This window comes from Lacerta agilis, chromosome 6 (genome assembly GCF_009819535.1).
Source record: "Lacerta agilis isolate rLacAgi1 chromosome 6, rLacAgi1.pri, whole genome shotgun sequence".
Classification (NCBI taxonomy): Eukaryota; Metazoa; Chordata; class Lepidosauria; order Squamata; family Lacertidae; genus Lacerta; species Lacerta agilis.
This window is the reverse complement of record NC_046317.1, coordinates 23,867,878-23,939,966: the sequence shown is the minus strand read 5'-3', so window position 1 is coordinate 23,939,966 and position 72,089 is coordinate 23,867,878. Positions and strand designations below refer to the sequence as shown.

At 40.2% G+C, this 72,089-nt stretch overlaps 1 protein-coding gene across 7 annotated transcripts; it reads right to left on the bottom strand.

The window, feature by feature from the left end:
* Positions 1–11,549: 11,549 nt before the first annotated feature.
* ZNF644 (zinc finger protein 644) lies at positions 11,550–68,136 on the bottom strand. 7 transcript variants are annotated; one of them, XM_033151623.1, is made up of 9 exons: positions 67,832–67,930; positions 66,834–66,893; positions 54,415–54,471; positions 29,383–31,419; positions 28,410–28,956; positions 27,611–28,213; positions 25,044–25,166; positions 14,171–14,273; positions 11,550–13,218 (listed from the first exon to the last, which is right to left on the bottom strand). In XM_033151623.1, the coding sequence occupies exons 4-9, from the start codon at positions 31,381–31,383 to the stop codon at positions 13,026–13,028; spliced, it is 3,570 nt and encodes a 1,189-aa protein (XP_033007514.1). In that variant the 5' UTR covers positions 31,384–31,419; positions 54,415–54,471; positions 66,834–66,893; positions 67,832–67,930; the 3' UTR covers positions 11,550–13,025. The 7 variants fall into 7 exon arrangements, with proteins under 7 accessions (XP_033007514.1, XP_033007509.1, XP_033007508.1 ...); XM_033151618.1 differs by lacking the exon at positions 67,832–67,930 and adding an exon at positions 68,031–68,136 and having other exon boundaries at positions 28,410–31,419; XM_033151617.1 differs by having other exon boundaries at positions 28,410–31,419.
* Positions 68,137–72,089: the final 3,953 nt, after the last annotated feature.

The window sequence follows — 72,089 nt, the reverse complement described above, 5'->3', positions numbered from 1 at the left end:
TGGGACCTTAGGGTGAAATGCAGGTAACAAATTCTAACAATAATGAAAAATTACACCTGAAAAACTTTATGGGTAGCTGTAGGTAGGTAGGTGGGACGTAGGTGGCGCTGTGGTCAAAACCACTCAGCCTCTTGGGCTTGCCGATCAGGTCGGCAGTTTGAATCCCCGCGACTGGGTGAGCTCCTGTTGCTTGGTCCCAGCTCCTGCCAACCTAGCAGTTCGAAAGCATGCCAAAAAGTCCAAGTAGATAAATAGGTACTGCTCCGGCGGGAAGGTAAATGGCGTTTCCGTGTGCTGCTCTGGTTTCGGCGCTCCGTTGCAGCAGAAGCGGCTTAGTCATGCTGGCCACATGAGCCGGAAAAACTGCAGACAAACACCAGCTCCCTCGGCCTGTAAAGCGCCGCCACCCCAGAATCGTCTGTGACTGGACTTAACTGTCAGGGGTCCTTCACTTTTTTTTAGGTAAGTAGAAAGGCCATGAACATGGGTGCACAATGGAGATCCAGGAAGGAAGAAGGTATCCTTAAAGCATGGCAGAACTCCATGCTATGGGCTGCTTCGAGGGAAGAATCCCTGAACATGTGAAACACAACTTGATAAAAGAGACAATGCACATACTTTTGTAAATCAAGAAAATATTTCCCCCCCCCTTCTTCTTACTTATTTCAGAGGAAGGAAAGACTTCCATGGGGCGGGAGAACACAAGCTGCGTGTAATGGGAGAACCACCTTCCTGCACGAGAGCACAAACGAGGTGCTCTCGTCTTGAAGTGGGTGGGCCAAGCTTTCTTTGGGAGCAGTATCAGGACAGGTGCATTGGGCATTCATTCCCCACGTCTGCCAGGAGAATACAAAGTCCTTTTCCTTCACAGGGTTTGGTGGGACCCCCCCCCCCCCACAAAAAAAAAAATCTATAAGAAACATTGTGTGTAATAGGGCAATTGAGGTAATGCTATTGGTGTTCCTAAGGGAATGTCAAGCAGGGAGGGAGGGGGAAAGAGTGTGAATGGAATTCTGGTGGAGAGAAAATTGGAGGAGGCTTGGAAAGGGAGAGTGAATATTGTGGGGGAGGCAGCTGAGTCGGTTGAGAGTGGTTGGTTCTGGAGGGGAAGGCACTTGGTGGGGGACCTGAAGCTGGGCTGGGCAGCTATTCAGCTTAGGATCATTAGGGCAGTTGCCATCGCCCTCGTTTAGACGGTGGCCAAAAAGGAATAGACGCAGAGAGGGACTGTGGAGCCCGGGGATGTGGCAGTACCATGCCCAGTGAAGAGGGGGTCTGCCAGCTGTGCAGTAAACAGAATTCCCTCGGTTTAGGTGGGCCATGGAGCCAGGGCTTGGCTAGCATTGTTAATGCCCAGGTGCCTCACATCACCCCCTCCAAGCACCTGGAAAGCAGCTTCACAGACCTGGGCTATGCCTGATTGTCTTCCAAAGCAACTTAAAAATGGAAAGCGTAATGCTGGTAGTCAACAAGAGGTTTAAAGACTCTCTCAAGGCAAATCTAAAAAAATTAGTATAAATCCCGACAACTGGAAAACACTGGCCTGCAAGTGCTTCAGTTGGAGAACAGCCTTTACCAAAGGTGTCATGGACTTTGAGGACGCTCGAACTCAGGATGAAAGGGAGAAACAAGCTAAGAGGAAAGCATGTTTGTCAAACCCTCACCATGATCGACACCCACACGGAAACAATGTCCCCACTGTGGAAGGACGTCGGGGTCCAGAATTGCCTTCCACAGTCACTTATGGACTTACTGTTAAGACCGTGTCCACGGAAGACAATCTTATTTGGCTACAAGTGATCGCCAAAGAACATGATAGATTTGGGGTCTACAGCCAATTTCATGGACATAGACTTCATTAAAAACAAAACAAAAAAACAAAAAAATTCCTTCCAGTAGCACCTTAGAGACCAACTAAGTTTGTTCTTGGTATGAGCTTTCGTGTGCATGCACACTTCTTCAGATACACTGAAACAGAAGTCACCAGACCCTTAAATATAGTAAGGGAGTGGGGGAGGGGCATTACTCAGAAGGGTGGTGGGAATGGGTGATCAGCTGTTAGGTGTGGAAAACCTGTTGACGACTCTTAACGACTGCAATTGGTCTTACAGGGAAAGGCAAGGGGTGAGATGGCTAAATATAGCTTTGTCATGTATGAGGAGATAAGAATCCAATGTCTTTGCTCAGACCAGGTTTCTCCATGGTTTTAAGTTTGGTGATTAGTTGCAATTCAGCCACTTCTCTTTCCAGTCTATTTCTGAAATTCCTTTGTATTAAGAAAGCTACTTTGAGCTCTTTTATAGAATGTCCTGGGAGACTGAAGTGTTCTCCTACTGGTTTCTCTGTCTTGTGATTTTTTTAAATTTTATTTTGTTTTGACTATTGCAGACCAACACGGCTACCTACCTGTAACATAAGACTTCATTACACGTTCTTGGGAAGGTGCCTCGCATGTCCATGCCTCCCCCCCCCCCCGGTTGATCCAACACTTCCACCTTTGTGCTCCCCAAAAGCCGGCACCCATCTGGCAGGTGGAGGGGCACCCTGGGGTGGGGAATAGTGTCATGGGACAGGAATCAGCTTCACCTGCTGACCAGCAGCCTTAAGGGAGAAAAGGGGGTGTGACTTCTCCTGCAGCTTCAAAGACTCCGAGGAAAGAGGCTGATGAGAACCAGCTGGCTTCAGCCTTCTTAAGCAGAGCTCCCAGCAGTAGTCAGAGAAGGAAAGAAAACAGCTCGTTATTTTTTTATTTTTAACAATGCTTATTACAAAATATTGATTGTTGGCATGTCGAAAGCAAACAGTTCCTCCAATTTCTTTATTTAGCTTAGTCAAATGGATACCTTTAAACACTAGAAAAGTGTTTTAATGTGATCAAATTGAAATATACATTAATCCAGGAACACCGTGGCTTAGGTTTAATGTACGCTTCACCACTACCCAAGAAAGATGGCAAGGAGACTCAGACCCAGATTCAACGTTCTCCAGCCTCCAGGGCAAAGGCTGTTGCACTAGTGTAAGCACAAAAATAAAAGGTTGCACAATCCAAAAACACTGGTGGAAGCTTCAGGACCACAGCAGCAACCTGTTGCACAACCAGTGACAAGAACCATGGCGGTTTTCTGCACTTCCTCTTGCGCAAGCCATTCAGCTAGCTGCAACCAGAACACCACTAAGCAACTTTAAATTAGCATGACGTTGGATACCTCCCTTAGGCTCCTATCTGGGTTTTAAAACAACTCAGGCACATAAGGCCATGAATATTGCTTGACCATCTGCTCCATAAATTTCCAGTAAGGCTCCGCACAGCAAACAGTAAATGAACTGCAGTTGGTCAGCTGTTGCTCCCAGTCCTTGAGTAACTTAATACACAACGGCTTATTCAGCCCAAGTCTGTTATCAAGCTATTTGATTTCATTTCCATGGAACTGAAACAAAGGGAACTTTAATTCCTCCATCACCTCTTCTTATTTATCCTAATTTATTTTAAAAATGTCAACAGATGCCTAACAAGAGCAGCAGTTTATTTTGAATGTTGCGTTAACTTTGTAGCAACACATCAGATTTCTAATTATTTATTTTAAGAGGGAAAGTACAAAGCAATGTTAAAACAAAGCATGTGTTGTTGGCGATTGTGATAAAATTAGGATAGGAAATATTTGTTGTGTTTGGCATTGCTTACTGGAATATGATCCACTTGAGGTGGTATCCTCATGTCTTGAAAAGCGTGCTCTCCCCTAAACTAAATCCCAAAATGCAGTTTTCAAGTTACAGAAAGTGTTAAACTTACTTCCAGGGCAAAGAAACAAAACTCCCAAGTAGTTTCAAATGTTCCTTTTGCTCAGGTGGTTCATAAAAATGGTGCTCTTTCTCTTAAGGTTCTAGACCAGGGATGAGAAACCTGTGGCCTTCAAGATGTTGTTGGGACTCTGAGCCCCCCCCCCCCAAAGCCCGAGTTAACATGGTCAATGGTCAGGGATGATGGGAGCTGTAGTCCACCTTTTGTGCAGCGATTTTAAGTCTACCTGGAACCATTACTGATGAAGGGCAGCAAATCAATGAGCCTCCATCAGTTAGATCATACTATCAGTGGCAGACATTTTTCAACTTCTGCTGCCTCGCTGGTCCTATCTGCCTGCCAATTCCCAAGTAGGTAGCTAGAGACCACGGAAAAGACCTGGTCTGCACCTAACTTAGCAATCACAATTGGCCCTGTAACCTTGCTTATGTGGTTGGTATCACTGGCCATCTTTCATACCTCACTTTAAAAGTGCAAGGGGAAAGCCAGCTGCTCTTGAGTGTGTTGGAGTAAAGAGTTAAAGCACTTTCAAACACAACTGTATGGGTGGGGGGGGGTGCATAATATACTTGTATCCTCATGCTATGCAGAAACCAGAATCAACAGCAGACAGTGCTATTCCTACTAAGTGTGTGAATTCTCTGGAGAAGTTTCAAGGGTGTTTCAAAAACTCCAAAGTGCAGGAACAACTAGATCACTTTTGAGAAAAAATTCAGCAAATGATGCCATTCAAGAATTTCAATTCAAGCTGTCAGAACTGCAAGCAACACGGAAATGCAGGCCAAATGCAACAGCACGGCTATGCTGGAATTCTGCATACTGTGCATCTCTCAGGAGGAATTTCCTGTGCTAGGGAGACATGCACTAAGAATAGCATCTCTCTTTGGGACAACCTACTGCTGTGAAGCATCATTTCCGAAGCTGACGCAGGCCAGGAACCATCTTTGTGACAGATGACAACAGAAAGGCAGCAAAAGTGACGTCAACATCTACACAGCCACGCTTGGCAAGGCTCGCAAAGGAAAAGAGGGTGCAATCACACTAGAAAAAAAAGAGGACTGGCGGATAGGGGAAAATAAAACACAAAACAAACATGGGGAGGATTTAAAATTTTAACCCACCCGCTTTGCCTCTGGCCTTCCCATTTCCCCCTCAAAAGGGTAACCGTGTACACCTCTGACCCACAGGCTGAAAGATGTTCCCCATCTATCAACTTCCAGAACTGAAACCCATGCAAGGCCAGAGACTTGAGTTTTATATTCCTTTTGCTTGCAAGGCCAGAAATTTTCTCTAGCCAACAGCAAGGAAACCCCATAGGTTCCCTTTCTCTGTCAGAAGGTGTCTTACTTCAACAGAAGAATGAGAAAACAGTGGTTTTTACTGACAAGGAAGCAATGGTTTTTTGGGTTTTAAAGAACACTCCCAACACAATATAAAATTGGAGATGCGTCCAAGTTTTTATTATGAGCTGATTATATGCTTATGTTTAGGCAAATTTAGTACACCCCCCTGGGTTACATATCACACACTGAACTGCGCTTATTAAATCTGGGCCAGATGGCTGGTGGTAAAGTAGTTTGTAGGACTGCGTCTCCGTGGAGAGTAATTTTATGCTGTACTTGGTGACCAGACTGTTGCTGAATGCAACTTCATCATGGTATTTAAATCACATTAAAGCCCTTTAAAATTTATATGCTGCCTCCCCCTTGTGATTTTTGTCTGACTACGTGTTCACTGCTAGTTTCAGGGCAGTGGTGTGCTTTTACCAGCTTTTTTTTTTTGTTGTTCCTGGAAGAACCCAACTATCTATTTACTGAAAAATCTCTTAAAGTAGGCAATACTGAGTGGGATGAGCCAATCACTGAAACACCCCAGCATCTCTGACCATTGGCTATGCTGGCAAGTGCTGATGGGAGCTGGAGTCTATCAACATCTGGAGGGCCAAAGGTTCCCCATTTGTGGTCTACACGGAGAGCACCTCTTTGTAGTTTGATAAACGAGTCCTATAACAACCCAGATACATCAGGGTTTGAACCTGTGACCTGCATTCAATGCATGTGCTCTATAATTGCACTCTGGCTCTTTTCTGTTTGAAACAGATGGATAAATCTACAGGTACAGCTGAAAGGAGAATGTTAGCCGCTTTGAGACTCCTTCGGGTAGTGAAAAGCGGGATATCAAATCCAAACTCTTCTTCTTCTCATTCACCCCCAGCAACAACAAACTCTCAGGGGCTTGAACTCGAGCATAACAGGCAAGGTTGTGTGCTTGCAGCCTTTCAGCAACTCTTTCATCAGGTATCTCCTCTCTCTCCCCCCCCCCTCACACACGATAAACTGCATCAGAAACTACCTACTTTGGAATTTCATCAACACATGGATCATCATGTTAGATTTGCTCTCTATGGATGCAAATATTGCAAGAGATGGGTACAGTATTACAAATATTTCCCATGATCCCATTTTATGTTTGCTATCTGTATTCCCTGATCATGCCAATGATCTCCATCCAAAGCTGATGGTTATTCTGATATAGTGGGTGCAAATTTAATCATAACTCAGAATCAGAAAGAGGCAAAAACAAAACAAAACAAACTTGCACCTGGGAATGTGTAGTATAGAGAACATTATGGCACTTTCTAAAAAATTTCAAATCGCTTAGAAGTACAAAGGGGCAAAGTTGGCATTAAAGATTTTGCTACTCTATGGTACCTACAGATGAAACTCAAAAAATTAGAGTATCATGGAAAGCTTCATTCAACTTAAAAGGTGAAACTAATATTTGAGACAGACTCATGACATGCAAAGAAATATGTCAAGCCTTTATCTGTTATAATTGTGATGATTATAGCGTACAGCTGATGAGAACCCCAAATTAACAATTTCAACTTTGGGGTTTTCATGAGCTGTACGCCATAATCATCACAATTATAACAAACAAAGGCTTGACATATTTCGCTTTGCATGTCATAAGTCTATCACATATATTAAACTGCAGTAGCTAATGAAAACAATTGCTTACATAAATGGACTTTTCCACAATATTCTAATTTTTCGAGTTTCACCTGTGTAAGTCTGGTGACCCCCTCAAAGCATAAGATACAGAGCTATCTGATTTTCTTTGGGACTATATGTAACTTACCTTATTTTTCTGCTCAGTAACTAGGAATCACCCCTGAAATGGATCAAACTATCATACTTTATATTACCAGATGTAATGAATTATTTTAAAAGGATCTATTTTTACCTATGGATAATCCTATATCAACCTATTTTATTTTGGTACTGGTTCTATAGATATAGAGCATTATAGCAAGTTGCTAATGAAATATATGATCTACTCTCTCGTGCACAAATGGAGCTATGCAATGTAAAACAGCCTACATCCAGTTCACACAGAGACCCTTGCTGACTTGTATATATTGTACATTGTCAAAACCTGTGACTCTCCAGTGTTGTTAAGACAAAGATCCAGCTGCCTAAGAGAATCTTCACGGTTCTCTGGATTGCACTGAATAAAGTAGTAACACTGGATTTGTAGGGATGGTGTGTTTTTTATGCTGAGTAGTACCATAGCAACACTGCATTCAGCACCCTGCAACAGATAGTCAGCACTGTTAGAGAGGACCACAATCAAGTCAGCAACCATTTTAGAACACGGCAGAGGACCTATGGCCCTCCAGATGCAGTTTGACTCCAACTTAGATCCGCCCCAGCCACTATGGCTAAAGGTCTGGGATTAGGGAATTTTCAGATACGCTTTGTAGAATGATGAAAGAAGCCTATGCAATTCACCAAAATCATAGTGCTTCAGTATGTGTAACTTTGCAAGATAAACCCCCGGTTTGCTCTTTTTACTAAAAGAAAAGCTAGATTAGATTTTATGTGTAATAGCTTTGAAAATTTTGCTCCAAGAACTCTTACAGAACTGTGGAAGCAGCAGATCCTTGTGAATCCAGATGGCTTATAAACCACGGTGTCAACTAACTTCTATAAAACTTACTAAGGTGGCAAGTAGTCTAGACTAAACTATATAATTGCTCCTTTGGGCAGATTTTTTTTTTTTTGGAGACATGACTTCCCATTTTATTTTACTCAACACCAAGGTCTAAAAATGCATTAGCTTGACATCACATCACCCATAGTCTGCTCCCTAGAACTACACCTTAAAGCAAACTGAAATGTAAAGCCAGCACTTTTTTCACCCCTAATTAAATCATTTGCCATCTGCTCCATACTGTGAAGAAATCATGTTAGCCTGCAGGTTGCTTAATTTGTTTGCTTCTAGTGGTGGTAGTTTGAGCTTATCTGGCACGGTTCCAGTTAAAATCAGAAACTGCCTTTTAATTTTGTATGGAAAGTTTTGTGACATCTACTGCATTCATTATTAACCAGAACTCTCTGCTTTTGGTCTTCAGCAAGTTTGTACAGGAGTTGTAAAAAAAGAAGAAGAAAAGCATCTTACCTTAGTTATGGAACCTAACCAGCTGTGCACTTAAGGAGAAACACTCAAGCCTGATGCTTTGTCCAGGGCAAGGCAGATGCTCCAATGCTTTATTGCCCTGGTTCTTCTTCAGTTAAATCATGTCAACCAACATATTTGAAGCTACACGCAGAAGAGAGAGAATGCCCACTCACAGGCTGACTCAAAAATAAATGCGTAAACAAGAAATTCTGCTTATCTGCTATTAAGAGTTGTTGCTACAATTTTACACTTTTCTTTGTCAACTCTATTGGTAGCCAACATCTTCCAGCAACTTTCAGCATTCACATTCAAGAACATTAACAAGATGATGTGAACTCTATTCAGCAAGGAATGATGACAAATTGAAGAGGCTCTGAGGTAATAGAAATGCACACAGAACCTTATTTTCTGATGCCATTCTCGTTTCTTATACAGTTTTGAGCTGTGTTCCCTGCAGTTTCTACATCCTAGAAAGTAGATATGCTTTTTATACATTATTTTTACATGATATAATTGGCTTCTTTGTGAAAGAGGAAGATGAAAGGCATTTCGAGTGAGTGGTATATATACTATGTTGACATGCAGATCCTTAGGTAAAATACAGTTTAATCTTGTTAACTCACACTCTACTTTGTCAGTCATTCTTTTTACACTCCAGTCAGAATGAAATGAGAGAAAATCAGATTGTAGCATTTGGTACTGCGGTACAGATTTAAGGTATAAACAAGTTGCACTGGGCTGCGTTTCACAGACATATAGACACATGATTTGCCTGTACCCATTTTAAGAGATACAGCAGGAATACTAATAAATGCAGCTACCTTAAATATCCAAAGAACAATCACACTGGCAATATGATTCCAGTACAGAAAGAGAAGCATAAAATGTTTCCACCTTTATTCCAATTTTCTTCAGCACAGCATTTTGCAAATGCAAAAGATATAACTGAACATTAGTTGGCCCTTTTGTACATCTTAAAGCTTTGGAGTGTTGAGGAATCAATAATTCAGGTCCTGCAAACAGTGTATCTAAAGTGATGCATACCTGCTCTATGATGCATGCTTTATGTTGTGATGTTCTGTAGAACTCTGGGTCTTTGCTTCTTTTTAAATCCACAGCACAAGAGAGATGTTACAATAGGAACAATTACTCTAGGTTTGACACTGATCAGAAAGGCAATGATTGTTGAAGACTTGTCCATAGGATGTAGCATCTTAAAGAAATAAATCCATCACTCTACCAGCATATCATCTCAACTCAGTTTATTCAAATATTTGAATAATATCAAGTAGCCATTTCATAAGTAGAGAACAACTGTAGTTATATAAAATTTCAAATATGGACACTCCTTGTTGTGTAACCCATGCAATGTTTTTCCCCCCATAAAAGGATTGGGCTGTGGGCAGATCTCAATATCTGTTAAGTCACCGTTCTAGAAAAATATTTATTCCAATGAAAAAACGAAGGTTGAGTCTGCAGTCAGTCCATAGGAATAGGACTGAGGTTGAGGAATAACCATGGGTAAATTGAGAGTGACAAAGCTGCAGATAAGAAGCAGAAAGGCTGAGAAGGGGGACCTATGGGCAGGCTTCCCCAAACTAAGGTGACCCCCGCTGCCCGCTGCCCACTCTTACCGGTGCAGCACAGCTGCCCACTTTTGGGGCAGCAGAGCGCCGGAAATAGCTTGTGCGCACGCGTCATTTCCAGGTCAGCGGAGCGCCAAAAATAGCTTGTGTGCGTGTGCACGGCCTCTGCAGACCCGAAAGTGCGCCAGAAATGACACTTGTGCACATGCGCACAAGCTATTTCCAGCGCTCCGCAACCCGAAAGTGTGCCGGAAAAAGCGTGCACGCGCTCCCCTGCCCCGCCGCGTGATTGGTGCTGGAGGAACCGGCCCAAGGCCGGTTAAGTTTGGTGACCCCTGCCTATGGGTCTCCAGCTGTTGTTGGACTCCAACGCCCATCAGTCTCAACCAGCATGGTCCATGGCAAGGATGATGGGAGTTGTGGTCCAGCAACATCTGGAGGGTCACACATTTCCCATCTACTTAGAAAGAAAATGATATGTACAAAGTAGAGGCCAGCAGCAATGCACATTAACTTTACTGTTTATACTGCACCACCCACCTTTAGATTAAAAGCTCAAGATAAAAGTGTACGATTGTGTAGTATGTTGGGCTTTGGCTAGGAAGTGTTGGGTTAAGAATCCTGGTTTGACAACTCAGCAAGTCATGGTCTCTCAGCTAAACAGAAGGAATATTTTTTTTTGTATGTGACAGAGATGGTTGAGGAGAGCACAGCAAAGGTGGTCTGCAGTCAGCGAGAGCATGTTTCCTAATTGCTCAGACCTGCAAAAGCAAGTCTCCCTGCAGTTCATTCTTTGGGCCACAGATGGTTGAAAAGTAGAGACTGAACCTTTGTCTGACATTCCTCAAGCTTTCAAGTGCAAGAATCACTGCAGGACTGAATATGAATTATGAATTTTTAGGCTATTGAATAAGCAGGTAGAACACTTTAACTTTACTTCTGCCATTTCTAAAAGAAACACCAAATGTTATACAGTTTTGATGAAGCGTTGCCATCGAGAACAGGGGTGAGGGACCTCCCAGCCCATTGATCTAATTAAACCCACCAGGCCTCCTCATTGGGTCTATGAGGCCATTTTGGCCAAGCCACACTCACCTGCCTTATAGTTAGAGTCGTGGTTGACCCAAAGGCATTTTGGTGGAACTGCCCATCAGTTGATCAACATATCTGCAAAGCCCTCTGCAGTACTGAAGCCCTGGCTATCAGCTGATGGTCACTGCTTGAAGAGAGCCCTGCGCAAGCAACCATCAGCTGACTGACCAGGCTTTGTAGTACAGCTTCGATGATCAACTGGATTGGCTGCATTAGGAAACTCAGTTTTGAGGAGGGGGAAAACATTCCCTCCTGGGTGCAGTTGTGGTTTCCATTTGCTTAAGCATAATAGTTTTTTTAATTAAGTTATACCAACCATGTACAGTAAAGGAGATCCTGGTATGAATCTCTTCTGTCTCTATACATACACACACAAGACTTGCCTGCACTATATTTCCCATTGGTTTTCCTTGCCTGCTCTTGAAACCATTACCAAATTATAGAAGTTTCTATACATTTAAGTCAGATGCATTTTACCTGGGAACTAATATTACATTTTCATCACAGGTACTTTGCTTGAGATCCTTCAAAAGATCAAAAGAGAAAAATCAACTTTGTATGCCACACATAATGTAAAATAATAGTTCACATTACAGACATTTTATTAGTTTTCTTTTAACCTTTTTATTTAGAGAGATATATTCTTGGTAAGGAGATATACCATGAGGAAAGCAATTTCACTGGCTGTGAGGTATGTATATTCTCCACCAAAATACTCCTCACATCTCAACTGCTTTTATAACTTTATTTACACGCAAAACAATATCAATGCTTTTCCTTGGCTTAACTACAGTATTAGTCACCCTACAAGAATAAAATGAAACATTACTTGCATTACAGAACCAGTTTTCAAAAAAGGAATTTGCTTATTTGTTGAAACGTGACATTTCATTTTTGTGAACAGCCAATACTTATTTTGACCAAGACACCTGCACCATATTTTTTTCCATCCTCACAGCACATTTATTTCAATAATTCTGTAAATAGGTCCTTAGCATGAGCATAGTGTTACAGTTTTCATACATATAATTACATCCAAAACAAGTTTTAAAATTCAAATTGTAAACATTCTCTTCATATGTAGAAACTTATTTTTTTGTCCAAGGTGTTATGATTTCTTTAAACAATTGTAAAATGAAAAGTCTAGGCTAAGTCATGTAGTGAGCAATGCTTCTTAGTACATTTCTACAGTATTAAATAAAAGAGGTGGCAAAAAATGTCCTGTAAGCAACTCATACTTAAGCTAGGCATAAAAAGAAAGACTTAACAAAACTGTGATTAAAAATAAAGAAAACTGTGAGTGCTTGATGCAACAAATGGAAGGGGGAAATACCATTACTGCTGACAAAGTTGGAGGTAGCATGGATGCACCATTTTATTGTCAGTGAGAAATGCAAGTGAAGTAAAGTAAAGAATATTTTTTCCTTACCACAAATAGTTTCCAGTACTATGTACATTATTTTTAGAAATTTGTTTAACAAGTTTCCCTCTACTTTTAGTACAAAAGAGTCTCGTGTGATTAAAAAAAACACTTACACAGCTAGATAAGAGTAGTACTAATTGCCCTATTTGAATGGAACAGTCTCTTGAACTATGAAGTACATATTTAATGCCCTAAATTGAGTTAATTGCATTAGCATTTCTTGGTATTGTACAAAACACTACATACATACAAACAAAATATAATATTTTACTAAGCAAGGGTTTTTGTTTGTTTAATAAACAGAGCATTGATTCTGGTAACACTGTAAATAATGTTTTCATTTCATAAAACCTATCTTAAGTACCCATGTGCAACATTTTAAAAACGGCTGCTTACGTGTAATGGGCTTGTATCAATAGTGAACACAGTAAGTGACAAAAAACATAGTAAACTTTAAAAACACATCTTCCACCCTATATAAAATATAAAGACTACTTACGGTAACTGTTTTAAGTACTCAATTGTTTGGATGTTAACTGTCACTCTTCTCCCCATTTTCCGGCTTCAGATTTTATAAACAGATAATTTATTTTAACCTTAAAAAAACTAACAAAGATATTTAAAATGTTCATTCAATGCAATATGAAGTGTTTCCAATGTTCTATGAAGCTGCTTCTGCCATCAGGAAAGAAAATGAAGTTTCAGTAATTGAGGCAGGTTTTTTAAGCAGTGACGTTACTTCCACCATGCCAGCCCCAGTCCGAGGAAGATTTGCGTTGACAATGTGGCGCTGAAGGTGTTTTATCCAGTCTTCTTGAACAGACAAGGGGCCCCGAAACACCAGACCACAAAACCTGCACAGTTTTCAAAATCATCCAAATAAAGCACATTAGCATTGTAATTGAACTTTGTGTTAGGTGCAGTAGATTCACAAAATAATGACAGAAAAACTAAGCCTGAGTATGCATATTGCTGACAGATTTTTTAAAAATCCTGGGTGTTAATTCAGCTATTGTTTATCACAGATATAAGTTAACTCTAGATACAAAAAACAGAAGCATACAACTTTACATCACAAATTATACCTATAATTCAAAAATTAATATAACAGCTAACATGAGGTTCTCGGTCCAGTTCAAGGTACTAGTTATTACCTAAGTAAAGTCCTAATTAGGTAGTACAGTGGTACCTCGTTTTGAGTCCGCCTCGTTAAGTGTCGATTTTGTCGACCGCCCGTGGCAAACCCGGAAGTACCAGAAAGGGTTACTTTTTGGTTTGCCGCTCACGCATGTGCAGAAGCACAAACCGCTCCACGGCTTTGTCATGCAGCGTTTTCGTCTAGCGTCTGGGGCTCCGGAACAGATCCCGGCCGCAAAATAAGGTACGACTGTACCTGTCCTCAAATTAGGTTACCCTTCCTTAAAATCCTAGAGTATGGGGAAGCCTTGCTCATATTCCCTTTCATTAGCAGTGACTTATTTGCTGGGATGCAGGGAAGTAATGAGGGCCTGGGGGGAGTCAAGGAAAATAAGGCTTTCTCAGTTTCCCCCCAAATGACTTCCCATCTCCCCATTTCTCAAATTATCAGCAACACAACTGGTCAGTTAGTTAAGTATTTCCATTTATTTACTTGATTTGGGGGCCAGCTAGCGGCTACACTCGTGCATGGTGAGCATAATTAGGTCCACAGGTCACTAGATAACTATACTTTTTGTACATACATGACACTCAAATACAAGATGCATTTCTACAAATTGGAAACAAGCTATAGCTACTCCAAATGACCCAATGCAGTCCCACATATACCTGCACCGGAGTATGTAAACTTCATCAGCACCATGAGGTAATGGCAGAATTTTTTTCTTGCTCCCAGATCTTGATCTTGATTTTTTTTGCTTACAATCTATGGCTATGAAGAGAAAAAAAAATCACGTAGATAGATATATGTTTTGAGCACTTTACTGGATAATTCCCACCCCCCGAAATATGTTAAAGGATACTTCTATTCTCACTTATTAAATTATGTAACTTGAAAATATGCACTTTCCAATTCATCATAAAGCTGAAGTGTGCACACCATTTTCATGCACAAATGAGCTTACATGCTTGACACCTACAGTTTAAGTTTAGTTTTAAAACATGTATATTTGATGACCAAACCACATTTCAGACTACTAAGTCATTCTACCTAACTGGTAACCCAAGCATCATGCTTTGCTTGTAAATTTTATCAATATAGAGGCCTTCAATATCATTTGTTTTCATCATGCAGCCAACAACCATAACTCAAAAGGACCAATGATTAAATATAAAGTATGTTTTGACAAACTTCATAACTAGAACTTTTGTATATATTACATTGAAACGTTTTCTGTTCTGTATGCTAAAGGAGTCTTATGATAATGGTTTTGTTTTGGTTTTAAGTTCTTAAGGCTGAAGAGTATCTGGATCTTCAACCATTGCTGATTGTCCCTTTAATAAGGTGTACTGGAATCAGATGTGCTACAGAATTATTACTGATTTGTGTCAGGGTGATGTGAATTCTTTTGAGGTACAAAAGGAAATAAAGCAATGTAGGGAATTCAAAAGGAAGAGCCTAGTCTGACAAGAATGCACTGTTTAGTTCCTAATGCAATTGAACATGAAACACTTAGGATATTTTGGAAAATGAATGCATGCCCCTTTATCCAAGCACATGTGCCAGCAGTACAAAAGAGCTGGAAACAAAGCAAGAATCCTACTTGCAAAGACCTACTTAAGTTTGTGATTAATGTAAACCTCTTCTACAGAGAAGGATAATGTCAGAAACTGTGTAAAGCAAAATGCTCTCAATATAATATAACCTCCAAATTCCTCATCTAAGCTACTTATGGCATGAAGAAGATAAAAGGCAGGACAGTCTGCAGTTTCCATCTGACAGCTACTACAACCTAACAATCAGAATACAGTGGTACTTTGGGTTAAGAACCTAATTTGTTCTGGAGGTCCGTTCTTAACCTGAAACTGTTCTTAACCTGAGTACCATTTTAGCTAATGGGACCTCCCGCTGCTGCTGCGCCCCCAGAGCATGATTTCTGTTCTTATCCTGAAGCAAAGTTCTTAACCTGAAGCGTTATTTCTGGGATAGCGGAATCTGTAACCTGAAGACTCTGTAACCTGAAGCGTCTGTAACCCGAGGTACCACTGTATATGCTGGAATCCAGTGAGTTAAAATAAACTTTAAAAGACCTTAACAGCAAGCTTTTGTCCATACCTCAAATCAAATAACAACATTTTCAAACAAAAATCCACAAACTACAGGATGAGGTGTTTCTTACAATCACCTAGATGATGATGATGATGATGATGATGATAATAATAATAATAATAATAATAATATACAGAAATGGAAAATGTATTGGGTTGCTGCACTCAAAAACCACTGAGCATCACCAAGGAAATTCTCTCTTCGGAATGAAACTATGCTAATTGTATTGGTATTGGAGACGCCATACCATCCATAACAGCATTTTTTGGCCACTATTTAAAGGACAGACATTGGCAAAAAAGGAAGAACGCACAGTTCCAAATAACACCTATCTCCGCATGTCTGTCTTGGATATATAAATGGCAAAACTAGGCTAAAGAATTATTAAAGACCACTATATGGAGAGCAGGACCAAGAATAGCAAAAAGCTCACTATTGCTTAGTTCCTCACATTTTCTTAGATTTGATTTCCCAAGATAACCAGTTTGGGGGGCGGCGGAATAAAATCTACATCTCTTCCCAATTCTCAAATTATTAGACCTGCCATCAGCAAATGCTCTAGGGGTATGAGATTACACCAGCTATTTGCTCTAAAGCTAGCTCTTCTCTTGCACAGATTACTGAAAGCTAAAATAGTTCTGGGACTTAGATTTAGAATGTCCTCCTGGAGGCAAAAACTCTAGATGTCACAGCACACTAACCATACCAAATGACTGAAAAGCTTACATAGGCTGTAGAAGAAATGCAACCATGAATAGTGTGGAAAATATATATGTATCTTTAACTTAGCCCTGCTGATAAACACCCATTACAACCACAACAACCACTCCCTGGATTTCACCTTTTTATAGCAGTCTGGATAACAAAGCATGGGCATAAGATTTGATCAACTAAGAGCTTAAACAAGAACCAAAACAATATATTACAGGCATTAATGTATGCAGAAATTAGATTAATTTAACAACTGCAGGTTAATATATTATTAAAGATAAAACGTTACAACTTCAAATGTTATGCCTTATTTAAACTTGGCATAATTGCCATGGAATGTGAAATGGAATATAGAATCTCCTTTCCCTATTTAACCTTATATTTAAATTAGGACTTAATTCCCCATCCTCCCTATACCAGCCAGCAGTCACAAAGCAAGACTAGGGCCTACAATGATATCTTCTCTCAGTTCCAACCCTCACTTTGCTTCTCACTGGCCTGATAAATCTTCAGTCACAGCAAATATGCTTTTCTGAGGATAAAGTTCTCACTTGAGTCAGAACCACCATCTTAAAGATTCCAAGCTGCCTGTTTGCTGGAGCCTATCTGCTTCCTTAAGCACATGTCTTCCAGAAGTGTCTACCTCAGTGTTTTTCAACCTTTTTTGGGCAAAGGCACACTTGTTTCATGAAAAAAATCACGAGGCACACCACCATTAGAAAATGTTAAAAAAATTAACTCTGTGCCTATATTGACTATATATAAAGTAATTTTTCAATTTTTCCCACGGCACACCAGGCAACATCTCGCGGCACACTAGTGTGCCGCGGAACAGTGGTTGAAAAACACTGGTCTACCTCCAGCTGCTTTCTTCTGGTTCTTCCTCTAGGATTACCTTAAACTATGAGTCTTCATCTCATGACCACTTGGCAAACCTCAACTCCACTAATATTTTTGTCATCTCTGCCTTGTATACCATATATACTTGAGCATAAGCCTAGTTTTTCAGCACATTTTTTGTGCTGAAAAAGCTGCCCTCGGCTTATACTTGAGTGAGGCGAGCGGTGGGGGCGGCGAGAAAGAAGCCCTTTCTCTCCGTTCATGCTGCCACCCGCTCTCCCCAGTCAACCATTCCTTAAGAAGCGTACAAGAACAGCGGTTCTTTACTCTCCCCAGGCAGCTTGTTCCATTCCTGAACTGCTCGCATAAATGCAAACTTGGCAAAGGAGGAAGAGGAAGGAGCAGCCCAAACGGCTGCTTTTGGGCTGCTCGTTCCTCCTCCTCCTCCACAGCGGCAAAGGTGAATCGGCTTATACTTGAGTCAATAAGCTTTCCCAGGTTTTTGTAGGAAAATTAGGTGCCTCGGTTTATATTTGGGTCGGCTTATACTCGGGTATATACGGTATTTTGCTGGCCAGTCAATAGTGCCCCCTTCTATTGGTCTTTACCCAAGGACCAATATGAGTTATTTTACAGTGGCGGTCAAAAAACCCCCAATCAGGTTAGTCCCTTCTAATGCCTCTGATCAGTAAAATTACCCAAGGCATTCATTTTCAATGGCAAAGCCCCATGCACTGAAGTTCCCAAGTTCCCAATAACCAGCTTGCTTGGAAAGTGCTGTGAAAGGGACTTTGACAGATGTGTTGTCTTGGGTTACGGACATCCCAAAATTGTTGAGCTGTTTTTTAGAAGGCGTTTCCCCCCAAAAAGAAAACATTATTTTTCAACTGACTTGCCTAAGATCCAGCTCAAAGCACCACCAGCCAAAGTTAATCCATGGGGGTGGGGCCAGATGAGGTTTTGGCCTGCTCAGCCAAGAGGCTCCCTTCCCCTGCTATTGAGTGTTTCCTGTATTGGCAGGAACTTGAACTGGATGCACCTTCCAACTCTCATTTTTAGAGCACTATCTAAGGAAGCAGAGTCAAATAAAAGAAAGGCACCTGGAAGGCACCAAAGTTGCAATAGAAGGTAAATGCTAGACTAAGGGAGAAGAATCTTCAAGAAACACAGCGAAGTACAACAGGGGAAAGATCTCAAGAGAAACAAAGGAAGTCTCCTTGCCATTCCTGAATATGCCAGGCTGATGATGATAGCTTGCCAAGGAATCACCATTTAAACACTTTCTACAAAACTTGTAGAAAAGAAAGCTAATTCCAATGGTAAAGGAATATAGCATGTTACCAGATCACCACTGACAGTGAGCCATATAAATTCTTACAAGAATGATAAAAGCTGCATGTTTTTCACAACAAAGTTTTATGGAAGCCAATTATCAAACATAAATGGATAGTACAATACTGAGCAACATAAAATCTGTAAGCTTCTTACATAGCATTTCGTGTGTTAGCTAGTAATACTTGAACTCGGATTAACATTAAACTATTTGTTAACAGGAATGATCTTCCCTACAAAAATAACCAAGAAGTATGCCACAGAAAGTTTAAATGCTGTCTTTTTACTGTGCTTTAACATGTGTGTCCAACACAACAGTTCTGCAACCTCAAGAAGTTATCTGTAACTTAGACAACTGTGTTCTCTAATAATATGAATAAATTTATTCTCCATCTGCAGCCATATACATAAACAGCTAATGTTTCACAGGCAAATATCAAACTTATGGTAATGTTTATTGGAAACTGTGGAAAGAAAGTTTTCTAACAAATGATCTGTGACCAACATAGCATGTGGCAATTTACTGACAGACACATACAAATAAATGACTCCGCAGCAAGATCCTGCACATATGACACTTATCTATGCATTCAAATTGCAGGTCAAGTGCATGTGGGATGTTGCAAAACCCGAAGGAATCAACACTTGGTTGTGGCAACACCCTAATGTTTTGTTTCTTCTCAAGTAAACGTTTATCATCAACTGCAGGGAAGACAAACGTCAGGGAAGTCTCCCTTTTTAAGAAGAGGTTTGCATATTCAAAGATCATATTGCCCATCACTTAGCCAACTGCCCTCTCTCAAATGCAAAAATAATGAAGTTCCCAACTGACACCAGTACTTTGGTGATTCTTCCTGCTTCTGTGCTTTCTTTTGGAATAACATTTCCTATGGCAGCATCAGCCTAGCTAGCAGAAGCAAACCAGGAAGGGCCTGAAACATCTGAGTGGAAGCTGGTAGAAGCTTCTACATGCTTCAATAAAGTGGGGTGGGGGTCTAGTAGAAAAATATGTTTCTACACTTTTCTAAGTCACACCCAAGTTGAAGTTACTGATAAATAACCATTAAAAGCTATCTATCTACTAAACATATTAATGTGTAATCTTTCTTCTAGAAGCAATAAAAGGTAAAGGTAAAGGACCCTTGGATGGTTAAGTCCAGTCTAAGGCAACTATGGGGTGTGGCGCTCATCTTGCTTTTCAGGCTGAGGGAGCTGGTGTTTGTCCACAGACAGCTTTCCGGGTCATGTGGCCAGCATGACTAAACCGCTTCTGGCACAATGTGACACCATGACGGAAGCCAGAGCGCACAGAAATGCCATTTACCTTCCTGCCACAGCGGTACCTATTTATCTACTTGCACTGGTGTGCTTTTGAACTGCTAGGTTGGCAGGAGCTGGGACAGAGCAATGGGAGCTCACCCCATCACATGGATTCAAACTGCCGGCCTTCCGATCGGCAAACCCAAGAGGCTCAGTGGTTTAGAACTTTAGACCACAGCTCCACCCACTCCCTAAAAGCAATAATGTATGTTCAACCTCCCGTTGTCTGACGCTCAATCAGTACAGCACGAGACTCTTAATTTCAGGTTCATGGGTTCGAGCCCCATGTTGGGCAAAAGATTCCTGTACTGCAGGGGGTTGGACTAGATGACCCTCCTGGACCCTTCCAACTCTACAATTCTATGACTCTTATTCAAACTGTAAGCTTCAGGAGGCCAGGAAACTGTCTTTTTCTGTAAAGCTCTGCAAGGTACCCTACATTCATGGTATAGTACAAATAAATAATCACCGAAGTTGTAGGGAAGGAATTGTGACAGTGCTGAGACAAATTTAAATGATACACCTGACAACACATTTACGCTACGTAAATTGTGCATTGTGGTGTCATGGTGGTCACAAGAACTATTGTATGTGAAACAAAAAATTCAGCTAACATCCAATTACATTTTCTTAATGCTAATAAACTCCAAGACGAGAATACATGCCCATTTAGGGCAGGATTCCTCTAACCAGCTCAATCAGCGGAAGCCCTATGCAAGAGCTTCAGCTTATTCTTCTAGTTTCGCCACACAACCAATTACCCATCTTACACTAACTGGAAATAAATGAAAGATTACCCCCAAAAAAATAAACTTACACATTTTGATTCCAAATTATTTCTAATGACTTCAGAAAATAATTCTCAAAATATCAGTGCAATAAATTATCACCAACAAAACTTAAATGAATTTTTTAGGGAAAATATTTAAAAATCCAACCACAAAGTATGCTGTAATACATTATCACAGATCTGATCACCCCACTTCAACACGCATAAAAGAAAGTAAAAAAAGGTAAAGTCAACGAAAATTATTTGGGATTCATAATACCTTGCAAATGCAGTTAGGACTAGAAATAGCCCAATACATTTTGGTGATGGGGCAGGGAATCCAAATCCCTTCAAAAATATAAAACTATTGACTATTGGTGTTACCATCTGAGGTAACCCACCCCAGCTTAGGATAGTCCTGATCAGAACTTTACATTTCCACCTTACTATTTTATCTTATCTTAGGCCATGCAACCCACGTGTCTTTTGTGCTATAGAATCTAAAGACAATTTGGAAACATCAGCTGGAGCAGAATTCAGTGGTCAGGTTGCTCATCGGGGCGAGACAGTTTGAGCATATAATGCCAATCCTGACCCAACTGCCCTGCCAGTGAATTTTGGGGCCCTATTCAAAGTGCTGGTTTTGATCTGCAAAGTCTTAAATTGCTCAGGAGCACAATACCTCAAGGATTGTCTATGAGCCTACCCGGACCCTATGATCATCATCTGAGGCCCTTCTTTGTGTGCCTCCTCCATGAGAGGTCTGGAGGGTGGAAACACGAGAACAGGCCTTTTCTGCAGTGGCTCCCCGTTTGTGGATTAGGACCACAATATGGTTCAACCTCAAGGAGCAGCTCTCCGCATATGAATCGACCTGGACCCTGTGATCATCAAAGGCGGCCTTTCTTCATATGCCTTCTTCGCAAGAGGTCCAGAGAGTGGCAACACAAGAATGGGCCTTTTCTGTGGTGGCTCCCTGCTTGTGGAATGCTCTCCCCCAGGGAGGCTTGCCTGGCCCCTTCGTTACATATCTTTAGGCACTAGGAAAACACATTCCTCTTCTTCCAGGTCTTTGGCTAATTAAATAATCTATAATCTATGTATCTAGATACTGTTTTTGTTTGTTACTAGGTTGTTCATTTTTGCGTTTTTGTATTGTAAACTGCCCTGCGATCCTTGGATAAATTTAATTAATAACAACAACAACAACAACAACAACAACAACAACAACAACAACAACACAGTACTAGTAGTAGAAGTAGTAGTAGTAGTAGTAGTAGTAATAGAATGAAAACACAGTTTCTCTACAAGATGAAAAGCAGTAAGAGCGTGCATTTCATTTAACTGGTAGACTCATGAATTAAAGGCTGTCTATTGGAACTGAACATATTGCAGAGTTTAGGGAGCTAAAGCATTAGATAGAAGTAGATTATGTGTGCTCAGTGGATAATCCCGGTACGAAACAAAATAGCATTACCTGAATTCTAGAGCCTATGATGACCTCCTAGTCTCTGACATCAAATATCAAGACATAATATAAGCATTATGTAAATAGTAGTACTAGATCATGTGACTAGCCTCTCAAATTATATAAATTCAGTTTTAAGACATATATTTGCATGAAATTAAGACTTCATCTTAAAAGTGCACCTGGTTATAATTGAAACTTACTATACCTGATTTTTTTAAAAAAATAAAATAAAACCATGTGTTTTTATACACCTTGAAATTCACAGACTAAACACAAACAGTGATTATTAAGAAGATAAACAGTATTCACTCTTCATTGTAAACTGCTTATTTACCATCAAGCAGTATATAAATTTCGTTAAATAAATAAAAACTAGGGTGTCCCAGACCAGACTCAAGTTGCAACTGACAGTTAAGGGTAGAGCGATCTAATGATAACAGGAATGTCCTGGAACTAATCCCTAAGCAGTTTGGTCAGGGAGAATGCAATGTTCCAGGCTGACAATGACCATCACTAACCTAAATCTTACCCTTTTCATGGTAGCATCTGTATCTAATCACTGGGCTCAATTGACCATTAGAGGAAAGGGCATGCTCATGTTCTCCACAAGCCATTAAATAAACAAAGGCAGAGGAGTGAAAAATGCCAATGTCTTGACCAGAAGCTCATGTAGCCCTGGGAAAAACACTCCTTTCAGCTTCAGTGAGTTTGATAGTTGATAGTTTTTCTCCTATTCAAAAGTAAAATACAAAAGGTCCCATAGCAATTGTCACATATAAAAATAAAGGTCATTTATGCATACAATTATGCAACTAGGGCACAAAACTGAAAATTGCTCAAAGGAATTTATGGTCATGACATTTCCTTCAAAAATATGTAACACTACAAAAAAATACTAGTCCTAGGTATTAAAATTAAGCTGAAAAGAAGAAAAATAATTACGTAGTACAGCAATTAACATGACCTTTGAACACAGGGGCATTACATTTTTGTCACAGAAGAGTAACCATTTAATTTATTTTCTTTCCCTAAAATGCAGCTTTCTCTCATCTAGGGAAACTGCTAAAAGAAATAAGAGGAAACAATGAAATTTAAAGAAGTGGTGTCAAACTGAAGACAAACATCCGGATTTTGCTCTCAAATTCTCATAGGAAAATTGGTAGTAGAATTCTTCACTTGAATTGACAATACTGAATAGCCAGGCACAGTCTACAACTGAAAGGGATTTATTTCCAGATCACACAGATAGAGTTAAGAGACATCCGTTTATGATTTGCAAAGCATAAAAAAATTGTGACAATATCCATTGCAGTCTCCAGGTTTGCAGATAAATTAAACATCTGTATGGAAATGTTGCAGGCTATTTATGTATTAACATTCCACCCCTTCAGTGTTGCCAGAGGGTAATTACACAATTAAACCTATGAAACTAAGCAATAAATTAAAAGTATTCCAATTCATTTTGACTGTGTATCCATTTGCAAGCGTTATGGCAAAGTATGACATTTACAATAACAGAAGCCTGATATTAAGAACCTATCAAACTTCTAAGGACTAGACAGTTTATGATTAAGTGCTTGATCATTTACAGTGTTTTTATAAGCCACCTTGGAGCCTAAGCCAAAGTAATGTTACCACCCCATGAAGGGAGCAGGAATAGATCATGGACTGAGAACGCCCAGCCCCGACTCTTAAGCACTCCATTTCACTATAGCAGCCTTAATGGAAGTTATATTGGTGCAAACATTGGTCATGGTGAGCACGATATAGTGTTTGCTTTTGGCCAGGAATTGAAAGTCAGCTTCAAACCTGATTTCAAATTCTGGTATAAAATGAGCTCCGGTTTGTGCTAACCACGGATAATGGCAATCCTAAAATAGCTTGGTTATGGGTTAGGAAAGGAGAGCATGCTTCCTTTATCACACTTAAGGATCACAACTTTATAGCTACACCAACTCAGCTTTAAAGCTAGGAGACAGATTAGAACCCTAGTTTGGTTGGCTGTTGAATGGAAATAGTAGCTATCAAACTATTTTGAGGACTAACTGGTATTTTAAGGCTTTGACTTAGAAATAGTGGTTTCCTTAAATTTCATGCTTCCATGTAAGCCATTTGAGCCCCACTGAGGAATCTGATTTTTCCTAAATTGTACTGGCTTGAGCCTGCACTTGAAGAGAGGGGATTGTTATACACTGAAAGCTTGACTACCCCATAAGTAGTCTGGTAACATCTTTTGTTTGGACCAATGGTCTTCAGATTTTCAATTTGAGAACCCACATGCATTTCTGGGACCCATTTCTTAAGTATTTGGATTGTGGCTGCAATCCACCTTAGATCAGACTGTGAATCAATAGTGGGTTAGGGCCCATCAGTTGAAGACCACTGGTTTAGACTACTGCAGTTAGGAGGATCTGATTTATATAAAAGTCCCAGGACTGTCAAAATCCAAGTACAGTATAAAGCACCAAATGGATACACAAAACACAGCAGCCCTTTCTTGTTACTATTTCATTTTTGTGGAAGACCAAAGTAAAAAAAAAAAAAAGTAACTGATAATAAATATATGGGAGAAAATAAGAGTAGCTTTTGTTGAAAATGATGTGCTGAAAATTGTACCACGTATAATTGTCTATGTTTATCCGTGCTTGTTCTCAATTCACCTAACAAATAATTGGCGAAAATCTCCCTCATTTATAAAAGCAGCTCCTTTTGCATTTAGCCAGAAAACAAAAAGGCATTCCGCTCTCAACTGTTTGTACACATGAAAATAATGCTGGATCTAAAATGAACCAATGAAAATAAAAACCAGGCATGGAAAAAAATGGACATTAGCAACGTAAGTTTACAAGTTGCTAAAGGTTCTGTTACTCAAATTCAACTTCTGTTTCAGAAAAATTTAAATGTCAACTGAATTAGCATATGAATCTGTCAAGTCTGATGAGGAAAACGTATACAGACAGACTTGATTTTACATCTGTAACAAACATACCTGTCCCAGTCAAAAGTCCAGCACTCTTCTTTCGTGCATAAGCGCGCAAATGGTTGGACAGGCTAACAGCACTTGTAAACGCCGTTTTGCAATGCACACACGTTCTAAGCTTCACAGGCATACCTATCATTCAAAAGAAAACTATAATCCAGTTCTCTCTTTAAAAGTGAAACTCTCAAAAGCGTTTTGGAAAATTCTGTATTAAAAGTTGCTTTTACGCAGGTTCACTACATCATCAACGTATTTATTTCATAAACTAGAGAGAGCCAAGCTCATGGCGATTACTTCTGCATGTGGCGTTTAGCATGAATCGTGCTATTTTGTACAAAAAAAAAATGGAAGGCATGATTTGAATTCCTAAGCTTCTTTGAATTATCACTTTCCTGCTTATCTTCACATTGTACAGATTATTTCCTAAACCCAAAATATAATTCTGCAATTTGAATAGCACAGTTCTGTTAAGAAGTTTCAAGGCTTCTAATGTTCCCAATAAAGAGAATTATAAAGTCTAGTTGACAAAGTGGTAATTAAAGTGTTTTACCCACAAGACTGTAAAAGGCTCAATACTAAATTAGGTTGCTGATGAAGGCTGGGAGAAAAAGGTGGTAAAACACACCACTGCACAGCTGTTAGACAAAACATTTTATTTGGTGCATTTTATCTTCATTACTCTGAATGCGCAATCAATAATGAAAGTTAATGATTTGTAGTTTTTGCTAAAATCTTTGTGCTAAATAAATGATCAACAAACATCGCAGGAAAGAACACACAGTCAAACCATACTACACTGTTTCAGACAAAGAAACCAATAAAAATGGTTTCTTCTCAACTTTACTTTCATAGAGGCACAACAATTTTCACTGTCCTCAGAAATATATTGTCTTAGACAACACATTCAACAAATTGGGAAAGGGTTTTTCATTTATTTGAAAGCTTTTTTATCAAAACAAGAATCTTGTCAAGTAATAATAATAATAATAATAATATTTATATGCCACCCATCTGGCTGGGTTGCCCCATTCTGGGCTGCTTCCAACACATGAAAAAACAAAAGTTTAGATTTATTGCAATGTATCTTCTTTTATTGAAGAATAACTATAGACACTAAAACTGGGTTTCATATACTTGAGAAAATGTTTTAAAAAAACAGACTTAAAATTGTGAAAGTTTTAATAACTGAAGTAGGAGAGTGAGTTAATTGTCAAATGCTATGTTAATCACAATTAGCTTAGGGGCTCTATTCATGTAACTATTAGTATTATGCAAGCAGCTTTTATTAGTGAAACCTAGAAGGTAGGCTACCTAACATTAACTAGCACATTACTTCCAAATTTAACAAGCTGTAGTTGAACATCATTTTCCAAGTTTATGTGAAGCTCGTCCAAGAAATAAACTTTATTGGGAAATTAATTGATATTTTCAGTCCCTATGATCTATGACCACAGTCACCTAAGGCAAAATTTGGTGTGAAGACAGGTTGCCTAACCAGACAAAAGTAGAAGACAGAATACAATTAGTGGCCTCATGTGCTGTACCTGTTGCCATATTAAGGAACTTCAGACTGCAGATAGATTCAAATGAATGAATGCTTCCCCATGAAAAAACCCCTCAGTTTTCCAGGGTTTTTATATGGCAATATTAACATTCAGTCCTTCACCTACAGTCCATAGCGGTACTACACAGCAACAGGTCGATCACATGGGTCTGCAAATCAAGTAATGCTCAGTGAACAAGACTTTTATCAATCACACTGTAATAATTTTAAGTACCAGCAAAACGATAAAAGGGTATAAGACAAGATCAAGCACTTTCATCGCAGAGCAGTTTACACACTAGATTGAGAAAAGATAGCTGCAATAAGGTCTTGTGCAGACGTGTTGTCAAAGGAGACGAGCAGAGCTTTCCAGAGCCATGACAGCCAAGACTGAAAGACACCTTTCAGAAGAGCATTCTAAAACTATGCTAGAATAGGGGGGCAAGTAGTCTAAAGGAATAAAATTGTTGGCACAATTCCTAAGAGACGTATCTAAAACTTTTAAGGATTTTGTGTTGACAGCAACAGCTGTGTTCAGGGGTATAGCCATCACAGTTACTCTGACGGGGGATAAAATCTAGCCATAAATCAGACAATACATCACCCGGTTAACCAGCAAGTTGTGCATTCACTTACACCAGATAAAAGAACAATCCTAACAATATGAACCGATTATATATCTGCAACACTTACTGTCTATGAAAGATCAAGGGGCTCTCCCAGATGTGTCTGCTATTTAAGTGATACCATATTTTGCTAAGTAGACGTTCTCGTTTCCTCTTTATATGCATCTTCAAGAGCCATTACAGAGCAAAAGCTACTCTCTCTTCAGAACTCAATTTGTATGCAGAAAACTAAGGCAATTTTAACGTTAAAACTAATTTCATTAATATTTCTATCTAGAACCTTGTGAAGGGGAAAAACAGCCTCAAAGAAAATAATTACTTTTAGAATATTGGGGTGACCAGGGGAGGGGGGAGAATTTATCTTGTAATGTATTTTCAAGTTATTAAAACTGTAACAAGCCTCTTACCTGACTGCATAGTCAAGTCCATTTTTTGTGGCTGATACATCAAAGGACTGTCTTCATCTAATGGAAGAACACATTTTTGAACAAACCTCTTTCTTGCAGTTTGATTATGGATCTTTTGAGGAGCGGTATCAGGGTTTCTTTCTTCTCCTAACCTCTTATTTTTCAAAAGTTCTATCAGTGTGACTGACTGGTTTTTTTTTTCATCATGTAGTACTGATTTTGCTTCATCACATTCATTTAGGAAACTCAGCCCTTCTTCCTCTGATGCAGATACAGATATATCTTCAGTCTTTAGGCCATTGCGGTATGCTTCAAGAGGTATAACATTTTGAGATAAAAACTCATTTGATGAAAGTTTCTGAGCGACAAATGGTCTGGGAATAATACGCCGACTGTTCAATGCCTTCAGGATTTTTTCATATTTTTCTTCATTTTGCATCATCTCATTCAGAACACAGATTGGAGATTTGTGTGCATCCCATTTGGTTTTACCAAGCCTTTTCAGGTGTCCTCGAACATGATTAGATAATCCTATTTTAGTGTCGAACCAACCTCCACAGAGTTGGCATGTGTGTTCTGAAGAACTTTCTGATTTCTCAATAGCTAAAAAGAAAAATCATTCATTTATCAATTTGTCAGACGCTAAGGACCCAGCTTGCTTAAACCGTAGACATTAAAAGTTTCTACCAAGAATGGATATAAAAGCTATTACAAGGCAGGATGTAGCATGGCCAGACCTGCATCCACATTATTATACACCCCGCTCCCCCTGCATAGGATAAGAAAAGAAAAATCTTACCTTTTCTAACGCGTTTAACAGGAGTTCCTGTTACAGTTCTTTTGAAATGCTGCATTTTGTCGCTCGTTGCTATCTGCTCAGGTGAGACAACATGACGGGCTTCATAACTTAACCCAGCTCTGTGAAGATGCCCACGGACATGATTAGACAATCCAACACCTGTTTCAAAAGTTGCTGGGCAATATGGACAGTTTTTTTTCTCAAGCGATAAGTCAGTCCAATGGAAAACTGAGTTATGCTTTGGCAATGTTGTGCCTATGTTTTCTAAACTATGAGGATCTTGAAAATCATGCAGGTAATTGCTACCTTCGCCATCTTCATAATACTCAAAATAAAATCCGTCATTTTGCTCGTATCTAAGAGAGGATTTACCACCAGTTTCTTCTTCCATTTTACCTTTAAATAAAGGGAACAGGTTTACATGCTCCTGATTAATATCACTGTAAGAGTCATCCTCCACAGACCGTGTAGTGTAATCACACAGTTCAACATTATCCCATGAACTTTCATCCTCCGTTTCATAGCTGTCTTTTTTCCCAGCAAGTTTCTGCAAAACAACAACAGTCATTTTATGTAGAAAGTCTGGATAACTGTCCAAATCATCTCCTTTTACAGAGCCTTCACTTTTGGATCTTTTAACCAACCTTTTTACAGTTACATGCTTATCTTTATAGACTCCTGGTCTTTTTGCATCATAGTTAAGAGAATCCATAATAAATCTATGAGAATTATTTGAAGATAATAAAGGTAAGGACCTGACAGATCTTGCAGCTTCCCTTTTTAAGTGTAAAAGATAAGGGCTGCTAGATTTTTTAATCCTATGGTTTTCATGTTTGTATCTATATAAATAGTTATTGCTAGCTCTGATGCTAGTCTTTTGCTTTCCTGAATGATGCAAATATTTAGGTTTTTGGCCAGTGCTATTTCTATTCAAAACAGGCTTGTCTGTAGAGCTATGACCATACACACTTACAGCTGACTGTGCAACGCTTTTCCGAGCCTTCTGTATCCTGGGGGGTCTCTTGTGAAGTTTTGCAAAGTTACTGGACTGGAATGCAGAGCCAAATGGTCTTTTTATATCTTGTTTTAAAACAGAGTTCTTTGGAAACGCAGATGATTGTTTGATGAAATGTTTAGTCCTGTTACCAAAATCTAAAGGGTTTCCTATAATATGACCTTTTCTTTTTTCTAGTCTAAGTCGGCTACCGAAAGGGTCTATGCATGATGTTGGGTGCAAGTATTCCATGTGTTTTTTTAAAATGCTTCTGGCTGATGTAGTGAATGGACACATTTTGCAAATATAGTCAGCTGATTTTTTGGATGATTCCATGAAGGAATCTTTCACTAATGCCTTTTTCTGTGATTTTCTCTGGGCTATATCTGCAGTGATCATTGAACACTTCACCACTGCCCCATGAGCAATCCCTCGATGACATTCAAGTTCACTCTCTGTCACTGCCATAAAGTTACATTCTTCACAGCAGTAGTACCTTTTGTCCTTCTCATGAGTTTTAGCATGCTGCACAAAGGTTTTGGGACAATTGGTACCAAACACACATTGTGGACACTGTAACCGTGCACTCCTACCCTCGTCCTGAAGCTCTTTCAATTCACGAATTTCCTCCATCAGTTTCTGTCTTCTTTCCTGGTGAATTATCATATGTTTAAGAAGGGAATTGCGGTCTCGAAAGGTCCGACCACATTCCCTACATGCATAAGGCCTTGGAACATTTAAATGGCGAAAGTGGCTATTGCCATCCAAGTGATACATCATGTGCCTGTGCAGGTGCTTCTTTTCCCTAAAATTCACATTGCACTTTGTACAGGGATAAAATGAAGGCTCATCAGTACTGAAATTAGTTGGTGGTTCCAATTCATCTTGTTCACATTTGTTTAACAGAGTATTAGAAAGAAAAGTGCTACTGTGAATAGGAGAAGTATCACCTGCACATTTATTATTTGGGTTATAAATCAATTGTTGGATGGCATCCACAACTTCCAATTCCTCATCTGTTGATTCAGGCTTCACTTTTGCTAAAGAAAATTTATGAGATTCTATCACTTGTAGATTCTCACTCTGCTCCAAAAACTCAGTATCTAGCAATTCTGAATTGTCATGAGTATAATTTGATTCATTAAAACAGTCCTCAGTGTAACGTGTGATTTTGCTAACATCCATCTTTCTTTTCCTCCTTTTTGGTACGCCCACTTTAGGCTGGACTGGTGACTTCTCTACAGGTTCTTCATTTGTCATGAGAAATTCTATGAACTCTTTCTGTGGGTCCCAGTTTGTATCACTTTCAGTTCTGAAGTCACCTGTACCTGAGGATGTGGCTGTTAGTGATTTGCTACCGCCATCTTTTTCTAGCAAACTTTTGCTATCCTCACACATGTCTACTTGGCTTACTAAAGTGCTATCTGGTTTTATGCTTTTTCTTATAGATGGCTGTGTGTCACAAGCAACTGAAGCAGAGGGAGGTAGATTTTTTATGGAATGTGTCAGGCTCTTAGCATGAGCTGCTTCAGGTAACAAAAACAAATGTTGGTGTGGACTTGAATTTTGGGTTGAAGTCTTTGTGGGAAGCTGGTGATCATGTGCCACCATCCCAGCTGAGCAAGAATCTGCTTGATGGCCCACGGTTTGTGCAGTGGTTAATGTAATGCTGCCTTTCTTCATAATGGAAGTGGAGTGTGAAACTGGTCCATTAACAGCAGTTCCTGTAGGCAGAAGAAAGTTTTCACTTGAAACAGTAGGAGCACTAGAGTGTATAAATAGAGACGTTTGGCCTCCGCTTAAGGCTTTTTCAGACTTGTCCCTTGATAGCTCTTCAGGCAGAGTTAACGTATTTTTCTGAAATGATGTTTCACTCTCTTGTGATTTGAGAATGCTGCTCTGCTTCTCAGAAATGAAGCCGCTGTCATCTAGCAGTCCTTTAGCACCAATGATCTGGGTATTGATCTCCGTTTCATCCATACTGCTGGTCTCCTCTGCCCATTAAGCACATTTATGCTAGAATAAAAGCAAAGAAATCCTTATTAGAACTTTTTCTATGTATCTGAGATAGGCAGTTTTTATAATATATTAAAACGTTTTTATGTTTAAATCTGGATCAGTTAAAAAGCATTTTCATTACTAAGCTGACCATTCACTGTAAGACCACTAATATATAACACACACACTATTAATTAAAGAAGCTAATTTCAGGGGAAATTATGCCAAATTTAAAAACTCAATCTCAAGTCATGGAAAAGTTATAAATGATATTTCTAATGAATACTGAAAAAGCAATAATTTTTACAAGTCTCCTAAAGGAAAGCAGAAAAACGTATTAGGTTAGATCCAGACATACAGCGGACTTGCCAAACTACATTGTGATTTATGCCATAACAATCTTTTAGCATGCCACAAAACTCTTTGTTATTACAAACTTGTATCTTGGCCCCATTGATTTCAACGGGTCTACTCTACGGTAAGTAAGCCTAGGTTTTTTATTCCCACCACTAGATCAGAGACAGATCAAAGAAAACAGAATTTCAACTTTTCTGTTTTTAGCCTGATAAAAAACCAATTTCTCTATCATGTTTTAAGTATAAATATCGTTGAAATCTTTATGTGTATGGTTTAGTGTTTCAATACACATCCAGCACCTACAGGCACACACTGGATTTGCTGAGGACCTACATGTGAAGTCCAGTGTTTGGGGGTGGGGGCTGAATATTCTGATTCTGTCCCCAATTCAAGTGTTCTTTGATTTTTAAGTTAGGCTTTTTCATAATTCCAAACCTGCCCCCAACTGAAAACAGGAGACAAGCTGGCTGAACTTTTAATTTTGGCTGTTCCTTATTTATCAGTATCCATTCCACCTTCTTCCAAGGAGCTCAATGTGACATTCATTAGTCTCCTTTTCTGCATGTTATCCTCACAACAACCCTGTGAGGCAGATCAGAGTGAGTGACAGTGACTGGCATATGGTCATACAGTGAGTTTCATGGCTGATTTTAACAATGGTTTCTCAGCTCCTAGTCCACTTAGTATCACTCCACCTTATTCCATATTCTCCACTGTGGCCTACAGTTTCTTAAAAGTCTTGCTGCATCATTTAGACACCAATTCCTGTATCTATCCTTCCCTCATGGTGCTGCATAAGGAACATCACTTCACCTTGCTACATGCAAGTCATCCTTGTCTGAAATGGCTCTCTGGTTCTGAACCCACAAAATTGTGACTTAACTCTTAGAAATTTTTAGATAAAATCTTCCAAGATAATAGGTACAGATCTCTCAATATATTTTAAGTGAGACATGTCAGCAAGGCGTCTAAACAATAAATTGTCTTGCTCCTAACCTGCTTTCTAACCAATGAAATTGGCACAACAATTATCGCACAATAAAGCAATACTTTAGTGCTATATAAAGGTTAAAGTTTCTCAGTTACTTAACAGACAAATCATTTATGGTTGGCAAAATCATCTTAACTCATTTTCCAAATACAAAAACATTTAAAGGTTGTTACAATACTGTTATAGCACTTAGCATTCTTGCATTTGATTAAATTCAGGCCAATACTTTCAATTTATTTAAGTACTGAATAATCAGTATTTCCATACTGATGAGAGGATGAAAACAAAGTCAAATATTTAAGGCTCTTGCACTGAAATATCTTGAAATTTATCTACACTCTAGTCTTCATTAAGCTTTATAAAGCTATACATAAGTTTTAACAACTTTGCTTTTAATATTCATTGCATTTGTATATTAACAGGTTTACAAATGAATAAAAGTAGACTCCTCTAATAAATTGAACTAAATGTTATCACCCTAAAATGGTGATAATGCAGCACCCAGTAGGAGCTACAACATCACATAGACAAAGGTTAAAAATGGGCATGCAAGAACTATTAAAACACAGTACAAAATGTCAAGAGAAATGAAAGCAAAAGTCCAAGGTATCTTGAAAACTTAAGTACAGGAATGAAGATTTAGATGTTTGGTGATGTTTATGCAGCAGAAAGATTTGTATTTTCTCCAACTTATTACACTCACAGAAGTAGACAAATGTATGCTCAGTCAATTTGAGAGTCTATATTAGCTTTTCTCAACAGGAAGCAATGTTGCTAACGAAGTGGTAAATTCAGTGTTAATGAGTGGCTTCACTGTTGCCACCTCTGAGGTAAAACCTTTCACGTTTCATGTTCTATCCATCTGTTCTGGTGTTAGGGGTTCAGAGAAAGAACAGACGCTTCCCATTTAAAGCAACTTTGTTGGTACCCCCTGAACAGCAGGGTGGTAAACTAAGAATATCATATTTGCTTGGAGACTGCAATTATCATTATCAGAAAGGTTTCAAGAGAACCTGAAGCAAGTCTGCATGAAATGTTGTTTCTCCTTATACATATAAAAAGTATGCCTATTATATACAATATTGTCTGAGGTTAATAACTAAACATAACCCTTTTGTCTAAACCACGTAGAATTTTGTTCACAAGCAATGAGGCCTTTTCAACTGACTCAGATTTTTAATTTAAACGAACTTGTAGGCACAGAAAGATTTTAATATCAAAACAGATTTTATCTGTCAAAAGAAGCCAGAAGTTTTTTTTTAAGAGAGATGTTTTCCCATGTGCTAAAACCAAGTCAGTGCTGGATCAGATGCAGTACAGTAAGCCCACAATTGACATGCATTTAACTTGTGCGCATTCAGCTTTACGTGCTTGGCAAAAAACAAAACAAAAAAATTCTATAAAAATAAAAGGGGACAGAATGGGGTGGGTGTCCAGGCTAAAACATTTTGACAATCCCAGCCGCCATTGAACCCAATGTGTTTTGACAATACAGGATTTTGGCTTTAGATGGGATCCCCAGAACGTAACCCCCACTTAAGTTGCAGGCTTACTGCACATCCAATCTGCAGTCCATATAGATCATGAAAGTTCAGTTCATAGTCACTCAACCTAAATGGTTGAGAGGGCAAGCATAGATTGTGGAATTGACATGATGGACTTCATGGTGTTTATGACTTTTTCAGGGCACTTCTGATGTCAAAGTATGGACTTTGGTACGAAATTAAAATTGTGATTGCAAAATTCACAAACTGCCCTTTTAAATCCACACAAATTATGAATTTGGCTTCTTGGTCCAGGGTGCCTTTAGTTTAATTCTAATTTAACTCTTTAAAAAAACCCCAATACTAAACAGTATTTTTATCTGACAACTTGTAGAGCAAGAGAATAATGAAATACAGATTGATGGATTCAATTTTAAATGTGCACTCTGCATTATTGCAAGATGTTGTTCAATATGAACATTTAAATTAAGATTAAGAAAGAATATTTGTGTGGAAAAACTCTGTTTGAGAAAATAAGAAATAATGAGATGCCAGCCGAAACAAGATTCTGTTACTACATAGATGAAGAAATAAAGAGGTGAAGTTATGCACATATTTCACAAAACCCAGGAATGAGGTAGTATGCCACTGAACCCTATGTATCGAAGTAAGTCCTGCTGTGTGCAATGGGGCTTCATGTTGGTAAGATTGCATTAAAAAACAACCCACCAAACTCCTTTTATAAAGGTACAAATACTGTGTTTCCCCAAAAATAAGACATACCCATAAAATAAGCCGTAGCAGGATTTCTATGCATTTGCGCAATATAAGCCATACCCCGAAAATAAGCCATACCCCCAAAATAAGACAGTGACACAGCACCTCCCTTAAGACAGCCTGGATAGGCGTGGCTATGCAGCGTACCGACACGGAGCGGTTAAAACATCCCCCCAAAATAAGCCATAGTATGTTTTCTTGAGGGCAAAAAAATATATAAGACAGTGTCTTATTTTCAGGGAAACATGGTGCTTATCTTTCCTTAGCAAGCATTTTATCTTAAAAAAACAACAACTGAATCCATTAGAAATTTACAATACACTTTGGCTAAAATCTTATATGACAAAGCACCACATTAAAATGTTTTTTGTTTATCTCAGCGGAGGAAAGGAAAACACAAGTAAAGTCAGAAATAAAATACAATAGGAAAGTGAAAGGGGAATAACAGGGAACAGGAAAGCACCAGAAGCAATCAGTAAAAAAGAATATTTGAAAGTACAAGAACTTAAGCTTAAAGAAAGGTCAGCCAGAGATGGGGGGGGGGGGACAGATCTGATCCATCAGGAAAGAGAGAGAAAATGGAGGGCCTGCCTCCCAGAGTTCTTTGCTCTTCTGCCTCTGTCAAGTGATGAGGGATAATACCCAACCCATTCAGGTCATCAGCAAACGCCTCAAATTGTCACGTCAATACATTTCAATATTATTTTCAGCCTGGAGGGAAATACATCTAGTAAAGACTTATTTGAGTAAAGCATGCTTTCAGCCTACACTCTTCAGCTGTGTCCACCTTCATTGGCAAAAAGGTTCTCCACAATCCAGCAGAAGGGGGGCTCGCCAATTCCCGCTTCCCTCCTGCGGCCTCTTCCATCACCTCCCATGCCATTCAAAAGGTCCCCTCAATGATCTAGAGCATATGGGGGGGGCTGCAAAGGAAAGGAGGGAGCAGCAAAAATAAAAATAAACAACAAGTTGGATCTGAGAGCCTTCCATCAACAGAGGGACACAACTGGGGTTCTTTTGCACTTTTAACATTGATAGGACGACACATTAAAAAGTAACTGTAACACCTGAGATGTGTTCTATTCAAAATCCTAAAGAGAAGGTAGCTCCAACTACAAACCTAGAATTACTTCAGCTTTCTATAAACGTAACACTACTCGGTGTTGCAATGCTTGAATTAATAACCATTTCTCTATTTTCTCCTTTTCAAACGTAAAAAACAAACTTCTCTAAAATATCCAAGTTTTAGGAGAAAAAAACCCCTTAATGAGTTCTGCAGCTATAGCTGCCTGTAGCCATATAATGTAAGCTTTAAGAAATGAAGCACAAAGGTCAGATCTGTCTTCAAGATGACAGATCATCACTTAACCGCCTCAGGCTAGTCTCATTGTCTCGGAAATCTCAAACATCAGTATTTTTGCAAACTATCAGCACTTGCTATAACACCCTTACTACACTACATCTTGAGGTTACTACAGAAGAAATGAGGTGATAATTGCATATTAACATAATTATTCTGTAATCCCCTCTGAGCAAACTTCCTAGGTCACTTCGTAATTCAGATTAGATTCAACCTTCCTGTCATATCTATGCTGCCCACTTTCTGTTCATTAAGAATTCTTTGTAACAAAATGCACTTAATTTTATTCTTTTATGTACATTATTAATTGTATTTATTACAAGTAGGTTAATATTCACTGAATACCTATTTCATAATGGCAACCTTTTCCGTGTAATATGGTTACACAAATGATAACAGTGTCCTCTTTCAAATGCTAGCTCATTTAGCCACATAACCAAATTAAATGTTATGCTAGTTGCCCACTAGCAGTTACAGTTAAAGGTTTGTCATATTCAATTAGAAAGCACCATGGGTTGGATCCAAAGAACCATGAGCAGAATGAAAATAGCCACTGGCGCAGCTATGTAAATGCTTGTGCAAGTGCTAGCAAAAAAGTTGATACAGTGCTATAACAGGCAGGTTCTGTTATTGTCCTCATGCTTCTGTTGTTGTCCTCATGCAATGCTCTAACATGAGTACAAAAGCCCCTCCATGAACATAACACAGCTCCTGCCTCTGCAAGAACCCCTCTGAATCCATGCCTACTACATTTAAAAAGTTCAAAATATAAATAGACCACAGCGAACTACCCAGCAGTACCCAAACCTGAATGTTATGCTAATGCTACCATGGGCCCAATTCAAATTCAACACTAACCCATGATTTGCTATCACAAGAACAAGCTTCAGTGATTTAGTTTTACTTTTCTCATACAATGCTCTAATATAAGGGATGAAGTAGCTCTTGAATGGGCAGAAAGCATGATACTATCAGTCCTATTCAGACGCAACAGTAATCTGTCCCTTAGTGTTATGAGAACCAAACTTAGGCTCACAAACAGCCACAAGGAAGAACTTGAAAGCTTTCACTTTCATCTTAAATTAACTGTAGGTTGTCCAAACATGGACAAAATGCCCTTGATCTTATTAAATATGATTGGTTTAAGAAAACCCATTTCAGAGTATGGTTCATGAAGTTGATTTGTGATGAAAGTACACAGAGAGTTAAAAAAAAAAACCCCTGTATTTTCATAATATAAAAAGACAAATTACTCGCTTTTCTTTAGATCAGGGGTGGCCAACTCCCAAGAGACTGCGATCTACTCACAGAATTAAAAACTGGTGGTGGCTCAGGGCTTTTTTAGGGAGGAGAAAAGCCCCATTTGGGGGGAGTTCAAGGCTAAGCTGTTGGACATTTTTAGAGAGAAAGGGGAACAGACACTCACCAACAGATTGCTGAGGAGACAAACAGCCTCACTGAGTAAACTCCGTCTTCCGTTCTGCAGATCATGCAACAATGGAGGGCGGGGCGAGGGGGCAGGGCCGGATTCTATTTTACCAACATTAAGGAAAGGGACCCAGCAATCAACCAAGATCTACCAAAACCTCCCGAGGATCTACCAGTAGATGGCGATCAACCTGTTGGATATCCCTGCTTTAGATCACTCACTACACATGGCGTCAGGAATCAGTTGAACCAATAGGTTTACAGCACTCCTTTACAAACATTCATTTTATTGTTTTTCCCATCACATAAAGGCTAACTTTTATGTGCACCCACCCACTCCCCAATTCATCTTTGTGATTTGCTGAGTGCCTGTTGAGCAATACTTACTGATTTGCTTTGGGGGTCATTTTCACCCCAACTGCATCTGCAAATGCTTGCGTCCTCACCTCAGCAGGTGGCCAGGCTTAATGGCAGCTCTCAATCAAGAACCTTTAGATGACCCCTTCCCTCTGTTTACAGGAAGTGTTTTCCAAAATATGCAGTTGAGAGTTGCATCTGTCATCTTTATAATCAAGAAGCCCAACAGCTCTAAACCCGAGGCATGTCTGTCACTAATTTTCTTTTCTTTTCAGCACCAGATCAACACCCAGTTGGTCTCTTAGGTCATTGTGACTTGTTGATTGTGATGCTGAACAGTGTAGTACAACCACTCTGTTGTTTTAAAATTATTGATGTATATTTGTGGGAGAGGGGTTATCCCTTCTGAAATTGTTTTAATTATTATGTGCCCCACCCTCAGATTGACCTAAATGTTTTTAATAAGTAAATAATAAAACTTAAGAATGGACAGTGGTTGAAAAACTCAGGACAATGGTTGAGATACCAACACCAAATTTACAGGGTTCTGAATGGAAAGTATCAATTGCTAACATTTTAATTGTCCATGGGATTAGCAAAGAGAAACCAGACTATGGTTGACACAGGAAGGAAGGAAGGAAGGAAGGAAGGAAGGAAGGAAGGAAGGAAGGAAGGAAGGAAGGAAGGTCTAAGACATTCCTTGCAAATCCTGAAGTCTCAACAGCACGTCATTACTCAATGGTGGGTTAAGTGCATACGGCATTTTCAAGTAGGAATGGGGAAGATTCCTGTCTGAAACCCTGGACAGCTACTATTAATCTGTGTAGACAATACCAACCTAAACAGATCAACAGCATGACTTGGTTAAACAGCTTTGTAAAATCGGATACTCTTTCTTCAAACCTGTATTTTATGGCTGATTTTAATTGTTGTTCACCACCTTAAGTGGTGCACAGGTACCAGAAGGTTGGGGTATATATTTATACAAAATAAATGTAGAAGCAGCAGCAATCTGAGACCACAAATGGTCTGAGATCATTCTTTATTATACTGAAACGAAAAGTGGTGTGAATACCTGTAATGATACGCTTCCAAATATATAATCAAACAGCGACCAAAATTTCTTTCTCCAATCTATTAGACATTGCCTGCTCAAATGCCTACAGTTTGATATTGCTTGGAAACGGAAATCACGATGGAGTGAACATCCCCAAATACCTCCTCGCAGACCTGGGACTTGAGTTCATCAAATCCTGACTGGAGTCTAGAAACACAGCCAACTGGTCTTGGACAAGTTGAGAGAAGACACCTCAGAAATGATAGGGACTGACATCAAGAAAAGGGGCAGGTGTCATCTCTGTCAATGACACAAGAATCACAGTAACAATGCATTTCATGTAACTGTTTTGTCTGACCAACTCATGCATATGGTGATTGCGCATATGCTGGTTAATATAGTATGCAAAAAAATGTTGCAGCTGTTGTTGTTACAGGTAATTCACTACTCAAGCAGATAATTCACTAATAAAAGCACAATCTATGAAAATTTTGAGCTCTAAATTATGCTGTGGGTGGGGGGTTGAGGTTGATAGTAGCTTTGGTGACTGACTATGCAGAGTGTAGTCAGAAGGGAGTGTCAATAGAAGAACCCTCAAAGGCTGCTTCTACGAAAGGTTCAATTAGTGGGGTAGGAGAGCTAGAAAAAAATCACATCTAGTAACCAATGCACCCCTTTAGTTTCAGAAAGTACATGGGCAGACGAGGCATCGTTTGGTCAAAATCGGGTATACACTTCCAGAGTTAACACTAAATACATTACTTCTGGTAAATGAAGCAACCATAGAAGCTAGAGGACCACAAAAATTGTGTCCCAAGCTTTTCAGACTCATCTACCCATGTACTTATCTGAAACCAAAGGGAGGCATTGGTTGCCAGATGTGAAATCCATAGACAATATTTTCAGCGCTCCTACCCCACTAAATATGTGATGGCTCACAGCACTCAAGCACATTATTGATAACGGACTAAGGCCACTAGGTTTAAAACTGTTAGTGATTTGGTGCTCACTAACAATTGGATTAGAAGTTCGATTTCAAGTTATCACGGCACAAAGGATTAAAAAGTTGTAATGTCTTGTTTATATGAGAATACTTCCCATGGTGTTATGGTGTTCATGCAACTACAAATCAAAACGGTCTCAAATCTATGAAAACATGTTAGTTTCTACTGCAAACTTGAATCAGGAGCAGCTAACATAAAGAGGGCAGAGATCCAAGTCAGTGATTAATATGCAAGAAAGATTTTGAACATAAAGTAGTATTCGTTTTCGGAAGTAGTTTGGCATGAGATATATATAGTTCACTTAAGAATCCCTAGAGCATTTGTCAAATTAATTTTTCTCCTTTGAGCATACATGAAGTATTTCCATGACCTCCAAAAATGAAACTACCGGTACATACTTCTAATTGAAAGAGATGTTACCCAGAAAACTTCATTTGATGTTGTAGCATTAAGAATAAAACAAAATTAAGCACTTCTTAACAACAGGTACAAGTACTTTAAAACTCAACATTACCAGAGCCTTTAAAGTTTAACTATAAAAAGATGGGTTCTTCTCTTTGAACTTAAGTAGCATGCATTATGTATGTTCCATTAACAAAACCAACCTATTTGTAAAAGGTAAAAGTGCCTCAAGCTAAATTAACACTATAGAGTTTTCCATTTAGAGTAGTGAAATGTCAAGAACTAAAAAAAATGTTTTCTGAACTAAGAACTTACTTAGTATGCACCTTTGTCACATGACTATATTTAAAATGACTATCTTTTCAGTGGCAAATAACCAGCAGTTTCCTCTAGCTGCGATTCAACACTCATTAAAGCTGCTAACAAGTTTTTGCTTATTACATACTCAATTTTTGTTGCACTTACTATTGCTGAGAGATCCGTTTAGTATAAATTTCAATAATTTAAGGCCACATCCCTAGATGTTTCTGTAACATCCATTCTTTATGTTAATTTAAAAACATCCAAAACGGAAGCGGCATTTTCAGTATCAGCCGCTGTTAAGATCAAAACAAGAGATACTTATATAGTGCCTATATAGTACTAGTTCACAGAAAATGAAAGAAAAAACAAACATGACCAGTGATTAAAAAAAAAACCAAATGTAGTCATGTTCCAAAAACTCCAGTAGGGCGATACCTTTATTAGACTAGCCAAATGCGTAAGTAATCTGAACTGCTAAAAAAGAAAGCTGATTGAAAATAGAAGTTTTAAGTTTGTATTCAATGCAATGCTAAGAAGGATTCCTGTCAGTGCAGAGATTTATACTTCTGCAAGGTAACTTCCCTCCCTCCACATCTCACAATGGTTATAGAATAAATAAGAAGTTGAATGAGGTTTCATTCTTGTAAAAAGTTTTTTTAAAAAAACACCACTACTTTATACATTGCAAGCCAGGGGTCCCCAAACTAAGGTCCGCGGGCCCGCGCAAGCCAATTATCCGGCCCCCGCCAACCCCCGGCGCCCGCTCTTACCGGCACGGCTGCCCATCTACGGGTTGGCGCAGCGCCGGAAATAGCTTGTGCGCATGCGTCATTTCCAGCGCACTTCTCGGTCTGCAGAGGCCTTGCACCGGAAAAGGCGAGTGCACGCGCATATGGGCACACACTGTCCCACCTGCCGCGCCATCGGCGCCAGAGGAACTGGCCCAAGGCTAGGTAAGTTTGCCGACCCCTGTTGTAAGCTTTATTTGGACTTCTAAGAGGTATAAAAACAACTGTTTTGATATAACAATATAAAATGTTCACTACCTGGTGAGCTACCAAAAGCAACCTAAAACTATTTGTGTAGCAAGGCATCCCCAGAAGCAAGCTATTTTTCAGTTCAGTGAAAGTGCAATTGAGCAAGCATCTTCAGGCTTTTCACTATGATCCCTATCCAGACCATGAGATCTTCTCTGGAGACTCTTCCCTGAATGCCTCCACCAACTAAGATGTGGCAAAAGGTTGTAAGAGCAGGGCTCGAAATTAGCAGGGCACCAGGCACATTTTGCACCTAAAGATTCTCCATTTGCGAGCACCTCCAAAAGTATAGATGCCATTTTTTGCGCCTGGCTGACACTCAACAATTAAATGTATGTGCTTTGAAGCCTCGAAGTATATGCTAAGGGTAGACAATATGTTAAGGAGTTTAACAATAAAGAGTAGAGTGTTTTGAAAACTAAGTATGGTACCAATATTTTTATTGTAAACACCAATTTAAACGTGTAAACAATTCCTGTTAAAATATGATATTAACAATGTGTCACTTATGTGAATTGCGTATTAGTTCATGCTTATCAAAATAATAAATAAGTGTTGCCAACCCCCTACTCCCACAAATGGTGACTATACATTCTGTTTTGGCACCACAACCCAGGCCACAAGAGCCATTTGGCTCCTAGCTTTTCTATCCCAGTTTCTGACACTGTATAAGACAGAGGCCTTTTTCAGTGGTGGCTCATGATAGAATGCTCTCCCATGATAAGTCTGTCAGATGCTACTTCCTGGGTATCATTTCAGCAGCAGGAAAAGATCTTGGGCTTTATTAATCTGCTAGTTTTAAGCCGTTGATGCTCTGAATAATTTTGTGCTGTATTTATCCTTTTGCCATTTTTTTATTGCTGTTCGATTGTAATTTAATTTGATTTTTACTGTAAGATCCCCCGAGAACATTGTTAAGATAGAAGCCTATAAATACAGTAAGTAGATTAGTAAAGGGGGAGAGGAAGAATACACAGGCAAACCAAGCAATTGCACATGTTGATGGCCTCTGCTGTTCAAATTTGCATCCTGACATCTATCTTCCAGAAGTCTTTGCTTAAATAATTTCAATCCAGGAATGTATATATTACTGTTTACTAGTGGGTCAAGAAAAAAGGCACTCTATACTCAAGACAAAATTAATTCTGAAAAAAAGTTTCTGTGGACTGGAGTCCACTTAATCATATTTTGACTGATATTCTAGTACACAAAAGCTTGTCATAATAAAATGTGTTAGCCTTTAGACGTAAGACACATCTCTTTGTTGCTTTTGCTGCAACAGACTAGCACTGATACTCCCCTTGAAATTGTATACTCAAATATTTACAGATAAAAATTTATGAAGAAATGTACGAATGGCATTGCTGAGATTCAAATTAATTATTTTTTCAATCAAAAAATATCCTTACATTTTAACCTTATCCTTGCCAGATACTTGTTTCACATGAAAACTGAAATTCAGGATAGTGAATTTCTGTAAACAAAGCCAACCTCTGAGTCTACATAGAAAACAGCAGAATAGACACTGCTCCACACACAAAAATCCTGATTCATTGCAGAGCTCTAGTTTTGAAAATCGCACACAAAAAACAGACTACTAAAATGAAATCCCATTTTTATCTATTGATAGACTTAAAATTCAACCTTCTGTTTTTGGAAGTAAACTCAACTGAGCTTCAGACTCATTATTGGGTGCACATACATAGGAAATGTACGTATACATTGTTTTTATTGGGCATATTCAAAAATCTAAAAACATTTGTTCTCTCCATACTAAAATGTCTTGATATTGACAAACTGAAATTACTGATGAAGTGCTACTTATTCTAGAAGATGCCCCGTTTTTCAACCTCTTCCTCCTGTCTGTGGATCCTAACTTAGGGTTGCCATATTTTGAAGTGCAAAAAAGAGGACACATTTGCCGACTTCTACTTTTAACTATGGAGCACTATGACGCCTCTAAGTCATGAAAAAGAGGGCATGTCCTGGAAAAAGAGGACATATGGCAAACCCTAACCAGCAGCAGCGACAGGCAGTAGCAGAGTTGGTTGGCTAGGCTGCCATTTTAGATTCCTACATAGTCCCAGACTGATGCTACATAGAGGCACTGTGAGAAATTTTACTAGTAGCTTGACCCAGCCACCAAGTTCTTCAGTCAGGGGGCAGAGCATGCATCATTATAAAACCCTGCCGGCGTGCTGCAACCCTGACAGCTGCCCAAAGATGCTAAATGTTGGTGCCAATCAGCAGCAGGCAAGGGGAAAATGTTAAGTATCTTTGTGATCCCTCAGCAGACAAGTAGGTGGGGGTTATTTTGGTGGTTGTAGGGAATGCTTATAACTTTTATGGACTACCGCCATGTCCAAATTAAACGTTTCTTGTGAAACAGCCACTGCAAAGAATAGGGGAAAAGAACATGAGAACTGCTTTTAGTTAGTGCTGTACTAAAATACTGATCACAAACTGGCTTCCAAAGGAAGGAGGGATGCTGAAAACCTATTGCAGATATAATTTGTCTGTTACCACTAGGAAAGCAGCCCTTCCTGCATATGCAAATAACGATTTCTCTCTAAACGTTTAATCAGAAATGGAAAATCAGGAAAAAAAAGACTTGTGAGAGGTATGAACGTTCTGGTAGGTTACTTTTAAGCCTCATTTGCCACACATACCCAGACAAGTGACCACTTAAGTGCTTCCCAATTTTATTTCATTTCTTTTTAAAAAGTTATATACTACTTGTTATATTTTTAAAAACACACACCTCTAAGCAATTTACAAAAACTTGTCCATCTAATGATAGTAAAGCACTAGCAGAAATGACCATGCTGATTATTAAGTCCTTGTGAAACATGAACCAGTTCCTTATCATGGCAGTTCTGGGGAGCAAGGAGTGCTGTTTCTTCAGATAGTTCAATTTAGTCAGATACTAGGAGATGGACTACCAAGTCAGATAAGCCACAACTTCCATTATACCTAGAACTGGGGTTTGTGTAGGTGTGTGGCCATGACGCTGCGTGTTCAAGTCCATCCCTGAATTCATAGAATTCTGCACTTTAACATATATATTGGTTTTATTTTAACCTACATCTAACTCCCTGTTGCGCAAATCACTACTCACTACTCAGTTCCAGAATTAAACTGTTAATGAAGGCTTGTGTCTTGAAGCAAGGCACTGCCACCAAGTGGTAGTCACATTCTGTATCCAACATTCAGTTCAATCCACCTCACAAAGTGGAATTCACCTTCTGCAAATTAAGTCTGAAAATGTTTCATCATCAGCCTTAACAATCTGACATCAAACAGCCGTACATGTCAAATAGACACACTAAGTTAAAACATTCATTTAGAAGGCCTCTAAGGGGAAAGCCAATAGTTAAATAGATGCAAATAGATGACATTTCAGTAGCTGTTACAAAAAATATATATTATCAGGCTCATTCACTCCAAAATTATTTTTTAAAATGCCAACATTAATTTACATATTATTGTGGCTAATACTCTTCTCTATTATTATTTTCTGATTGTTAAATAGCTTTTAGGGATTTTTCATAAGAAAGTATCAATGAATGCTAGAAGGCCCAACTAAAATGTTCATAACATGACTGATCTCTAAATGAGTCAGTAATTCATTGGAATATATGTTAACTGTACCTAAAACAAGAAGCAGGGTATCAGTCATTTAGCATACAAAAAGGTATACCAAAATTTGGGTAGGTTTATATTTCAGTCAGTCACTTTTGATAGTATCTCATTGCTGAAAAATTTAATTCCTGTTCCGTATCACATTCGGTAGCTAAATGTTGGCAAGTTTTCCACTTGAACACAGAATAATCAGATGAATGTACACTCGTACCTCGGAAGTCAAACAAAATCCATTCCAGAAGTCCATTTGACTTCTAAAACATTCGGAAACCAAAGCCAATCAGAAGCTGTCGAAGCCCCGTCGGACGTTCGGCTTCCAAAAATAGTTCACAAATCAGAACAGTCACTTCCAGGTTTGCAGCGTTTGGCGGGAGCCAAAATGTTCGAGAACTACCATATTTTCCGGCATTTAAGACAACTGGGCGCATAAGACGACCCCCAACTTTTCCAGTTAAAATATAGAGTTTGAGATATACTCGACTGCAGATTCTCTACCCGGCGTATAAGACGACCCCCGCCTTTTGAGAAGATTTGGGGGTTGTCTTATACGCCCAGTCGTCTTATACGCCGGAAAATACGGTATACAGTTTGTTAAGCACCACATACATTAACTACCTTTTCAGTTCTCAGATATGAGCAGGGCTTGCGATGAACTAATTTAGATTAACTAATTCACTAAATTCAAAAATCTAATATTTACACCTGAAAGTAGTTCCTATAATTTCCAGGTGAATTAAGTTCCTTTTGCAGTGGAAGTTTGGGCAATTTTAAATTAATTCTGATTTCAATTCAATAATATTTATATGGAGGGCTCTCATCGAACTCAACGCTGCTTTTGCTTGTGGCCACTGCAGTTTACATTTTTTCATATCTGTAAAGTGAATCTGCTTTTTAAGCTTAAATGTCATAATTTGTTGGGGGAAATAAATAAAATAATTGTTTACAGTTGTGTTTTGAAATTATCTTAGTCTTCTTAAAAATATTTTTTTTATATATTTAGTATATTTAGCAAAGCTCATAAAATTTACCAGACTTTCAAGCTTCCTTTGGAAAGATTTTTTCCCATTTTTTAAAGTAATATTTTCCCCACTGCAGATGCTTCAAAGGAGCTCCCCTCCAACCAATAATCAACTGCACATCAGTTAAAGAGAGATTTAGCCTCTTCAAAGGTATATCTGTCTATGTATATTTTTATTTTTCCAACGTGTAAGATACCGTTGGGTAGATCATGTTATAACAACTCTCTTAAATTTAAATAAAGCTGAAAACTACACTCTTTTGGAAAATACATATGTTCATAGCTTTTCTTGAATACATTTCTATTTCATTTTAAATATTTCATCATCTCTGCATTTCATTCCCATCAAAATGTGTATCTGAGAGGCTCTTGTTATGATTTGAATTCATCTAGCTTTCAAATTTGGATTTGGTGTGTAAAACACAGTTTTGCTGCAAAATCTTTAAAAAGTGATCTGAAAATTACTGGTAAAAGGGTTTTTTCCTACATTTCTAGAAAGGCAAACGTATTTATGGAGAGACCTGTTGCTGTGTAGTTCTGATTTACCATGGATTTACCATGATTTACCATGGATATGTTTATGGTGAGGCTGGGCAACTATACAACTAGATACTCTGGCTTCCCCAATGAGCTCAATGAGGACCCAAGGGACGTTGCACTTTAGTTAATGTCAGCAACAAAATAGTAGCAGTTACAGCAGTAGTAATATACTGTTATAAATGCCCTCAAAGAATTCCAGAGATGTTTGGTGTTAACAGAATAATGAACTGGATGGATCTTTGTTCTGACTGCTAAAGTTTTATGATGCTTCTTGAGAAAAATTTCTTACAAATTAAACTAGCAACATTTCAGAAAGAAACACCCTAGAAAGTGAGTTAATGATTTTAACACCCACCTAAAATTGTTTCTGAAAAAGAGCAGCAGTGTGAATTTGATAAAACAAAGCATTCTAAACTTAAAAAAAAACCAAACAGAAATGTGTAACCCAAGGCAGGCCTTCTCAACTTGCAACTTGCTCTTAGACCTTATGCAAAGGTTTAAACTTTAAAGGAAGAAAGGGTGGTAAATATATAAACACATAAATGTTGCCATGTAGAATGGAAAGCAACAAGTATTTGTGACCGTTTTCTAGCCCCATAATAATATATAAAATAGTAGCATTAATGCTGAAGGTGATTATCCAGCAGCAGGCAATATCAAGCTGTATTGTGACATCTACTAATCATCCTTATCTCTCTCAACCACATCCCATTAAGTTAAAAGTCACCAGTTGTTCCATTAAAAAGAAAAGCACATTCACATGTAATACAGAGCTTTTCAAGTGGTTACACACTTTTGGACATGTACCATTTCAAGACACAGTAATTCAGTTTTGCATTATTTTGCAACACAGTAATTCAGTTTGATTAGTAAACTTGAGGTTAAACTAACCCTTTCCAGCCCTGGGAAGAGCATGGGGAACATTCGTGTGACACACCTACACACTGCAGCTGACACACTAACATGTCACGACACAGTTTGGAAAGCTCTGATGCAACATAACTCTTCATGTAATCACTTGCAATTTCTGTACACACTCCCAAAGTGGTTCCCTATTGGATGGAGGTCTGCTTGGATATTAATTCTGTTATCAAGACTTAATTGAAGTTCACCAACGTTCACAAATATTGGAACTGTTATTTCCCAAGCATTGAGATAATCAACCAAAATAGACCTTGCAAGACCTCATGATTATGGAAAGACTCGTGCTCCAACACTGGATGAACAGATCTCCACCAATAATTCTTCTCAACAGAAAAGTTTGCTGCCCTAGCCACATTTGAACATGCAGTTTAAGCAACGCATGGTGTTAGATGCATGTTAGAAAAGGAGCAAATAAACGTAACTGGAGCACATTCTCTATGAAAAACAATGCTTTGTTTTGGAGGGGGAAAGAGAAACAAGGAGTGTGTTACATACAATGGAAGGAACGGAAAGGAAGGTATCATTCTCCACCAACACATCCCCTATACCACGAGTCGGAAACCTAAGGTTCATGGGCCACAAGCGGCCCATGGACCCCGCTGCCAACTTGGGGACCCCAGCCGCCCGCTCGGTCGGTTGCCTCCCGTGCACCACGCTAAACCGGTGCGCAGAGCGGGGACCGCCTTCCACGACACTGGCTGGCTTCCCATTGGCTGCAGGAAGCTCCTGCAGCCAATGGGAAGCTGCGCACGCCTCCTCTGTGCCGGAAGGAGTGCCAGAAATAGTGTTTGCGCATGTGTGCGTGCGCACACACTCCTGCCCACCGCAGCGTCTGCGTGACTGTGAACCAGTCCACGCCACATAGTTGCCATGAAAGCGAGAATTACTTCACCCCACACATAACTGATTACTTTTAATTACTGTATTTGTTTACTTAACATACAGAATTGCGCCCCACAATAGCCCTATTCGCCTATTACTTGCAAATAGGAAAATCATGGTTTCAAGCTCCACTCTAACTATGCCATGTCCTCAATGACCGCATGTTAAGAATGGTTGTATGCAGTGGAATTTCTATGCACAAGCAGCATCTCACAGACAGAGGCTTGATGCATTCCGGACACTAGTGTTCCCAATCCCACAGATTCCCTATGTGCGAGAAGTTGAAGCGTAGGGGGTTTCCTTGCAGACAGCCATGCGCAACACAGTCAAGAGGACAGAGCTGGCAAGGCAAAATGAGTTGCTGCACTCCACCCTGAAACTGTGAGTGCCCAACACATTAATAATGTGTGAAAAGGACTTATGTGGAGATAACCATTAGCGTACTGGGCTTTAACCCTTGGCAAAGGGACGGGGCTATATACATCCCAAATAGCACTGGAAATTTCCTAAGACTTTTGTCTCTGTTCTCCACAACTTCATATTCCAAGTAGTCCTCAACTGTGTCAACCTGGGAATTACCATGTTGGGGGGCGGCTTTTACAGTGGTAACTCTAGTTGTGGACGTAATCCGTTTGGGGTGCCGTTTGCACCCCAAAAAGTCCACAGCTACAGCGCCTCTTCTGCGCATGTGCACGGCATGATCAAGCGCTTCTGCGCATGCACACGTGGCAAACCCGGAAGCAAATACTTCTGGGTTTGCTGTGTTCGTAAGCTGAAAGTCCGTAACAAGAGCAGAACGCAACTAGAGGTACCACTGTACTTTTGTTATTTTTGAGGTCAATTTTACCCCTGTGTACACCATGCACATCAGGTGCTGTGTCAAAGTGATGCTGTGAAATGCTATTTAAAGTTTTTATTTACTAGTAATCTATACCTCACGGGTTTATAAAACACTTTACAAACCTTTTTCCAGTTACAACCTTCCTTCTGACCCAGCAATACTGGGGTCTATTTCATCATGGCATTCATTTTGTGCAAAACGTGCTGATCCAGGTTGTGGAATCCTTAAGAATGCAACTGTATCTGCAAAAATGTTTTCGGGCAACCAGCACACACAACTCAGCTGATGGCCAGACATACAGTGGTACCTCGGGTTAAGAACTTAATTCGTTCTGGAGGTCCGTTCTTAACCTGAAACTGTTCTTAACTTGAGGTACCACTTTAGCTAATGGGGCCTCCCGCTGCCACACAATTTCTGTTCTCATCCTGAAGCAAAGTTCTCAACCCGAGGTACTATTTCTGGGTTAGCAGTCTGTAACCTAAAGTGTCTGTAACCCGAGGTACCACTGTAATGGCAACTTTTAATAAAGGATCTTTCTCTGTTCCACAGAAAGATCATTGCAAAATGTGTTGTTGGGGGTTGACCTCAACATTTCTGGGCCAAAAGCCACTGGCATCCTTCAAAGGAATCAATAGAGAAAGTCCTTAAATTTTATTAGAATCGTCAATGCCGAACTGCCAATGCAGGAGACAAGTTTGCCTGTGTGCACAAGCTGTAAATGCTCCAACAATGCTTTGTGCAATGAGAGTTACTGTTTAACGGATTTGTTCCATTTGAATGAAAAAGATGGTGTACACACCATCCAAACCCACAAAGTACGTCACACATGTGTTATGATTGTATCTTGAACCTAACTGTTTTACAGACAAATGTGGTGAAGAAAAGTGCCCCATAAGCTCAAAAACCAGGCCATACACAGGCTAAAAAACTAGCAGCAGATTTATCATTTTCTGAATAGAATTTAGCAACTGATAACATCACCAGTATGCCAGAGGCTTAGCAAAGAAAAACCTAACTCAGCTTGGCACATCATAAAAACAGAAATATCCCCAAAGTTCCTTGCCCTCAAATCCTACAGTGCCAACTACAACATTTTTGATGTTCAAAAAGATTTGACCCTTTTAAGCAATATAGCAAATAAATGAAGGGTAGTGTATACAGCAATCTTAGATCAACTTTTCTGTAACCACTTTGACAGGTGTTCTTTTTTACAATCAAGTGGTGTATAAATTTTATGAAATAAATAAATAAAACAGAATCCCCTACTTCTTTATTACAATAAAACTAATGGTGATATGGGCTCATGTATCCAAATGGTCTCAACAAACAATTCTCAACTCATGATCAAGCAGCAGCTAATATTGTTTTAATATTTACTTATTTATTCATTCAACTTTTAAACTCTTCCCCAAATAATGACCCAGCACCATATATAAAAACAAGATTATAATCTGAAGAAAACACAAATTATGAAATTATGAAAAAAAACTGTAAAACAGCACCAAAAGCTTTCTAAAGATAAAAATCATTACATACTATAAATACAGCAGCAACACATGAACAATGGTAGACAAGGCCTGCTTTCATGCCTACAGAAGCCACACAACACACGATATGAAGATCCCAAAAGAAGTCTCTTTTCAGTAGATCTATGGTAGATCAAAACAAAATTGAGTCTACACACAGCTTTCTTAGGATGTCAAGAGAGATAGCCTCAGAACTGGTAAAGTCTGCTGCTGCCAATATAAAGAACAGGGGAAGATGATGTCTCTCTAGACGATGCAATGAGAAGATCCCAGCAATAATGTACTTCATTTAACAATTCTGTCTGCCCAGCTCAAACAGTCATGGTGATTATAAGATGCTCAGGTCATGTGCGATAAGGTTGCAAAGTATGCTAGATTTGCTGCTGCCACTAGAAGTTCACACTCAAGATTACTGCACTGCTATACTTTTGCAGCTGCTATAACTATATTACATATATGCATGGTTTATGGCACAATATGTTACATTTAAAAAACTGAGATTACTAAGATACCTGCATAGTTTGTGTAGGTTTTTGTACTTTACTCTGAGCCTTGTTGACCACAATAACTTATTTGTAACTATGCTGTTTTATTGGACATGGGAAGGTCTCAATAAAGGGATGTTTTTTTAAAAAAAAATATGCAAATGACTTAATAACTTCCATCAATTATTTTATTTGGATGGCTCTCCTGGGTACCTTTCACTACAATACCAAATTGGTATGGTCAATTTTCTATCAACAGATGGTAAAACAAGGTATTAGAGAAATTCCTGGATGGAATCAATAACTATTGGCTTTTATAACTAAGGGCGGGGGGGGAGGGGAGTATGTTAAAAAAATAGACTACTTTAGCAATTCCAGGTTAAAAGGATTTATGGGTCCATTGATGGGTCAGTGCCCAAGCAAAGCACAGAACCATATGTAACTAAATGCTATCTAGTAGAGGACAGTCTGCTAAATGCATGGGTGTCAGGCCAAATATTATTTTGGGGCACACACACCCGTTTTAAACTATTTTTAACTTATAAGTTGTTGAATTTGAGGGTTTGCTGTTTTTTAAAGTAAGGGAACATAAGATCTGCATGGAAAGAGAGGAGCTAGAAAGAGCAGGAGCAACCCCAATCACAGTGGTTCTGGGGGGAGCAATGGTGTGGAGGGTGGGGAAGGGGCACATGGCACAGGCAGTTAGTGACTGTGCTGTGTGCCAGTCCCTTCTCCAACATGGGAAATTGTGGTTGTCCTATCAGCCAGCTATTGGATCAGCAACTGGGCTGCTGTTGCTGTTGTTGCTGAATGACAGGTCAGCTCAGATTTGGCCTGTATCACAGAGACCTGGGTGGGTGGAACAAGGTGGAATTGGTCTCACTCAGTTGTGCCCACATGGGTACTCGATGCAGCATCAGGGTAGGCATGAAGGTTGGGGAGAGGGAGTTCTTGTGGTCTACAGAAATTCTATCTCTCTCTTTCCAGGCTCACTGTCCAGTTGGGTAGTTGGGGGGGGGATCTTGAGTGTGTGTTCCTGGCATTGGGCAATTGGAACAGATTAGGGATTCTGCTGGTTTACAACCCACCCTGCTGCCTAACAATCTCCCTGCCTGAGCTGACAGAGCTAGTCTCAGAGGTGGTGCTGAGGACTCCCAGACTGCTGGTTTTGGGGGACTTCAACATTCATGCTGAGGCAACTGGCTCTGGGGTGGCTCCATGGATGCCATGACGACCATGGGGCTATCTCAACATGTCATCGGCCCAAAGCATGTGGCAGGCCACACTCGGGACAATTTCTCAACTGGGAAGGAAGGGGATGATCTGAAAGCGGGGGGTATTGACATCAGTCCCTCAGCATGGTCAGATCATTCTTGCAAGATATAGGCTTTCAGCACCTTTTCCGGGCCAATTAGGATATTCCACTCTCAGAGGCTGATGGAGCCAATGGGTTTCCAGACATCTCTGTAAGGTTTACCTGCTGATATGACTGGCACTCCTGTCAAAGCCCTGGCCAACCTCTGGAACATCCAAATTGCTCAGGACACTGACACAATGGCCCGTGAGCGCCCTTTACCACTTCACGGAGCCCGCTTGGCTTCCTGGTAATAGTCCAGAGCTTTGGGCAAGGAAACAAGCTGGGAGACAGCTTAAACACAAGTGGAGGTAAACTCCAGGAAATGTAACTGAACACTGGAGAGGGCTCATCATAGAGTCCACTTTAGAAGGCATACTGTGCTACCTCCATAGCATCCTCTTTGTGCCTTCTGGCACAACTTTTCCAGGTAGTGTGGGCCACTTACAGTCTGGTCTGAGGGAGGTAGCAGAATCGAAGGTAGCATTGTGACTTGTTTGCAAAGCACTGAGAATTAAATCGCTTGCATCCACTGGGATTGTAACTCTGCTGTGACAGCAGATTAATCTCAAGGGGTATCCGGAACACTGTGTAGTCCTGTTGTGTTGTTTCGAGTTTTAGTTAGCAAGGCTCAAGGATGTGGACAAGGTGCTTGAATCAGTTAGGGTGACCGCTTGCGCTCTGAATCTCTGCCCCTTGTGACTGATAAGATCTAACAGCTGGCTGGGCAAGAGGAGGTGGTACCTGCCTGCTTGAAGGAGGCAGTGGTAAAACTACTGCTCAAGAAACCATCCCTGGATTTGGAAAATCTAAGAAACTAGTGGCCAGTGGCCAATTTCCCTTTCTTGGGCAAGGTTCTTGAGCAGGTGGTCGCAGACCATACCCAGGCACTCTTGGAAGGAAACTGATTTTTTAGATCCATTTCAATCAGGGTTTAGGCACCATTTTGGCACAAACTGCTTGGGTTGCCCTGTATCTTCATAAAGTGCAGTATACAAATAAATAATCACATAATGAAAACGAATGGCTTTCTTGCAGAGATGATCATATGAAAGGACATTTGCTTTAATGAAAACTTCATGCATTTTGATTTCTTCATTATGGTTTATTTATGAAAAAGGGGAAATCTGTAAACCTACAGTATAACATCATACAAGAGAAAAGAAATTACAGTTATGATTCTGAATAATCGTTAGTTATTATTCCAACTGAGATACAAACCTGTAGAAGTTTTTACTGCTTACCTATGTTTGCCTTCTCCCTCTTCAAGCTGCAAGTTTGGATCTAATACCAAGACAAACCTACAAGCAGTAAATAAAAAACTATGATAAAGTTGTCTGAAAGCAAATTTATTATACCCCTGATAGGCAGACAGGCTGTACAAATGGATATGCACTCATTCAATCTCACCAACAATGAAACACCACATAAGTTATTTTCTTAATATTTATACCTAAACATTTATTTATCCCATTATTGAAACCTCTATATACATGTTTTTCCTCCAACTCTCCAATGACTACATTTTATAGAAGAATGTGGTGGTTAAGATAATGCTCATATATCCTGAGTAACCACTGGTCTTCAGCCCTGCTGAAGTACATACATGTTTCTTTACAAACAGAAGTACTTCTTTTCAGAGTTTTTCTGAGATTGAAACCTGTACTATAGGCAGTAGTTAATCAAATGCTAGGATGAAAAAAACAAAATGTTCCAGAATGCAACAAAGGAATCAAGATACCAGTGGCAACAACAGAATTAAAATCCTTTCAAAGCTTTATTCAGTGAATCAGCAATAATCCTGCTTTGACACAGAATGCAGAGGATCGAGACTGAAGCTACAGATGAGGGACAGCTACTGTGGTATACTGCTTATGTTTTGAACTACAACTCCCATCAGCCCCTCCAGCGCCCCATAATCAGAGATGACAGGAATTGTACACCAAACTGGCTACTCCCGATATAGATGGGGAATAAAGAGCATGCAATACAGTTGTACCTTGGTTCTCGTAGGTTTTGGCTCCCGAATGCCAAAAACCCAGAAGTGTTCCGGTTTTCCAACATTTTTCAGAAGCTGAAAGTCCAACGTGGTTTCTGCTCGAGTGCAGGAAGCTCCCGCAGCCAATTGGAAGCTGCACGTTGGTTTTCGAATGGTTTGAGGAGTTGAACAGACTCCCAGAACGGATTAAATTCGAGAACCAAAGTTCCACTGTATAGTATTCTCTCATCCTACTGTGCCCATTAAGGCAACACTATTTCCCGCTGGCTATGACTTAAAGGGATCTATCAGAGTATGATTTAGGTAACTTAGCCATAGACATTAGCCATGTTTGGGGGCAATTCAAAATCATAGTTTGATGTAGCAGCTGGTTAGACTTAAAATGTTATATATTTTACATACATTTTCCTCAAGACTAAACATAAAATGTATGTAATTCTTTTGCACCCCCCCCCCCCCAGTTTCCATCCACCATCAGAATGCTACCCACAGAAGGTTGGCCAGGTTTGAATCCAGTCCTCCATCTGAAAATTATCTTTACCTGCCCCTGGTTTTGTTCTAAATGAATTAACCTACTATCAATGTGAATTTACCTTCTTTCTCCTCTCCTCTCCTCCCCTCCTCTCTGTGGTCTAGAAGAATTCAAAATTTTTACCACTTCCCCTTAAGTGTGGCTTCTTCATCGGCAAAACCAAGGACCATGGTTTAACACTAAGCGGTTCTAGAAAAAGCTAACTTCAAACCACGGAGTGGAGATCACACAACTCTGGAAGGTTTATTCATGTAGCACTAAACCAAGGCTTAGCATTACAGTCATACCTCGTGTTACATACCTGCGGGATATGTACATTCGGGTTACGCATCACAGTGACCCGGAAGTAACGGAATGCATTACTTCCGGGTTTGGCGGTTCGCACATGCGGACGCGTCAAATGACGTCACGTGCATGCGCAGACGCAACACTTCATGATACGGACGTCACAGGTTACTAACGGGGCTCCGGAACGGATCCCGTTCATAACCAGAGGTACCACTGTATATCCAAAGATGGCCATTGTCTATAGCAGAGTTACCTAAACTGTGCTGTACAGTGGTACCTCGGGTTAAGAACTTAATTCGTTCTGGAGGTCCGTTCTTAACCTGAAACTGTTCTTAACCTGAAGCACTACTTTAGCTAATGGGCCTTCAGCTGCCACTGCGCTGCTGCCACGTGATTTCTGTTCTCATCCTGAATTAATACAAGCCTTACTTTGTTGAGTTTATATCTTATATATTTTATACACAATGTTTGTTCTGAAATGGTCTTGTCTGTTATGCCTAATAAAGGTTATTGAATTGAATTGTTCTCATCCTGAAGCAAAGTTCTGAACCCGAGGTACTATTTCTGGGTTAACGGAGTCTGTAACCTGAAGTGTCTGTAGCCCGAGGTACCACTGTAATTGACTCTTCTAAAACTACTGTAACCATATGTAGTGTTAAATCACTACCCCCAATTTGGACAACATGGGAAGATTCTTATAATGCAAGGCAAAAGCTTACAAACTCTTGGGCTAAGTGGGATGAGAATGCCAGATGCCAGGAGACAGCTATTTTCTTCACAAAATATGAAACTATGGTTTAGTGTTATTCCCACATATGGCCACTGTTGATCTGCACAAAGTCTGCTTACCTAAGCAGATGCATCTATTTGCAAATAAATCCAGTTTCTTGGATAGTTGAATTTAAAATAGAACGGATTTTTAAAGTGCAGGGAGTTTGAATTGGAAAATTCATAATTCTAACATGTTCATCATGTGACTTATGAAATTAGCATGAGGTAAAAGTTTTTGAATCAACATATTTTATCAGGCACATTATTATACTTAAAAGTGGTTTAAATGTTAAAGAAACTCAAAACCTTATGAGGAAATAGTAACTTGCAAAAATTTATAAAGATGATAGTTTGTACTTCCCTTACATTAAGAGGGGGAGGGATGAAGGTGGTGAAAACTACTAACACAACAATTTTAGCACACCAAAAGAATTGTGCATGATGTATCATGGTTGTCCACAATTCTACTTCAGTTAATCCAACTTGGACACCTCCAGTTTCACAGTCTCTACCTACAGAATTACATGCATGGCCACATAGCAGTTTCTGTACCAGACATCTAAGTGGAAGGCTGACTTAACAGTGGAGGAATGAAATATTAAGCAGACCTAAAGAGAATGACTGGCAGGGAGTGACAGTTAATTAGTGCTGGCTAGCACAAGGGCTAATTAAGGGAGAGTTGGGGTAACTGGGAGAGATATAAAATATATGAGAACAGCTGCTAGCACGTTTAGTCAGTTAAATCAGAAAACTAGAGCTATAAGAATGCTGCATTTAATGAATGCTTGTTGCATTCACTAATTGAAAGTTTGTTTCCTGATCTGTGCTCTAGTCCGGGTGGATTCTAAACCAAAATATGTCTCAATTTATGTCAATAGTTCAAAAGGTATATGGGTAATATTACAGAGTGAAAGTCCTGGAGCTCCCAAAGTCTTTAGGTGGTGGCAGCAAATACATTAAAGGGAAGTCTGGGGACAGGCCCTAAAGAGATACACTGAGAATGTCAATTTCTTTTCATTGTGTTTGCTGAAAGTGAAAGCAATAGCAATCACAATTTTAGTTTCAGTTTTGCTTACCCTTGTAGTTAGGAAATGAAATAAGTTTCAGCTTGGTTCTCATTTTATCTGCACATCCAGTCCTGAGAGTTCATTACTTTGTTCAGATTATTCTGTGTATCTCATCCCTGCTTTGAAATCTACAACACACGCAAGCACACAAATACTTTCTCACATAATTCCTAGGAATAACCGCTTGAAAATTATTAATTTGGAAGCTGCCAGGCTTGCTAATATGTACAGTGGTACCTTGGGTTACAAAGGCTTCAGGTTACAAACACTTCGGGTTACAAACTGTGCTAACCCGGAATTAGTACCTCGGGTTGAGAACTTTGCCCCAGGATGAGAACAGAAATTGCATGCTGGCAGCGTGGCGGCAGCGGGAGGCCCCATTAGCGAAAACGCGCCTCAGGTTAAGAATGGTTTCGGGTTAAGAACAGACCTCCAGAATGAATTAAGTTTGTAACCCGAGGTACCACTGTATTGGAATCCATTCATGGTTACAGATGGATTTCATTTATTTTTAGAAATGGGTATATTTCAGTGGGGAAATGAAGCGGTGGAAAATATTCCAGAAAAATTTCCACAACAATAAGGTGGAGGGAAGGCACTGAAGGGTAGGTTACACCATTTGCAAGAAAGGAAGAGGATATTTCATTGATTGTAGTAATGTACAAACTTCATTTTCACTATCAACATTTTCTAAGCTTAACTATATATTTGAAAAAAAAACTAGGTACAGCGCCACAGAAACTTTAAGATGTTCCAAAGATGCTTAAATGTGTCCAAAAGATCAGCATCTAGCTTTGTTTCAGAGCAATGGATTAAAAATGGATATCCAGCATCTTTCAGGGATGAGACTTAATTCCTTGTACTTTATGTAAATTAATTAATCTGAATCAGATATTTCTACAGGAGAATGTCATTTTTTATTACAAAATTCAAAATACCAAAATAACATATATGTAATTCTTTTCAAATTATATCAGAATTTACAACAAAACCATCAGAAAGGTTGAGAAGCAGCACATAAAAAACTACAGTAAGCCATGTTGCTGCACCAGCACTCATTTCTGGTAGCCATTTTCTTTTTGTATCAAACACTGACGATTCTGCATTTCTTACTGCACTCTCCCTTTAAACCTGAAGGTGGCAATAATTAACTTGTGCTCTTTTCTATTTTTCTATAAGCTTACACCAAAGAATATTGCCATCTAACGCAACTTTCATCTGCATTTCAACTATGCACTACTGCAAAACAGAACTATTCCAATTTTAAAATGAACCCACTTTCCTTCCTTCTGGTAAACTTGAAGATAACTATTCATTTGCCCTATTGTGGGCTACAATTACCACTCAAAATCAGACTTACAACTGGAAGCTTGCAAAAATCCATAGAAGTTTCCTATGCTTTCAGGCCTTCCTGCTTCTCCAGACATCTTCCCACTAGCCATAAATAGACCCATCAATCTCTAACTGGTATGAAGCTTTCCACAGATTGTTCTGACACGTTCTAACAGCTTAGCCAATGTCTTCAGGATGCCTACAAGTCCCAGCATATTTGCAAGGTTGAGGCCCCACTCCTTCCCTCTGAGTTGAAGAGAATGTCTCACCCCTTTGGAAATGCTTGTAGCATGCCCAAGCCCAGCACAATTGGGGAGAGGGGACCGGCAAGCAGCATTTTATGCAAGTCTGTACCATATTTGTTACCACAGTCACTGTTCTACATTCAAAGTATCAACACCCAGGAACAACACAAAAACTCAACTTTAGTATTACCAGCTAACTAATGCAAGATACAGATCTATCAAAATTACAAGGTACAGCAATGTATCTTGAGTGCTTTGAACACTCCAATGTGCTGTAATAGTAAGATTATTAATCATATGCATTAACTGTACAGCACTTGGGGGGAACTATGCATTTGAATACAAACAAAACCGGTATATTTTGCCTACAAACTCACTACCCAAGAGTAACAGAAATCAGATAAAGGGAGAATGATGGAAGAGAAGGGAGAAGGAAATCTCTTAGCAAAAGATATGGATCCTTAGCAGATCTTTAAAATATAGAGACCAAGGGAGAAGCAGGGCATTCCGGTGGAAGGAAACAGCGAAAAGGATGGCAAGAAGGAATAAATATTGGGCTTGATAAGTAGAAGTGTGTCAGCAGAGTGAAGGGAATGTGATGGACAAGGTGGTGGAGAGATGAGAAAAATGCTTTATAAGTTGGATCAGAAGGTAAAATAACAATATAAAAATGAAAACCAAGCAAGAGAACAAAGTGGAAAATTATGAGGCAACCAGAAGACACCAAAGACAACAGGCAGCAGATCTAAAAACTGTAGGAAGTTTGAGACAAGAGTTAGTAAAGTTTGTAAGTAATTCATTACAAAATCAACAGAAGACAAAGCAAGATTTAACGTATGTTATATCTGTAGTAGAAGAAAACATTTCATGACTTTATTTTGTTCTAAATATTAAAATTCAGCTTCTCTCAATTGAATTACCAACCTGGACTGATGAAAAAACTACTACAAAAATGTTCTTTTTCATTTCCAAAAGACACTCCACACTGCTGAGCTGTGAATAGATTCTATCACCAGTGCTTATTCTGTATTAAGCTTTTTTTAGTTTGATGTTTATCCCTTCCAAATGATAGTATTTTTTTTACAATTCAACCATACATGCGATATCTGATTAAATAAATCCTAATTTTTCTTTTCTATCCTTGTACAATTCCTGACATTTTAATGCCCAAAAGATTTCAATAACTATATGATTAACTTAAACATAGATTTCAGAGTTCATTCCTACTTAGCTATAAAAACACACCAATATAGTATGAAGCAAGAATATCATGATGAATTGTGTACCAGGCTGCCAAAAGTGAGCAGGCCACACAAGCAGGTTTCTCTGCTCTGGCACCAAACCAGGCCTCCATATAGTAGTGCATGTATCATAATGAATGCACCATGAAGCCAAATACAGTACTATAAATGTCTCCTGAGGCTACCCAGCAAAGGCCCGATTTCACCTTTTCCTAAGTCAGGCACATTTAAATTTTATCCATTCCAAAGATGAAATTCTGCAGTCAAAATCTGAATCTTGAAATCAATAGTATTTGTAAATGTCAATTCACCTCTGGCTGCTAATGATCAACAGAAAATGAATGAGTTGAGGAAGAATTCTTATTTATCCACACTGCTAGTTTACTGGGCAATTAGTTGCTAACATCTATCAGATTTTTATACCATCCTTAAATTGGAAAAATTACCAAGATTAGTCTATGGTAGAAGACTAACCTGCAATTACAGCTTATAAGGAATTGACTCACTACGTAACCAAGGTCTGACCTCTAGAAGAAGTAAGCAAACTGTCTTCCATCAACACCTGTATAAATGCTAGCAGTTGGAATTCGCTTTCAGCACTCACCCATCTTGCTGTCCTGCATAAGACAGCTACCACAGCTCTGCCACACACCCAACAAATAGCTGCTGCAAAAGGCTAGGTGAAAACTAAGTGTGCAATGACAAAAGCTCAGTGTTTGCAGGGTGAGATGACTGGTAGGCAAGTGCCATCTCCAACCACTGCCATCTATATTTACTACCACTGAAAGGGAGACCTCATCCCAGAAATATATACAGGTAAAAGGATGGGGGTTCCTGAAGCTGTATCTTCATTAAAGAAGCAAGCAACAAGGATTCTTGATTTCTAAAGTGAATAAGGATGCCAATATAATCTTCCACAGCTGACATGGGAACATTAAATGTGATTCCTGCATTGCATGGTATTGGACTAGTTGACCCACGGGGTCCCTTCCAAATCTACAATTCTAGGATTCTAGGAGGCAAACCCAGCTCAACTCTAGTCTCTTTTTGGCACCCCATCACAGATCCACAGGAGATAGTCAGTAGTCATCCTGTAGTTTAAAGTGTAGATGTATAAAGTAGTGGTTTTCAACCAGTGTGCCATGGCACCCTGGGGTGCCCTGAATGATGGTCAGGGGTGCCACGGGCAATACGAGCCTCTGCCCCTCTTTCCTTCCCTCCCTTCCTCTGATGCCCTCTCGTGTCTCTGCTTCCCCAAAGGCTTCCACATCTGTTTGTTGCAGCAGCCCTGGCTACAAGCTCCCCAGACGAATGGTGCCTCTGGGGCTGTCCAGGAGGTGCTTCCCAGGCCCCTGTGGGGCACTGTGAGGAGGCACCTCTCTTTTGGGTGGGGTGGAGCAGTTCAGATACCAGGGGCTGCTGAGAGGACTCCCAGGGAAAGGGAAGGAGGCTGAGAAAACTCTCCACAAGGGTGTTTGAAAAAAGGTGAGAGGCTGCCAGTTCTGCAGGCAAAGGGTGACATAATTGGGCTCCTGAGCCCCACAGGGGTGCCGCAGAAAGAATGTAGTTCGTCAAGGGAGCCATGGATCCAAAAAAGTTGAAAACCTCAAAGTATCACAAGTCACCACTACAACTGGTCATAGTACCTACAGTATTTGCAAGGACTAATTAACACGGTACCTATTTCTGAATACACAGCCATGGCTTGAAGTTTTCAAGAATCAAGACCTTCACTACAAATACTATATCAGAAACACTGCCTAACTCTAGAGCTATTCAGTGAATGGATATTTACACAGAACAGGACAGAAAGTGGTACAACAGAAAATCATTCTCCTCCTTTCCACAACCCAGTCATCTGCAAATTGTGTGATTTTTGAAAATACATTTGCCACCTATTAGCAGCAGCTGGGAGACAGAAAAAAACAACATAAAAAGCTCCATTCCAGCCTCCAGGCAGGAGGTAACTTGACACTTTGACAACACAACAGCAGATAAAATGATGGAAAGTTTGGAGATCAGCTATTCAGCCTTTATATTTTGGCCTAAGAGTATAAAGCTTTATATTTCATTTCAACTTAAAGCAGTTTGTTATTAACAGTGGGATGTTCCTGGACAATGTATTTAGTACTTTTTATAACAGCCAAAGCTTTTAAAACAATCTTATGAACATTAAGCTTTCTGATGAGCGTGCAGCAAAATCAATATGGCACATGCATGTATTCAAGTCTCTGGCAGAGAACCAAAGTCTCTGCACACAGGAAAAACACTTCCATATACACGAGGCAGCTTGCCTGCTTTCTTGTGATAGAATCCCCTCACAGGGCCCTCCTTCAGAGGGTCTCAAAAGCTCTTTTCAGGAGGTGCAAGAGGTTACTGATGAAGGGGGGGGAAACCAATGAGCCCCCAAAGATAAGAGATTGTGAATGGCACTTTTGATCCAAGCCTCTCTCCATGGTTGCCCTGCTTTGATGACATAGATGCTTCAGTTATTCTGGCTGCCACTGGCTTACCACAGCTGTGGCAGTCATTTGTCAATGGCAAAAAAGAATTGTCCCCAGGCAATCAACTACTGTCCCAATTCTTCCTCTGAACCTTGAAGAGCTCCTTGCTTGCATGCCAGAAGACTACATCCCAGGCTCTCTCCCTTCCTGCGAGGAGGAAAAAAAGTCCTGAGCCCTACATACAAAACACACCCCTTTATTACAGGTGTATAGTGATTCATTCTTCCTACCAGTCCTAAAACTAGAAGTCTAAGCCTGAAAGTGAAAGGCTAAGAAAGTAAAAGGCTAAGTTTCATACACAGAAGAACTGTTTCAGGTAGAAAAGAAAGTGGCAACATGGAGACTAGGAGCCACCTCGGCACCAAGTTTCTGGCTGGCATCTCTTCTCCCCTCCCTCTTCCTGATAAAGACGCAAGGAGACAGATGCCCAGCAATGCATTCTACAACCATTTCCACTTCTCTATGCCTTCTAGTCTAAATCTGGAGAGCGCAGAGACTGCCAAGCAGGGCCACCATTGCTGCTTGGGCGTAGCAACTGCCCAAGTTCTTCTGCACTGGCTCCTCGGCAAATTTCCCCTCTACATGCAGAATAAAAAGCATAGCTGCAGAGGGCATGGCAAGGTGCTCAGATGCTAGCCAGGATGGAATTGAGCCAAGGTGCTACAACACTTAACTGAGTAAGTTCTTGCTACACGCCACATAATTTTGTCCTCTGGTCCCAATAATTTGCCCCAACATGGCCAAGGATAAATATTGAACAAAACTAGTCAGCCAACAGTATGTCCTAAGTATGTGGGATACCAATTTCTAGATAGAATTTTAAATGTGAATTATCAGTAACTTCCTAGTTTCCTAGATATGTCAGCTTGTAAAGTATTGCCTTAATTTCACTAAGCAAGACTTAAGTCCACCAGCGCAATACAAAGTTGTCCAAAAGTATATACCATGCCTTAATATTTTTCTCAGATCCTTCACTGGGGGGGAAAAAAGAATCAGTGTTATATTTGTAATTTGAAGTACTGTAATTAATACTTTAGCTTGAATTCTAAATGTTCCAAGTACGCACCTATCAGCACTAAAGTCACTGTTACATCAAAGAGTGTTTATTTTTATCTTAGAAATGCTAATTGACTTTTTTTAAGCCATGCAAATTTGAAGAAATGATCTTCTGATGCTCCTCTTTTTTTAAAGAAAAATCACATGGCTTTAACCAAATCCTGACTTAATGATATGGAAACATTGGCTCTCAGTTCCATAAAATGTAATGAATGTTCCAATGCTTCTGAACACTAGAGATAAATAATCAGTAATTAATTTATGAGGAAATGAGGGATATAACAAACACTAACAAAAGCAATGACTCCTAAACTGCTTTTTTAGTTTACCTTTTAGAGGCAATATCAATACTGTTAGTAATAAGCCCATCTGGCCATTGCTGTCACTAGTTCTGTGGTTTGGTTTTTGCTAATCTCAATACATGCTAAAGTTATTGGCCCATTCATGGTATAGCGAGATCATGGTATAGTGAGAACAAGCAAATGTGGGTTCCCAGACTAAAGATCACAGTCAGTGCACTCCTCCCTCGCTGATGTGAGCTAAGTCATGGTTTGGCTCAGCATTACATCCAAAGTCAGGCCTATGGCTTATCTCACTCAAGACAAACCATGAAGTTTGTTTTTTGTGTATCATTTGTAGTTTTTCTGAAGGAGCAAAACTACAAGCCCAGGTGCAGACACAACACTAAGGCAAATCATGACTTAGCCGCAGATAGCAAGGTGGCAGCAAACCTCGTCGGTGACGACTTTTCCTGGAATGACCATTAGGTCCAGTTGTGTCCGACTGGACACTTTTGTCCACTTTCGTGGAATATTCAGGACAAATAAAAGAAAGTACTTCTCCATGCAGTGCATAATCAAACTATGCCCCGGGAGGCAGTGATAACCACCAACTTGGATGGCTTTAAGAGAGAATTAAATTCATGGAGAAGAGGGCTTATCAATGGCTGCAAGTTATGATAGCTATGCTCTACCTCCACTGTTGGGAGGCAGCAATGCCAGTTGGTGGAAACGGGAAGGGAGAGTGCTTGTGTGCTCATGTTGCGCTAATAAGCTTCCCACAGGCATCCGGCTGACCATTCTGAGAACAGGATGCTGGACTAGATGAGCCACACACTGGCCTGATCCAGCAGGCTGTTCTTACATTCATATGTTCTCAAGAGCAAAGCAGGCTCTGTTCACATTCAAAATGAATAATGAATAAGTAAAAGTGTAATGGAGATGTATGTTTTCCTAATCACATCTCTACGTGTCTAAGTGGGAACTCAAATCCGGACCTTCCTACTCTATTTACCCTACTTCTGGACAACTCCTCTTACTTTTAATAAAGCCTTTCTGACACATTAATGCTGCACAGTGTTATCTCTTTTACCTGCCCAGACCAATTAAAAAATAAAAGCATCATCAAGTGTGAAAAAGTAGTTTTCCTTGCAGCACCAGTATTTTGAAATATATGTAAAGAGTATTGGTACATCCAGGATCTTAAGAACTTCAGTATCTTGGGGACAATTTGATGTGATAAACTACACTAAAGTACACACATTAGCAGCCATCTTAAGGAAACCATGACAATATTCCGAAGTCATTGGTTTAAGGTGTGCTACTTATACATTAATTTGAAACTGTGTCCTGTATTTCTGAATAAGGTTACACAAATGGGCCCAATATCACATCACTTTTGAACCTTACTTTTGCATACTGCTTTTAAATAGTATTACTTTATTTGCAGTCATTATTAAATTAATCCCCAAAACATAAATAGGAGATTCACCACTACTCTCATTTTACAAATAACTGAAAAGCTACATATTAAGACTGTTTTTCCTTTCCTGAATTAACTTTTGAAAGATGGGCAAATTTCATGTGTCACTCCTGATAATATGGATGTGATTCAGGTTTATGTTTTCAGCCCCTTTTCCACTTCTTAACTCACACCTTGTATTACTTAGGGTAAAGTAACATGCAAAGAGAACAGTAACTTGCCCAATAGTGTGTCCAAGCCCATGAAGTGACCTGAATATGAACCAGATCTCCTATGTTAAAAACTCTGATCCACTAGGACCATCTCTACTGTTGTAAAAGGATTGTCATATTGACCTTTTCTTTGAACTCTGCATTGTTTAGGTGAATTGACAGCTTTTTAAATTTGCATTTTAGCTTATTTTGTTTTGTCAAGTGTTTTCTAGTCCTCCTTGCCGTATGGCTTTCACACCAGGAAATACGTAGAATCAGTGATCAAAAGTCCCATTGCTCTAGGCACATTTTGCAACAGGGAATTTCTTTAGTGCAAGCAGCTTCTGAGCAGTACTGCACCTAAGATTTCCTATTAATACCGCAGTGTGGAAGGAAAGGAGCTTTTTCTGCCTCCCAACTACTAGCTACTCTCCAAAGACTGAAGACACCCTCTTAAGAATATTGGGGTGGGGGACAGGGGAACGACTAGACCATGTGAAAAATGAATGTAAGATTTTAGCCACCGTTCATTCATTTTCAGCTTCGTATTATAAAAAAGCACGGCAAGACATTGCGTTGCTGCACCTGCAACCTCAGTTTAAGGTGCCCTTTAGCTCCTGGCTTTCATATCTCTGTTTCTAATTCTGCGTAGAATCGTAGTCTCCTGAAGCCTTACCTACACTACAGCAGCAAAATTCTTCCGCCCAAGTTCTTTCACATCTTGAAATTCATCAACCTGGGGACAAGGAATTCCGAACATTAGTTCTCCCATCAAAACACGAAGCAGGTGATTTACATCCTCACACATTCCGGTAGCCTAACAGTTACATCGCAAGTGCCTGGTTAAGATTTGCAGGTGGAGGCATTTTCTCGCCCTGCAATGTGAGCGCCAGACCAAGAGAAGAGCAACAAGTGTGCGTACAAGAGCTTGGAAACCTTTCAGGACACCATCCATCCCTAGGCAACTGGACAGTGCAGGGAGTCCGCTGCCGATTAGTACCACCAGTTACTATTGTCCCTGTGTGTTTTTGCACGTTCTAGTTCCAGAACTTCCCTGGCACGTTTATAGAAGTTGCCGAGCTCGAGGGAGGAGGCGAGCCTTACCGACCCAGCGAGCTGAAAGGGGAGCTTCAGGAGAGAAAGCACTCCGCTTCCACCGGCGACAAGCCGCGGAACTCGGTCGGATCGCGAAACTCAAGGGCACAGTGGGCCTTTTGCAACGGGGACCAAGCTGGGGGAGGGGGCTTTGAAAGTGGCATCCGGGAGGCCCAGGTACTTTCACCTAGCCTGGGACTGGGGAGGGGGGAAACACACAAAAGTAGTCAAGGCGCCCCATGGACGAGGATCCGCTGGTTTCACCTGGCCGTTTCCCCCCCACACACACACACACCCGCTGCCAGGGTGACCTCGCTATTTCCACGGCCTTCCCCAGCTGGGAGTCGCCCCGGCTTTCTCTCCCCACGCCCGCGGCCTCCTCCGAGCGAAAACCCTCCTCAACCGAGGCCCCGGCTCTCCGGTGTCCGGCCCAGTCGGAGCCGCGGGAGGACGAGGAGGCCGGAGGAGGCGGGCGGCGGCTTACCCCGCCCCCTCCCCACCGCCCGAGGCTTCGCTCTGAGGGAAGAAGAACGAGCTCATATTCGCGGCTACGAGACCGCCTCTCCCTCGGCCACTCACCCCGGCCTGGCCGCAGTCCCTTTGCCGCACCGGAGGCAGCCGCCATGTTCCCTGATGCGACAGGAGGGAGACGAGACCCCTCCCCCTCCGCTCCGACCCCCTCCCTCCTTCCCGCGCGCGCCCTCCCCGCCCGTTCCCAGACCCCCCTCTTCCCTCCCACCCCTCCCGTAATGAATAATAATCATAACGGAAAACTCACGGGCTCGCCAGGGCGTGCGTCACGCCGAGGGAGGGAGCGGGGGGAGGTGGGGGCTCTTGCGTGCTGCGTCGTGACGGCATCACGCCGACCCACCTAATGCGCATGTGCGGAGGCTTCTTCTTCCCGCCCCAAGCCCGCCTTTGCCCTCCTTTCCCGAACTTGCTTCCTTTGGCTGCCCGGTTCCGGCCTGGCTCGAGCTATCACTCGTCCGGGTTTGGCCGGACGCCTCTGGGAGTCCTAATCGACGTTCGGGGAGAGGACAAGGTCTATTTTCACCAGCTGTATCCTGGGTCTCAGATGATGCAAACGGGAAGAGCTGAAGGGGAATCTGGCCCGTCGTTTTCTTCTAACACTATGCCATCATCTAGTTTTCGCCCTACATTGGGGTTGCCATGCTTCCGGGTGTTCCCGGACATCGCATTTCAAAGAATAGAATAGAATAGAATAGCCGGCATTGACAATCCGGGGGGAAATGCCCTGAATCTTAGGCGAGTGGAGTCGAAAAATCAAGGGTTATTTGGTCATTTTGTAAAAAAAAACACAAAAAAAACACAATTTGGGAGGTTTCCTTAAAAAAAAGGCTTAAAAACAACTTTCGGGGCTTTCTGGTTTTCACTTTTCAAAATATGGCAACCCATCCCGTTCAAGCGGATGTCAGGCAGGCCCACAGCCTCCCCCACGCAATAACTTCTCAAAGATCAATTGCCTCTTTATCCCAGGAGCCAGAGATGGAGCCTCATCCCTGGAGGCGTGGCCCTGTGGAGGAAGCAGGACATCTTATGAGAAGGGGCTGGGACGCACCCAAAACTAACACCCCATTTTTATTTTTGAATGTTTTTATTAAATATTTCTTGATTTACAAAAAAAAAAAAAAAAGATCAATTGCCTCGTTTGGCACTCAGGACCGAATTCCCCTGACGTTCGCTCTCAGCTGGATATCATGGTCCAAAAGGAGCCGGAAGCAATTTTCTGGGCTGCAGTGTGAGCATGCCTATGAGGCACACAGAGGCAGGGAGTTCCACAGATCTCGCTGTTGCCGCAGATTCAAATCTTCTATGGCGATGGGGGAATAATGATACTAATTTTATTATTTATACCCCAGCCATCTGGCTGGGTTTCCCCAGCTGCTCTGGGAGCCTCCCAGCTGAATAGTAAAAACACGATAAAACATCAGACATTTAAAAAATCCCCGATACAGGGCTGCCTTCAGATGCCTTCCCAAAGTCTGATAGTTGTTTATCTCCTTGACATCTGAAGGGAGGGCGCCACTATGGAGAAGGCCCTCTGCCTGGTTCCCTGTAACTTCACTTCTTTCAATGAGGAAACCAGAAGACCACCTTTGGAAGTGGACCAATGGGGGTGATGATGCTCCTTCAGGTATACTGGGACAAAGCCATTTAGTGCTTTAAACGTCAGCACCAACACTTTCAAGGGAAGGGCAGGAGGGGTCCAATGGCGCTGGAGAAGCAGGGACAGCGGCTGCTTCTGGGTTCCAGTGATAGCTTGCGATGCTCTCACAAAATCTTGGTGCTGCCAGTGCTTCTCCTCACATCTCCAGCAGCAGGGGCGATGGGGTCAAGAGGCACCTGGGGTATCGCCAGAAAACGTTGCCGGCGCAACACCACCTAACAAGTCAATAAAATAATTAAAATAGTTTACATTAAAAAAAAAAACTAGCAGCAGATGAAGCTCCACACCACTTATGGAAATGTAAGAACACCACAAAAACACCCGCCGTTCCAAAGGCTGGGTACCTGCTGAGAAAAATGGCTTTGTGAGAGAGTAAAAACCATCAAGGAGGAAGCCAACTGGGCCTTCCTAGGAAGGGTATTCCATAATTTCTAGAGTTTCTCCCATCAACCAATCTCTGTTGTTCAGACACAAGGCAAGGCATCCCCAGAGCAGATCATAATACAGTTCATATGGAAGGAGAGTGACTTCTAGGTAACCTCCTCCTAAGACATTCAGGGATTTAAAGTTATTAACCAACGCTTTGAATTGGGCCCACATATAAATCTTTCTAGCATGAGTTTGGCCAAACTGCGAGAGGCAGTGAAGGATAGGCGTGCCTGGCGTGCTCTGGTCCATGGGGTCATGAAGAGTCGGACACGACTGAACAACAACAACATAAATCTTTCGACCATCCACACTGGCTATCATATGATCAGTGAAGATGTTCTTTCTCCAGTATGGCTGGAAATATTTCCTGGCAGTGAAATGCCAAACCATCCCAGAAAGAAAACTCCATAGTGTACACTCTTATTCTGGGTTCTCAGGGAATGTTACCACATGTCCTTGAACTTCAGTACAACGTACAACACATATGGGTGAATCTATATAGTCCGGCACATATACTGAAATGACTTTGGGCATGGTAAAAGTTGTCCACACCTCATATAGTTCTGGCATCAATACATTACATGATGTCTACAAATCACTACTTGCATTACTCAAGTTATTCTGCTAACCTGAGCAAATCACAGATAATGCACTTAGAATCTATTATACATATGAACATTATCATTGCCTCTTCTGTCATACAATTATATGGTAAAAGAGGTCAGATGGCAAATGATCAGCCTTTCACACATCAATATTTGCATTATTATTATATACAGCATGTCCACTCGGCGCACCTAGCACTGTTACCAGTACCACATCATTTGTAAGGAATCAATCTTTCAGTGGAGCAGCACCCATACTTCTTCACTGTACTATTTTTTGCTCCTGCTAAAAAATTTTTTGTTTCGACAAGCCTGCCTTTATATGTGGAATGCCTGCATGTGTTTTAATCTTTGTTCAGCTTATTACATATTTTAATTATTATTTGCAGTGCTTTTTTCTTTAAAAAAATGTTTAGGGGTACTCTCATTTTCCTACTCATATTGAAATACTGCCCCTCAATGAGGCCAAACTTAGATTCATAAAATGTTTAGGGGTATGCGTCCCCCCAAAAAAAAGCACTGATTATTTGAATGTTTTAAACAGAAGTTTTGAACTGTTTCTACTAATAATTTTATTGTTCTCCTTTTCTTGTAAACTGCTTTGAGTTGTTTTTGCTTTTTTTGCAATCAAGCAGTATATAAATGTTAAGAAGTAAATAAATAAAATAATTTGGGGCGTGTTGGTGACCAGGCAGTAGTTGTCAAATACCGCAGAGTCCAGCACGGGCTTTTCCAGGAATGGGCATACAGCCACCTCTTTCAGAAGGGAAAGGATGGCTCCTTCATGCACAGATGTGTTAACCACCACCTGATGCACACACTCGCCCCCCCCCCCCAACGTGTACAAACAAGCCAGAATGGGGGTACAACTATCACAACCAAAGGCCTCACACTGGGTCTCATGCTGCTTTCGCGCCAACTTTAATTTGACCATTAATCTGTGCCATTGAGGGTTGCAATAACATTTGTGATTTGAAAGAACGGAAGCCCCTAGCAAAAGCAACAGACTACATTCTGAACCTCCACTTCTTGAGAGTGTAGTAACAGAAACCCAAGTACCGGTAAGCACTAGGGATCTGTAATCAGCTTAGCTTAGCAAACAGTACTGAAAGTAGCTTTGAAATTCACTAAATTTCAAAGATGATCTGGTTATATAATATAATCAGAGTATACTCTCATCTCTAATGCACCGGACACAGCATGGGTTTCTCTCCAAACTCTCCTGCTGCATCTTAATATGTCCACGTGCCGCAGCTCTTTCAGACAGTGCGATGGTACCACTGTCAGTCTATCAGATAGTACTCTCGCTGTCAAAGGACAAAGATATCAAAAGGAGCAGATTCTTTTTTATGTCTTTGCAATTGTAGTAAAACTACTGGGAAGAAATAGTCCCTGTTCCAAGATGAAACTTGGGAAACCGACAGTATAGTGTACGTGTGTTTGTTGTAAATAGGAATGTTAAAATGCTTTATATGTAGATCTTAGAATTGTAGAGCTGGAAGGGACCCTGAGGATCATCTAGTCCAACCCCCATGCAATGCAGGAATATGCAGCTGGATCAAACCTGTGACCTTGGTGTTATCAGCACCAGGCTCCGACCAACTGAACTATCAAA

Coding starts and splice junctions, on each gene's coding strand:
- ZNF644 (XM_033151618.1), bottom strand. CDS start 31,383: ATGGATGAAACGGAGATCAATACCCAGATCATTGGTGCTAAAGGACTG. Junction 28,214..28,409: donor TGTTAAACGCGTTAGAAAAG/GTAAGATTTTTC, acceptor TTTTCTTTTTAG/CTATTGAGAAATCAGAAAGT. Junction 14,274..25,043: donor TGGACTTTTGACTGGGACAG/GTATGTTTGTTA, acceptor TTCTCTTCATAG/CCATAGATTGTAAGCAAAAA.